Source organism: Zea mays, chromosome 8, assembly GCF_902167145.1.
Source record: "Zea mays cultivar B73 chromosome 8, Zm-B73-REFERENCE-NAM-5.0, whole genome shotgun sequence".
Classification (NCBI taxonomy): Eukaryota; Viridiplantae; Streptophyta; class Magnoliopsida; order Poales; family Poaceae; genus Zea; species Zea mays.
In genome coordinates this window covers 140,185,939-140,258,027 of record NC_050103.1, presented here as the reverse complement: position 1 = coordinate 140,258,027, position 72,089 = coordinate 140,185,939, and the positions used below count along the sequence as shown (strand labels likewise).

The 72,089-nt window shown below is 48.8% G+C and overlaps 1 pseudogene across 1 annotated transcript; it reads right to left on the bottom strand.

Moving 5' to 3' along the window:
- Nucleotides 1-43,322: 43,322 nt before the first annotated feature.
- On the bottom strand, nt 43,323-65,755 carry LOC103635995 (ubiquitin carboxyl-terminal hydrolase 6-like; annotated as a pseudogene). Its single transcript, XR_002266045.2, has 18 exons — nt 65,628-65,755; nt 63,769-63,914; nt 63,638-63,673; nt 63,423-63,530; nt 51,157-51,257; nt 50,948-51,074; nt 46,509-46,568; nt 46,363-46,427; nt 46,138-46,191; nt 45,386-45,494; nt 44,932-45,020; nt 44,767-44,836; nt 44,494-44,574; nt 44,338-44,408; nt 44,145-44,193; nt 43,868-43,987; nt 43,705-43,779; nt 43,323-43,629 (listed from the first exon to the last, which is right to left on the bottom strand). The product of XR_002266045.2 is annotated as a ubiquitin carboxyl-terminal hydrolase 6-like (transcript).
- Between the last annotated feature and the right edge of the window lie 6,334 nt (nt 65,756-72,089).

Sequence of the window (72,089 nt, the reverse complement as noted above, 5' to 3'; positions counted from 1 at the left end):
TGGCCAAAGGATACTCCCAAGTCGAAGGTTTGGATTTCGGTGAAACCTATGCACCCGTAGCTAGGCTTGAGTCAATTCGCATATTATTAGCCTATGCTACTTACCATGGCTTTAAGCTTTATCAAATGGACGTGAAAAGTGCCTTCCTCAATGGACCAATCAAGGAAGAGGTCTATGTTGAGCAACCTCCCGGCTTTGAAGACAGTGAGTATCCTAACCATGTCTATAAGCTCTCAAAGGCGCTTTATGGGCTCAAGCAAGCCCCAAGAGCATGGTATGAATGCCTTAGAGATTTTCTTATTGCAAATGGATTCAAAGTCGGAAAAGCCGATCCTACGCTCTTTACCAAAACACTTGAGAATGATTTGTTTGTATGCCAAATTTACGTTGATGATATTATATTTGGGTCTACTAACGAATCTACATGTGAAGAGTTTAGTAGGATCATGACACAAAAATTCGAGATGTCTATGATGGGGGAGTTGAAGTATTTTCTAGGATTCCAAGTCAAGCAACTCCAAGAGGGCACCTTCCTAAGCCAAACGAAGTACACTCAAGATATTCTTAGCAAGTTTGGAATGAAGGATGCCAAACCCATCAAGACACCCATGGGAACTAATGGGCATCTCGACCTCGACACGGGAGGTAAGTCCGTGGATCAAAAGGTATACCGGTCGATGATAGGTTCTTTACTCTATTTATGTGCATCTCGACCGGATATTATGCTTTCCGTTTGCATGTGTGCAAGATTCCAATCCGACCCTAAGGAATCCCACCTTACGGCCGTAAACCGAATCTTGAGATATTTGGCTTATACTCCTAAGTTTGGGCTTTGGTACCCTCGGGGATCCACATTTGATTTGATTGGTTATTCGGATGCCGATTGGGCGGGGTGCAAAATCAATAGGAAGAGCACATCGGGGACTTGCCAGTTCTTGGGAAGATCCTTGGTGTCTTGGGCTTCAAAGAAGCAAAATTCGGTCGCTCTTTCCACCGTCGAAGCCGAGTATATTGCCGCAGGCCATTGTTGCGCGCAATTGCTTTGGATGAGTCAAACCCTGCGGGACTACGGTTACAAATTAACCAAAGTCCCTTTTGAAAGGATCACGATGCCCAAGAGGGGGGGTGAATTGGGCTTTTCTAAAAATCAACACTAATTAAAACCTAAGCAAGAGCTAAACAAGAGCCCAACTTCACCCCAACAACTAGCACTAAGAAAATAATACTAGAAATGTAACAAGGCTAAGACAATGCTTCAAATACTTGCTAAACAAATACACAAAGTAAATAGCTTGAATTAAGTGCGGAATGTAAAGCAAAGTTTAGAAGACTCCTCCAATTTTTTTCCCGAGGTATCGAAGAGTCGGCACTCTCCACTAGTCCTCGTTGGAGCACCCGCGCAAGGGTATCGCTCCCCCTTGGTCCTCGCAAGAACCAAGTGCTCACTACGAGATGATCCTTTGCCACTCCAGCGCGGTGGATCCCTCGAGACCGCTTACAAACTTGAGTCGGGTCACCAACAAGATCTTCACGGTGATCACCGAGCTCCCAACGCCACCAAGCCGTCTAGGTGATGCCGATCACCAAGAGTAACAAGCCATAGACTTTCGCTTGACCAAGAGAAGCCTAATGCAAGTGGTGTGTGCTCTAGGTGGCTCTCACTAGCGCTAATGAGGAACAAGCGTGGATTATGATTCTCTAATCTCCTCACAAGGCTTTGGTGCTTGCAATACTCTACCAAGGTGCTGGAATAAATGTGGAGTGCAAGACATTGAATATGGTGGGTGGAAGGGGTATAAATAGCCCTCACCCACCAACTAGCCGTTACAGGAAACTTGCTGCGCGATGGCGCACCGGACAGTCCGGTGCGCCACCGGTGCGCCAACGGTGCGCCACCGGTGCGCCAACGGTCACTTCCAACGGCTAGTTCTGACACAGAGCCGTTGGACTCATGGCGCACCGGACAGTGAACAGTTCACTGTCCGGTGCACACCGGACAGTCCGGTGCGGTGTCCGGTGTGCCGCTAAAATTCATTTCTGAAGGCTTCGCTCTCGGGTTTCTGCTACTGGGAGATCCCTGCCGTGGACCAGCCTGGCCCACCTGGCAGAGGGTGCACCGGACAGTCCGGTGCACACCGGACAGTCCGGTGCCCCAAAGCCAGAAACACTAAGTCTTGTTTTTCAGCTGATTTTCAAATCGGTTTTCGTTCTAACTTGTGTGTGAGTTCTAGAGTGACACCTAGCACTGTATATGAGTGTGATTGTGCACCAACACTACACTAGAACTCTCTTGGTCAAACTACTCATCGACAACCCCTCTTTATAGTACGACTAAAGAAGAATAAAAGACCTAACTAAATCGCGAGTGTCCACATCTCCTGACACTCGGACTCTTTAGACCTTCACCTTTTGTTCCGTCGTTTTAGCCGTCGCTTCGAGTTCTTATCTCCGGGATTGTTTTCACCGTTGTAGTACTTCTACCTGTCATGCGACCTAACTTACCATTTGTCTCTGCAAAACACACGTTAGTCACATATAATAATACGTTGTCATTAATCACTAAAACCAACCAGGGGCCTAGATGCTTTCAATCTCCCCCTTTTTGGTGATTGATGACAACCCTACAAGTTTTGTGAGAGTAGTTTGTTTTGAAGATTCTGTCAATAGAAAGAATGGTTAGTTATACTCAGTAATCTTTGACAGAAAGAATGTGTACCATAATAATAAGAGTGAGCGCATACACATCATAAGATTCTTGTTCATATAAAAGAGAAAGTAAATTAATGAAACAAGAGCTGGAAGACTGGTGATATGATATAGGGTGAAAACATAGTACACACAGTCAAACATAAGCAACGAGAGTATATGACGAGTTTGTGAGCCAAAAACATAAAGCTAGTACAGAGAGTAGCAGGCACAAATATTACATCAAAAGAACACTGACTCTCTCTCTAACTCCCCCTAGCTCTCACAACTCATATCTCTCCCCCTTTGGCGTCAAACACCAAAAGGGACCTGAACCTAAACACCTGATGTAGGAGGAGGCGGCGGGGGCGCATCCGGTCGAGGTCGAGGTAGCAGAGCAAACGCCGACGGAGGGTCAGAGTCAGTCTCGGATCCAGGATCTGCGGTAGAAGCTGGAGCTGGTACTGACTCGGACGCAGGCAGCGCTGCAGGAGCTACCGGAACAGAAGCAGTCACAGATACTGCCACAGCGGTAGTGGTAACAGCAGATGCTGGTGGCACTAGCGGCTGTGGGCAGACAGAGCTGAGGACCGGAGACGTGAACGCCAAGGTGACCGGCCGGAGCGGAGAGGTAACAGCAGGGGGTGCAGACAAGATCGAAGGCACCACTGGAGCGTAAAGCGAAGAAGGCGGAGCAGACTGAACTGGAGGTGCTGAGATACCCGAATGCTGAAGCATGAGGGCCATGAATGCCCTATTCTCTGCCCTATCCTGAATAAGCTGCTGCTGAAGTGAATCCTGCCTGTCCTGCATAGTCTGAAACATTGAGAGCATCCTCTCGGACATACGGGCCTGCTCGGCTGCCAGCTGAGCCTGCTGCTGAGTGAGAGTCTGAAGAATCGAAGCTAGAGCAGGGTCCATAGCCTGAGGGGTAGCAGGAGCAGCACTAGAGCTCCTAGCCTCATGATCATGTGAGCGTGGAGGCATAGGAGGCGGAGGCGGAGGAGGAATCCCAAAATCATCATCATCATCATCATCATCAGCTGCTGCACCCTGGGTGTCAAACTGTCGAAGTGCTGCATCCTCGGCCTGAGTGTCAAACACAGGAGCATAAGCTGGTACTGGAATCTCTGGAGCAGGACGGTAAGATCCAAACACAAGGCGTGAGGCCTCAAGGGTGCTCTGAAAACGAGGTGGCTGGATCAGCTGCGCAAATATGTGGCATAAGTAGTGAGCATAGGGTAGCTGCCGCCGAGCACGAATCCCATCCAGAACAGTGTCCTCAATCTCACAGATCAGAAAGTCCACAACATCAAACTCAGAGTGGGATACCAGGGCACCAAGGAGCCATAGCTGAATATGAGTAGTAGCCTCCCTGTATCCCATCCGAGGCAGGAGAGTCCGTCTGATAAGCTCATATAAGTACTTTGCTGCTGTGGTGAAATCTGCAGGAGAACGTCGCGACCCATCTGAGAAAGGCGGGCGGAACAGAGCCGCGACGTGAGCTGTCCCTGGAGCTATACCGCCGTGAGGGCGACGTGGAGGATCTGAAGTGCCATAGCAGAGACTGTGCAGGCGAGTCGTCGACTCAGGGAAGCCAAATAGCTGTCGGATCTGATCGGCAGTGATCGTGACATCCTCGCGCTCAAAGTGGAACCTCATCCAATGATGATCCGGGTCAATCCAAACAGAGGCATAGAAGACGCGGACCCACTCCTCAACATATCTGCCGCTGATAGTCAGAAAGGACAGAAGCCCTGGCAAATAGGTGAGATGTGCCTCAGACTCAGCACCGGCTGCTAGCAAGAAGGCTGGAAGATCCAATAGGCGGTGCACACGCAGCGCAATCTGAGCAGACAACTGAGCCCTGAAGAAAGACTCCTGAATCCGCGTGCTGAAAAGAACTCCTGCTGCTGGGTCTCTCTGAGCTGGCAGCCAAGACTCCACGGGTACGTACCTGAACCGACGTACCCGGGCTGCAGTGGCACGCTGAAGATCAAACAGACGAGGATCCGAAACCAGTGGACGGACCTCAGTCTCGTCATGCTCCCGGAAGCGAGGAGGTACAGGTGGAGCAGAAGCGGGAGCGGGAGCAGGGGTAGCAGTGGAAGCTGGCGTGGTGCTGGTAGTGGGTATGGCGGTGGAGGTGGATGGAGCAATAGGGGTGACTGGGGCAGGCAGAGTGGGTGGCGGAGTGGAAGCGGAGGTATGAGTGGAGGAGCGAGACCGGGAGGCGAGACGACGAGCACGGAAAGCAATCTGATCTGAAGGAACATCTGGCTGATCTCCAAGTGCTGCCTGCGCAGCGGCTGCTGCAGCAGCTGCTGCTGCACGAGCCTCTCTGTCCGAACGCCGCTTCTTGCGGCCTTCCTGCTGCTCCAGATACACAGTCTTGCCCTTCACCTGCCTGAAGGGGCGACGAGGGTCCTCATCGTCGCCACCCCCTGATGCCGACGCATTCTTCGTGCGCGGCATCCTGAACTAAAGTCTGCAAATGAGATAGAGAGACTAAGCACAGAGCAAATAGTGACTGATAGATTTAGCAAAGAGTGAGATGTCTACCTGGAAAGGTCACACGAGAGGTGATGATCCAGGCAGAACGGGAGACGACACACAGTCACACAAGGTCACTGAAATGACAGAAGAGGTGAGCACGTATTAGTCACATAGTCATAAGCATATGAAATGTGAATAAATACATACACAAAGAGATATGGCACGAGACGGGACGATCGATAAGTCAAAAGCCGTGAAAACGACGTTTGACAGACAAATAGAGACATAGGATGATTGGAATTCAAATTTAGGCACGAACCGATATGGGATTGAGCCGATACTTCACGAATAGGTTTATATAGGTCAATATGAGTGAAGTGGGTGCTTGGTTTGAATTTAGGCGAAAAAATAGGGTTTAGGGCACTCGGCTCGGAAACGATCGCGTAAAACGGGAATTTTGGTGAAATTTAAGCCTGGGATCTCGGATTGGCGTGAAATTTGGCAAGTAGGTTACTGGAAGTGTGGTGGAGGTGCCTGAAAAATTTGGGTTCAATTGGAGCAAGTTTGGCTGGTTTGGGCATTTCATCGAGCACGTGGAGTGCAGGGATCTAGGGTTTTAGGGAAATGGCTATTTGAGGTGGGAATGCCCTCCCGAAGGAGCCAAGGACCTGCAGGGATATGTAATAGAGACCAAGAAACACATTTCACCAGTTTGAAGCATGGGATTTCACAGATTTGAATTTGCACAGGAAGGTGGTGAATTTGGTGGCACAGAGGCTTTGAAAACTGAGAGAAGGGAGAAAGGGGGAAGGGGAGAGCTGCTCACGGAGGGGAAGAGTGCGGTCGAGGTCGCCGGAGTCCAGCAGGGACGGTCGCCGCCGGTGAAGCTCGCCGGCGGGGGGGAAATCGCCCCTGGACAGAGAGCGCGGGTGCTGGGAGAAAGAAAGGGGCCTCTGGCCTGGCTCGGGCTGGAGGCTGTTTTTTAAAACGCGAGATGGGCGCACCGGACAGTCTACAGTGCCTGTCCGGTGCACACCGGACAGCGCACAGTAGATGTCCGGTGAACCACCGGACAGCGCACAGGAAAAGAGGAACTTTGCGCGCGGCTGCCGGTGCACCGGACATTGCACAGTGCAGTGTCCGGTGCACACCGGACTGTCCGGTGAGCCCAGACAGAGGGGAGTTTGGAAAATTTTGAATTTTTCTATCTAACTCCTAACCAAACCAAATCCCAACTTATAATCACACAAAAGAACACTTGTTGGGACAGGTATTGGCACCCTCATATACTTTTCAAAATATTTTGCCATAGGCTAGATAATTTTTAGAGAAAATAGGCAAATGGTGAAATTTGCATTTGGGCTTGCGCTAGGGGTTTTCAAGAGTGATTTGAGTTTTGAATACTCCCCCTTAGTGCAGTACCTCATGCATATTTCAAGAACCAATAATTGCATGAAAGTAAGAATTTAAGTGCTTAAAAGCTTAAAAACTAAGACTTGTCAAGTTTGACCCGAGTTAAGCTTTTTCACTCGCTTTATTGGCGGTTATCTCAACTAGGTTAGACAAGCCCTAGATGCAATACACGGAATTTAAATATGCAATGCAAGTGACAACACCATTTGACATTTCACATAAAATTTCTGAGATCAAGAATATTTAGTTCATTCCTCAACATGCAAAAGCGGGTCTTATCAAGTGGCTTAGTGAAAATATCCGCTAATTGATCTTCCGACCTCACTCCTTCTAAAACAATATCTCCTTTAGCAACATGATCTCTAAGGAAGTGATGACGGATATCAATGTGCTTGGTGCGAGAGTGTTGTACAGGGTTATTAGCAATTTTAACAGCACTCTCATTATCACACAACAAAGGTACTTTTTCTAGAACTACGCCATAGTCTAGAAGAGTTTGTTTCATATATAAAATTTGTGTGCAACAAGCACCTGCGGCAATGTATTCCGCTTCGGCAGTTGACAAGGCAACACTATTTTGCTTTTTGGATGTCCATGAAACTAGTGATCTACCAAGCAGATGGCATCCCCCAGAAGTACTTTTCCTATCAATCTTGCAACCGGCATAATCCGAATCGGAATAGCCAATTAAATCAAAAGTAGCTCCTTTGGGATACCACAGACCAACGCTTGTGGTGTGCTTGAGATACCTAAGAATTCTCTTAACGGCGCGAAGATGAGCTTTCTTAGGATTAGATTGAAATCTAGCACACATGCAGACACTAAACATAATATCGGGCCTAGATGCGGTAAGGTATAATAAACTACCAATCATAGAACGGTAGAGAGTTTGATTAACCGGGTTACCTCCCTCATCTAAGTCGAGATGTCCATTTGTAGGCATGGGGGTCTTGATTGGTTTGCACTTCTCCATGTTGAATCTTTTCAACAAGTCTTTGGTATACTTCTCTTGTGAGAGAAAGTTACCATCTTTCATTTGCTTGACTTGAAAGCCGAGGAAGTATGTTAGCTCACCAATCATTGACATCTCGAACTCCTTCGACATCAACTCACCAAATTCCTTGCAATGACAGTCATTTGTCGAGCCAAAGATTATATCATCAACATATACTTGACAAATGAAAATATCACCGTTATGTTTCTTTGTGAAGAGAGTTGTGTCGACGGTCCCGATTTTGAAGCCCTTTTCGATGAGGAAGTCGCGAAGACGCTCATACCAAGCCCTTGGAGCTTGCTTTAGCCCATATAGCGCCTTGGACAACCTGTAAGCATGGTTAGGATATCTAGGGTCTTCAAATCCAGGCGGTTGCTCAACATATACAAGTTCATTTATGAAGCCATTTAAAAATGCACTTTTTACATCCATTTGATAAAGTTTTATATCATAGCATGATGCATATGCAAGTAGGATACGGATGGCTTCCAGTCGAGCAACCGGTGCAAAGGTCTCTCCAAAATCTAAGCCTTCAACCTGAGAGAATCCCTTTGCGACAAGTCTTGCCTTGTTTCTTACAATCACACCTTGATCATCTTGTTTGTTTCTGAACACCCACTTTGTTCCAATGATTCTTGCATCTTGTGGGGGCTTCTCCAGGGTCCAAACTTCGTTACGGGTGAAGTTGTTAAGTTCTTCATGCATGGCATTCACCCAGTCCGGATCCTGTAGCGCCTCATCTATACAAGTAGGCTCAACACAGGAAACAAAAGAGTGATGTTCAATAAAATTAGCATGTCTATGTGATCGAGTGATAACCCCTTGTGAAGGACTCCCAATGATTTGGTTTTGAGGATGAGCTTGAAGTAGTGATGAGTTTCTCCTGTCAACCACTTGGGAAGAAGATCCTGGAGCATCAACATCTTCGGCCTGTACCCTTGCTTGTTCATGAGAGACAAATGTATCTTCATTTGCATGCCTCTCATCTTTTTCATCATCTTGTGGTACATTTGATGAAGAAGGTCTGTCAATGATTTGCACCTCTTCTTCATCTTCTTTTGGTTTGATAGCTCCAATAGGCATGTTCTTCATTGCTTCCCTGAGTGGCTCATCACCTACATCATCAAGATTTTCAAGTGCTCCTTGGGAGCCATTAGTCTCATCAAATTCCACATCATATGTTTCTTCTACCACGCCAGTGGCATGGTTGAATACTCGATATGCTTTGGACTTTAATGAATAACCCAAAAGAAAACCAATATCACAACGTCTTTGAAACTTCCCTAGATGATGGCGTTTTTTGTAGATGTAGCATTTGCACCCAAACACCCGGAAGAAGGAGACGTCTGGCTTTTTCCCATTTAGCAGTTCATAAGGAGTCTTCGCAAGTAGCCGGTGAGGAAATAGCCTGTTTGATGCATAGCAAGCAGTGTTGACAGCTTCGGCCCAAAACCTCTCCGGTGTGTTATACTCATCAATCATTGTTCTTGCAAGAGTGATCAAGGTCCTATTTTTCCTTTCAACAACTCCATTTTGTTGAGGTGTGTATGTGGCAGATACTTCATGCTTGATCCCAATTTCATCACAGTACTCATGAATGTTGGTGTTGTCAAATTCTTTGCCATTGTCACTTCTAATCTTCTTAATCTTGCAATCAAATTCATTTTGTGCTTTCTTGGCAAACTTCTTGAATATAGATGCAACTTCAGATTTGTCATGGAGAAAGAACACCCAAGTGTATCTTGAGAAGTCATCAACAATCACTAGACAGTAGAGGTTGCCACCGGCACTGACATAATTTGTAGGTCCAAATAAATCCATGTGAAGTAGTTCTAGTGGCCTTGATGTTGACATGAAAGCTTTAGTGGGATGTGTATTAGCAACTTGCTTTCCAGCTTGACGTGCACTGCATGGCTTGTCTTTTTCAAACACCACATCCTTTAATCCTCTAACCATATCTTTCTTTAATACCTTCTTGAGTGTGCTCATTCCAACATGTGCAAGCCTCCTATGCCAAAGCCATCCAAGAGAAGCTTTGGTGAAGAGGCAAGTTCTTAAGTCTGCATCTTCTGAAGTGAAATCCACTAAGTAGAGGTTGTTGTATCTAAAACCCTTGAACACCATTGATTCATCATCCATTTTTGTTACAATAACCTCTGATGGAGTGAATAAGCATTGAAGTCCAAGATCACAGAGTTGTCCCACTGATAATAAATTGAAGCTCAAAGGTGCAACTAAGAGAACATTTGATATTGATAAATCATTTGAGATTGCCACCTTGCCAAGTCCTTGTACTTTTCCTTTTGAGTTGTCTCCAAATGTGATTTTATCTTGACCATCAACATTCTCATCTAATGAGGTGAACATTCGTGGGTTGCCTGTCATATGTTGTGTGCATCCACTGTCAATAACCCAATGGCTCCCACCGGTCTTGTAGTTCACCTACATTCACAGACAATTCAAGCTTGAGTTTTGAGAGCCCTATATTGCATAGGACCAGTGACTCTCTCAATTAAGGACTTTGCCACCCAGATTTGTCTAGGTCTACTCTTATTTGGTGGACCTAGGAATGTAACCTTAATCTTTCCATTTGCAACCTTTCTTAGAACATAGTGAGCATTGAAAGCAAATGGTCTTGAGTGCTTAGGCAAGGGAGTTGGTGGTTTAGCTTTGCAGTTGTGGGCAAAATGACCTTCATTTCCACACTCAAAGCATTTGATAGGCTTGCGAGTCTGCATTGGCTTGTATTGAGTGATAGCTTTCTTTTGCACAAAAGCATTGTATCCAATACCACTCTTGTTATTTTTCATAACAGTGTTCATAAGCAGCTCATTTTGGAGGTATTGACCCTTGTTGAACTTTTGCACACTTGTTGCAAGATGTTCATTTTCACTTTTTAGTTTCTTGACCTCATTCTTAAGCCTTTGATTATCCACTGCCAACTCATTGTTGAAATCATTGTTCTCAATAGCAACTTTTCCTCTAGTAGTTGCATCAGTCAAATAATTCTTCAATTTTTGGTTGTCTAAAGTCAGGACTTCAACTTTTTCAGTCAATTCATCATGTAGACTAGTTTGCTCTTCTTGAATCAAATCATCACATGAGGTTGCTGCATCAAGCTTAACAACAGGGTTAATAGCCTCATGTGTTTTGCAAGATAAAAGTTCATTTTCAACAAGAAGATTGTCATGATCAAATTTAATTTGAGTATAGTCTTCCTTGATCTTAACTAGTCTATTTTGTAACTCCCTATTAGCTTCATTTAATTTGTCATATTTCTCCTTAGCATCTTTTAGGGAGTTTGTGAGCTCATTTACAGTTGATGACATGGTTTTATTTTCTTCTTTTATTTCATCACTAGCCTTTATAACTATGTCATACTTGGCATTTAAAGATTCATTTTCATTTTTCAACCTATCACATTTAGCTTTTGACTTTCTAATGATTTGAGTATATTCTTTAAGTAAGTCAGCTAACTCATCATATGAAGGTGAAGCAAATTCTTCATCACTATCACTATCACTAGCATCATCAATATTAATATCATTTTGTACCTTTCGTTCACCCCTAGCCATAAGGCACAGGTGAGAAGTGGATGATGGCGATGGTGGTGGTGAAGAGAAGTCCCCGGCGATGGCCGCAACTTTTTCATCATCCTCTTCTTCACTTGAAGAAGATCCACTTGATGATTCGACGTCGGTGAGCCAGTCGCCAACAATATAGGCCTTTCCATTCTTCTTTTTGTGGAACCTCTTTTGCTTTCCATCCCTTCTCTTGAAGAATTTCTTTTCTTTCTTTTCATCATCACTGTCATCTTCTTTCTTGCCCTTGAACTTGTTCTTCTTGGGCTTGTTGCATTGATGAGCAAGATGACCAAGCTCACCACAGTTGTAGCAGTCCATCTCAGAAATGGGCTTTCTTTTGTTGGAAAAGAACTTCTTCTTTCTTGAATCAAATTTGATGCCTTCTCTATTTAGCTTCTTCAACATCTTGGTGGTCTTCCTTACCATCAAGGCAATGTTTGCATCAAGGTCATCATCACTTGAGGATTCTTCCTCAACTTGCATTTTCGCTTTTCCCTTTCTTTCATGATTTGCTTTGAGAGCCAAATCCTTTCTTTTGGAAGATGATTCTTCTTTGTTGATGTGCATGTACATCTCATGAGCATTGATCTTTCCCAAAATTTGTGTAGGTGTGGTAACTGAAAGATCCATTTGATGTAGCACAGTGACAATGTGTCCATATTTGTCTATTGGGAGGACACTGAGAATCTTCCTCACAACATCCGGTTGTGAGATTTGAGTAAGCCCCAATCCATTGACTTCCTCTACAAGAATATTGAGTCGTGAGTACATAGCGTTTGCATTTTCATTAGTAAGCATTTCAAAAGAATTTAACTTTCGCATAGCTATGTGATATCTTTCCTCACGTTCACTTCTAGTTCCTTCGTGTAGAGCACAAATATCCATCCACAAATCATGAGCATTTTTATGATTCCGAACTCTATTGAACACATCTTTGCAAAGGCCTCTAAAAAGGGTGTTTTTGGCCTTCGCATTCCATTTCTCATAATTGAACTCATCACCTACAAGATTTGTGGGATCTCTAGGTTGGGGAAACCCTTGTGTGGCGGCTTTATAGACACCAATGTCTATAGCCTCTAAGTATGCTTCCATACGAATTTTCCAATAAGGAAAATCGTCACCATCAAAAACGGGAGGAGGTCCATCCCCACCGGACATCGTAACTCTAGCGGTTAAGCTAATCTATGAGCAACAAGGCTCTGATACCAATTGAAAGGATCACGATGCCCAAGAGGGGGGGTGAATTGGGCTTTTCTAAAAATCAACACTAATTAAAACCTAAGCAAGAGCTAAACAAGAGCCCAACTTCACCCCAACAACTAGCACTAAGAAAATAATACTAGAAATGTAACAAGGCTAAGACAATGCTTCAAATACTTGCTAAACAAATACACAAAGTAAATAGCTTGAATTAAGTGCGGAATGTAAAGCAAAGTTTAGAAGACTCCTCCAATTTTTTTCCCGAGGTATCGAAGAGTCGGCACTCTCCACTAGTCCTCGTTGGAGCACCCGCGCAAGGGTATCGCTCCCCCTTGGTCCTCGCAAGAACCAAGTGCTCACTACGAGATGATCCTTTGCCACTCCAGCGCGGTGGATCCCTCGAGACCGCTTACAAACTTGAGTCGGGTCACCAACAAGATCTTCACGGTGATCACCGAGCTCCCAACGCCACCAAGCCGTCTAGGTGATGCCGATCACCAAGAGTAACAAGCCATAGACTTTCGCTTGACCAAGAGAAGCCTAATGCAAGTGGTGTGTGCTCTAGGTGGCTCTCACTAGCGCTAATGAGGAACAAGCGTGGATTATGATTCTCTAATCTCCTCACAAGGCTTTGGTGCTTGCAATACTCTACCAAGGTGCTGGAATAAATGTGGAGTGCAAGACATTGAATATGGTGGGTGGAAGGGGTATAAATAGCCCTCACCCACCAACTAGCCGTTACAGGAAACTTGCTGCGCGATGGCGCACCGGACAGTCCGGTGCGCCACCGGTGCGCCAACGGTGCGCCACCGGTGCGCCAACGGTCACTTCCAACGGCTAGTTCTGACACAGAGCCGTTGGACTCATGGCGCACCGGACAGTGAACAGTTCACTGTCCGGTGCACACCGGACAGTCCGGTGCGGTGTCCGGTGTGCCGCTAAAATTCATTTCCGAAGGCTTCGCTCTCGGGTTTCTTCTACTGGGAGATCCCTGCCGTGGACCAGCCTGGCCCACCTGGCAGAGGGTGCACCGGACAGTCCGGTGCACACCGGACAGTCCGGTGCCCCAAAGCCAGAAACACTAAGTCTTGTTTTTCAGCTGATTTTCAAATCGATTTTCGTTCTAACTTGTGTGTGAGTTCTAGAGTGACACCTAGCACTGTATATGAGTGTGATTGTGCACCAACACTACACTAGAACTCTCTTGGTCAAACTACTCATCGACAACCCCTCTTTATAGTACGACTAAAGAAGAATAAAAGACCTAACTAAATCGCGAGTGTCCACATCTCCTGACACTCGGACTCTTTAGACCTTCACCTTTTGTTCCATCGTTTTAGCCGTCGCTTCGAGTTCTTATCTCCGGGATTGTTTTCACCGTTGTAGTACTTCTACCTGTCATGCGACCTAACTTACCATTTGTCTCTGCAAAACACACGTTAGTCACATATAATAATACGTTGTCATTAATCACTAAAACCAACCAGGGGCCTAGATGCTTTCACCTTTGCTATGTGATAATGAGAGTGCAATCAAAATGGCCGACAATCCCGTCGAGCATAGCCGCACTAAGCACATAGCCATTCGGTATCACTTTCTTAGAGATCACCAACAAAAGGGAGATATCGAGATTTCTTACATTAACACTAAAGATCAATTAGCCGATATCTTTACCAAGCCTCTTGATGAACAAACTTTTACCAAACTTAGGCATGAGCTCAATATTCTTGATTCGCGCAATTTCTTTTGCTAGATTGCACACATAGGTCATTTATATACCTTTGATCATATCTCTCTTATATGCTATGACTAATGTGTCTTCAAGTCTATTTCAAAACCAAGTCATAGGTATATTGAAAGGGAATTGGAGTCTTCGGCGAAGACACAGGCTTCCACTACGTAACTCATACTTCGCCGTCACTCCAGGCAACTCTCCATTCTTGGGGGAGAAGAGCATGAGCATCAAAGAAAAGGTCTTTGTCTTTGGGGGAGAAAGTAAGAGCCCAAGGCAAAAGGACCGGACTTCGTCTTTGGTATAATCTTAACTCATTTATTTATGCCCAAAGGGGAAGATAGCACTTAAAGGGCTCTAATGATTCCGTTTTTGGCGATTCATGCCAAAAAGGGGGAGAAATGAGCCCAAAGCAAAAGGACCGCACCACCACCAATTTCAAAAACCTTAGTGTTGAATATTTATCAATTGGTTTTCCTATTATGTTCAAAAGGGGGAGAAAGTAGTATTTCAAAAAGGACATATCAAAACCCTCTTGAACACTAAGAGGAGTATCTCATTTAGGGGGAGTTTTGTTTAGTCAAAGGAGAAGCATTTGAAACAGGGGGAGAAAATTTCAAATCTTGAAAATGCTTTGCAAAATCTTATTCATTTACCTTTGACTATTTGCAAAAGAACTTTGAAAAGGATTTACAAAAGAATTTGCAAAAACAAAACTTGTGGTGCAAGCGTGGTCCAAAATGTTATAAGTAAGAAACAATCCATGCATATCTTGTAAGTAGTTATATTGGCTCAATTCCAAGCAACCTTTACACTTACATTATGCAAACTAGTTCAATTATGCACTTCTATATTTGCTTTGGTTTGTGTTGGCATCAATCACCAAAAAGGGGGAGATTGAAAGGGAATTAGGCTTACACCTAGTTCCTAAATAATTTTGGTGGTTGAATTGCCTAACACAAACATTTGGACTAACTAAGTTTGCCCAAGTGTATAGATTACACAGGTGTAAAAGGTTCACACTCAGCCAATAAAAAGATCAAGTTTTGGATTCAACAAAGGAGCAAAGTGGGAACCGAAGGCCCTCTGGTCTGGGAGCACCGGACTGTCCGGTGTACACCGGACAGTGTCCGGTGCACCACCGGACAGTGTCCGGTGCACCAGAGGACTCCAGCTCAAACTCGCCACCTTCGGGAATTTCCAGAGGCACTCGCGCTATAATTCACCGGACTGTCCGGTGTACACCGGACAGTGTCCGGTGCACCAAGGAAGAGCAGCCTCAGGAACTCGCCAGCTTCGGGAATCTCCAACGGCTAGTCCGCTATAATTCACCGGACTGTCCGGTGTGCACCGGACTGTCCGGTGCGACTCCGGAGCAACGGCTATCTCCGCGCCAACGGCTACCTGCAGTGCATTAATTGCGCGCGCAGCGCGCGCAGAAGTCAGGCGTGCCCATACTGGCACACCGGACAGCAAACAGTGCATGTCCGGTGTGCACCGGACACCCAGGCGGGCCCACAAGACAGAAGCTCCAACGGTCAGAATCCAACGGCAGTGATGACGTGGCAGGGGGCACCGGACTGTCCGGTTTGCACCGGACTGTCCGGTGCGCCATCGAGCAGACAGCCTCCCAACAGCCACTTTTGGTGGTTGGGGCTATAAATACCCCCAACCACCCCACCATTCATTGCATCCAAGTTTTCTACTTCCCAACTACTACAAGAGCTCTAGCATTCAATTCTAGACACACCAAAGAGATCAAATCCTCTCGAAACTCCACTCAACGCCATAGTGACTAGAGAGAGTGATTTGCTTGTGTTCCTTCGAGCTCTTGCGCTTGGATTGCTTTCTTCCTTCTTGATTCTTTCTTTGCAATCAAACTCACTTGTAATTGAGGCAAGAGACACCAAACTTGTGGTGGTCCTTGTGGGAACTTTGTGTTCCAAGTGATTGAGAAGAGAAAGCTCACTCGATCCGTGGGATCGTTTGAGAGAGGGAAGGGTTGAAAGAGACCCAGCCTTTGTGGCCTCCTCAACGGGGAGTAGGTTTGCAAGAACCGAACCTCGGTAAAACAAATCTCCGTGTCTCACTTGCTTATTCGCTTGGGATTTGTTTTGCGCCCTCTCTCGCGGACTCGTTTCTGTAATACCCAAATTTGTAAAAGCATAGGAAATGAGATTAATTTTCTCTATATGTGTTGCCTTTATTCATTAGTACATGTGAACACCCATTTGGAAGTGAATCATTAAATAAATGACACATAAATAACCTAATGTATCATGTTAGAGTTTAATTAAGTGTGCATTTAACAATAATAATAATAATTTTAGTGGAATTACATTAATATTCACATTTGAACTTAAAGACCCAAAGTATACTTAAAATGTGGTGGAAGTGGGGGAAAATACTATAAATTATGGAGGAAATAAATAAATAAAATATTTTAGACCAGTATTTAAGTTTGTATATTTAGGCTAAAGGTGAAACTCACAACAAATTCTGGAATTTGAATTATGAAAGCAAGTGGAAAATAGAAATAAGGAGAAAGGAAAATATAAAAGAAGAAAGAACCCTGTTGGGCTGGCTTGACCACATTTCGGCCCAACCTGGACTTGTCTACCATGCGCGCCCAGCCCAGGTTTTACCAGGCCGCGTCATGGGGCTGACTAGCGGGCCCCATTCCGTCAGTCGCTCACACCCCTCAATAGTGCTCGTGCCCCTCACTGCATATGGGGCCCACAAGTCGGAATCTTCTCCTCACCTCAGCAACGCCGTAACGACCTGCCGATCCGCCCGTGGCATGCGCGTGGATCGCGGATCCAACCCTCCGTGTCGTCCTGCTATTAAATGGGGGCGGACCCTGCGCTCCTCTTCTTCCCAGCACCATGATTCTTAGAACAGGGCTAGCGCGCGGTGGAAGCGGTCTCCGTCGGCCATCCTTACCTCGCCACCGTCTTGAGCTCGGTGGATGTGCGCAGTGGCCCGGTGCGGACAGCAGTGCGCAAGTTCGCGTGGGCAGGGCCACGGGGCGGAGCTCGTGCCTTTTTGCCGCTGCGATACTCGCCGGTGGAGTTGCCCTTGCCGGGGGTGTTTCCTGTGCGTACGACGTTGGGCGAACACATCTCTACCACCGCGCAAGAAGACCGTGTGGGGCTGCCATAGTGCGTAGCTGTTTGTCCCTGTGCCGAGCCACGGTATGCCTCCATTATTTCCTCGCCGTGACCCCCCCTCTGATGTCTTAGCTTACACGGCGGGAGAACAGGGCGGGTCCGCCGTCATGGCGCGCGGACGTCGGTGCCTAGGAGTCGCGAGGAAGAAGACACTAATAGGTCCATAGATCAGGGAGCCGACGACCGGGATTTAGTCTGGCATGTTTGTTCACAAGGAAATCATTTCTGGCCGTTGATCTTGTGACTGACGGCCGGGATGAATTCTTGCATACCGATTCGTAGAGATCTCATCTGGGCCGTAGGATGAGCAATCGGTGGTCGAGAGTAGATCATGTCCTTATAAAGCTCTGATCGTAGGATGTTGATCCAACGGTGGCGATTAGAGCAGGGTATACCTTTTCGGGTGTGCAGATTTGGGCAGTTGGATGTCGATCGGAGGGCTCAGGGTGGATCTCAGGTATTTAAAATCTGAGCCGTAGATTTAGCATCGGGTGGCTGTTAATGGATGCCGGTTCAATTTAGACAACTTCTAATCTGCGCCACAGGTATAGGATCGGACGGCTCTAGTGGCCCGATACCTCTTCAGACTCTGCGAGTTTATAAAAGAACCCCCGGTAAACTAAAGAATCAACCCGCCGTCCGTAGGGATGATTCTGGGTCTTGGGAACACTACGTGTTAGCCCCTGCACTTCTCGGTATTAGTATGCCCAGTCCAGGAAGCTACAAAATCAGATAAATGGAATTAGAAAATGATATTTAATGCAAAAATAAATGCTAGAATGTGTTTAAATCATAGAAATTTCATATGATGTCCAAATTAGTTCATTCCAATTCCTATCATTCTATAATATTATTGTTTATCTCATGGTACCTCTGTTTTGTCATGAAAACATAAATAAAATTGATTTTCTAATTAATCCTATATTAAACACATAAAACCCTTGGAAATTCATAACTTCCTCATTTTAATTCCAAATTGATTCATTCCAGTGGCATTAATTTTGTTTAAGTATTGTTTATCACCTAGTACCTTTATCTAACCATAAAACTTGATTTAAAATTATTCACATGAATTACTCTATTCTAGGTACTTAATAACTACATAAAATCATAACTCGGTGACCGTAACTCCGATTTTAGTGGTTCTCGTTCCCACGATCGTGTAGTTGCGCGTAGATCATTATTATTCAATTTGTTCTTTGTTTGGTGTGATGTTAATTTTGTCTATATCATGTTTGTTTGTACTGCTACGACTAGCGCGAGGTTTCAAGTCAACTGAAGTTCACCCTGGTACCCGGAATCTCAAGTGCGAGGCAAGTTGTGTCCTTGATCACTTACTTTTCCCAGCCATGTTCTTATTAATTTTAATGATCTGCATAGGTTAATTTTGATGGGACCCTTTAGGTTACCCCAGTTTTGATTACCTCTATACCTTGTTCACCCCTGAAATATTTTTGGGTAGTACTTGCTATTGCTTTATGTGGATTGGGTATGGAGATACACTATTCATGATTATTCTGTTATTATCTTGTTATTATTACTATTCATGTTAAGATCATTAAATTAATGGGAACATGGAGCGACCACCCGGGAAAACAGTGCTACCACAAGGGTTTAATGGGACGCCCTTGGCTGATTAACTAGGAAAGCTAGTGGAGGGCTACCTTACCCGAAAGGGGCAAGGGCAGTAGGGGAGTGGTCAGTGTAGGGAGGTCCCTGGTTGATTTTGCTGCGATGGCGGTCAGCCAGGAACCCTGCATTGGAACTTCCTATAAACTGTAGCGGGTAGTCTGAAGCTAGTGGAACTTTGTAAAGGCCTCGTAGTGTTACCCTGCCTCGCCTCCTCGGTAGAGGTGTATGGGATTGGCCATCTCTTGGCAGATGGGTAACATGACTTGTGGGTAAAGATGCGCAACCTCTGCAGAGTGTAAAACTGGTATACTAGCCGTGCTCACGGTCATGAGCGGCTCGGACCCTCACATGATTAATTATGGAACTTAAATTTAATTTGACATTTGCATCGCATTTGGGATTATTTTACTATTACTGTTCTTTATTATTATTAAGGTTTGGTATTTACTTACACTTAGTAATTGCTAATAAAACTTTGACCAACTTATAAAAGCAATGCTCAGCTTCAGCCTTTATTCCATTGATCAGCCTTACACTTCATGAACTCCCACCTTTGGTGAGTTCATGCCACATTATTCCCCACAACTTGTTGAGCGATGAACGTATGTGAGCTCACTCTTGCTGTCTCACACCCCCCCCCACAGGAGAAGAACAGGTGGTTCAAGTGGAGCCAAGTATCGAGGAGTTCGATTCGATCTAGGTGGCGTCTCCCAGTCAGCTTTCTGGCGCCAAGGATAGATTTTAGATCCTGCGATATTTATCTCTTATATTGTAAGACTTCCGCTATGTAATAAAGTACTCTGATTATATTGTGACATTTATCTCTATACACTCTGTTATTATATATGTTGTCTTCTTTGGCGCATGTATGAGATGCACCCGGCTTTGTCCCTTAAAGCCCGGGTGTGACAGAAGTGGTATCAGAGGAAATGTTGACTGTAGGACGAAACCTAGATAGAAATGAACAACCCTTACCTACTTATCTCATTCTGATTCATCCTATACTTACCTTACTCTGACTCTTTCTATACTTACCTTGATCCTGTCTCACCTTCTACTGTTCTACTCTGATCATTCTTACCTTTTCTACTCTGAGACAAGATGGATTTCACACCTTGGAATCCTACATTTATGAACTTTTTAAGAGATAGGAGACCTAAGACAAAATTAAAACTATTTTCTCTATTTTTTAAAAAAATGTTGGTTGATTGTTCTGATGACAAATGCCTGATTTGCTTCTTTGATTGATTGAAACATTATAGTTGGGCATCTTAGCATGTACCACCATAAGGTAATGTATTAGCTTTAGTGGATAACACACTAATCTACTTAGCTAATAAATCCCCCGCAGTAACATTTCTCGTAATTACTCGCCTTGTCTACAATTCTTTCTTTCGTCCCCTGTGTTTCTAACCCAGATGGGCTACCCCTATAGTGTTAGAAGAGAGCACTATAGACATGATCCTTGGTATATCATGGTTAAGAAAGGCAAAGGCAGTATATACACCGTGCTAAGGGAACCGTAGAACTCACCAGTTCCAAAGGACAAAGATTTGAAGTTGAAGTTGCAGTAACTACCACCATCAGACTAGCGGCATTCTTAGTAGATGAGAAGTTTGTTGGTGACAACATCCGGTTGGTTAGAGATTTTCCGGATGTCTTTCCAGAGGAGTTACCAGGGATGCCACCTGATAGAGAAGTTGAGTTTGTTATTGATCTCTTACCTGAGACTGCTCCTATTTCTAAACGGCCCTACAGGATGTCCGTAGAAGAACTAAAGGAACTTAAGAAGCAGCTAACGGAGTTACAAGAGGCAGAGTACATTCGTCTGAGTTCCTCACCTTGGGGAGCACCGGTACTGTTTGTACAGAAGAAGGATGGATCACAGCGGATGTGTGTGGACTATAGATCACTTAATGATGTTACTGTGAAGAACAAGTATCTGTTACCCCATATTGAGGATTTGTTTGATCAGATGAACGGTGCTAGGGTGTTTTCTAAGATTGACCTCCGATCGGGTTACCATCAAATGAAGATTAGGTCATCGGATATTCCCAAGACATCTTTCTCGACTCGATATGGATTATATGAGTTCTCTGTTATGTCGTTTGGATTAGCTAATGCACCAGCTTATTTTATGGATTTGATGAATAAGGTGTTTATGGAGTATTTGGACAGATTCGTCGTGGTGTTCATCGACGATATTCTTATCTATTCTAAGAATGAAAGTGATCATGAAGAACATCTAAGGTTGGTGCTACAGAAGCTGCGAGATAATCAACTTTATGCTAAGTTCAGCAAGTGCGAGTTTTGGATTGACAAGGTGCCATTCCTTGGTCATATTATTTCAAATGGAGGAATAGCAGTGGATCCTGCTAAAGTGAAGGAGATAATGGAGTGGAGAGTGCCCACTACAGTTACGGAGATTCGGAGTTTCTTGGGACTTGCAGGATATTATCAGAGATTTATGGAAGGATTTTTTAAGATTGCCAAGCCTATGACCTCGCTTCTGGAGAAGGGAAGAGAGTTTAAGTGGGACGAGAAGTACCAAGATAGTTTTAACCAACTGAAGTTGAAGTTGATGACGCCACCAGTGTTGGTTATGCCAGATCTACAGAAGGGATTTGACATTTATTATGATGCATGTGGCCAAGGCTTGGGATGTGTACTTATGCAAGAAGGACATGTGATTGCCTATGCATCTCGTTAGTTGCGGAAACATGAATTGAACTACCCCATGCATGACTTAGAATTGACAGCCGTTGTGCATGCGCTTAAGATTTGGAGACATTATATTATGGGAAACAAGTGTCAAGTATACACGGGTCATAAGTGTTTGTAGTACATATTCACTCAGAAGGATCTCAACCTTAGGCAACACCGTTGGTTGGAGCTTATTAAGGATTATGATTTGGAGATTCACTATCACTCGGGCAAGGCAAATTTGGTTGCATATGCCTTGAGTTGAAAGGAGCATATTCATTCAGCTGTTGTTGCCCAGCTACCCGATGAGATTGTTGAGGATTTCATGAGACTTAACCTGGGGATAGTTGCTCACACTGAAGGAGTTATTATTGATGTGGAACCTACCTTGGAGCAAGAAATTCGTAAAGGTCAGGTTGGTGATGCCAAAATCCAGGAGATCAAGGATCTGATAACAGAAGGTAGAGGCCCGGAATTCACAGAGGATGAGCAAGGCACGATATGGTTCAAGAATCGGATCTGTGTTCCCGATATTGATAGTCTTCGGGAAACTATATTGAAGGAAGCACATGACTCAATTTATTCTATCCATCCTGGTAGTACCAAGATGTATCAGGATTTGAAGCAGAAATATTGGTGGTATGGATTGAAGAGAGACGTGGCTGCACATGTGGCTATGTGCGATGTGTGTCAAAGAGTTATGGCTGAGCACCAGAGACCAGCTGGACTGCTGTACCCACTAAAGATACATGAGTGGAAGTGGGAAGAGATTGGTATAAATTTCATTACTGGATTGCCTCGCACCCTGAAAGGATATGATGCTATATGGGTGATTGTGGATAGATTGACTAAAGTGGCTCATTTCATTCCGGTCAAGACTACTTATAAAGGATCTTAGCTAGCAGAGTTATATATGGCTCGAATTGTGTCTCCATATGGAGTACCAAAGAAGATCGTTTTGGATAAGAGGATCACAGTTTACCTCCAGATTTTGGAAAAATTTTCATGAGAATATGGATACGAAGTTGAAATTTGGTGCAACCTATCACCCTCAGACTGATGGACAGACTGAAAGGACTAATAAAATATTGGAAGATATGTTGAGAGCTTGTGCCCTTAAGCATGGTGGTAGTTGGGATAAGAGTTTGCCTTATGCAGAGTTCTCTTATAATAATAGCTATCAGGCCAGTTTGAAGATGTCCCCGTTTGAGGCTTTGTATGGCAGAAAGTGCAGGACTCCATTGTATTGGGATCAAACGGGTGAAAGACAGTTATTTGGACCTGAGATTATACAAGAAGCAGAAGAACAAGTTCAGCAAATAAGGGAGAATTTGAGAACTGCACAATCCAGGCAGAAAAGTTATGCTGGTACTCGGAGAAGACTGCTGGAGTTTAAGGAAGGTGATTATGTGTATTTCAAAGTGTCACCACTTCGTGGAATGAGGAGATTTAAAGTTAAGGGCAAATGTCCCCTCGCTATATTGGACCATTCTGAGTTTTAGGCAAGTTGGAGAGATGGCCTATCAACTCGAGCTACCTGATAATCTATCTGATGTGCATAATGTATTTCATGTGTCTCAACTTAGGAAGTGTCTCCGTGTCCCTGAGGAACAGATACCGATGGAAGAGCTCAGTGTTCGGGGTGATTTGACTTATACGGAATACCCCATTAATATTCTTGACACTTCGGCTTGAGTTACAAAAAAATAAAGCAAAAAAAATGTGTGCAAAGTGCAATGTATCTATCATGGAGAAGATGAAGCAACATGGGAAAGAGAAGAAGAGCTTCGCATAGATTTTCCCCATCTTTCCCTCGTTCCTCCTAAATCTCGAGGACGAGATTATTTTTAAGGGGGGCAGGATTTGTAATACCCAAATTTGTAAAAGCATAGGAAATGAGATTAATTTTCTCTATATGTGTTGCCTTTATTCATTAGTACATGTGAACACCCATTTGGAAGTGAATCATTAAATAAATGACACATAAATAACCTAATGTATCATGTTAGAGTTTAATTAAGTGTGCATTTAACAATAATAATAATAATTTTAGTGAAATTACATTAATATTCACATTTGAACTTAAAGACCCAAAGTATACTTAAAATGTGGTGGAAGTGGGGGAAAATACTATAAATTATGGAGGAAATAAATAAATAAAATATTTTAGACCAGTATTTAAGTTTGTATATTTAGGCTAAAGGTGAAACTCACAACAAATTCTGGAATTTGAATTATGAAAGCAAGTGGAAAATAGAAATAAGGAGAAAGGAAAATATAAAAGAAGAAAGAACCCTGCTGGGCTGGCTTGACCACATTTCGGCCCAACCTGGACTTGTCTACCATGCGCGCCCAGCCCAGGTTTTACCAGGCCGCGTCATGGGGCTGACTAGCGGGCCCCATTCCGTCAGTCGCTCACACCCCTCAATAGTGCTCGTGCCCCTCACTGCATATGGGGCCCACAAGTCGGAATCTTCTCCTCACCTCAGCAACGCTGTAACGACCTGCCGATCCGCCCGTGGCATGCGCGTGGATCGCGGATCCAACCCTCCGTGTCGTCCTGCTATTAAATGGGGGCGGACCCTGCGCTCCTCTTCTTCCCAGCACCATGATTCTTAGAACAGGGCTAGCGCGCGGTGGAAGCGGTCTCCGTCGGCCATCCTTACCTCGCCACCGTCTTGAGCTCGGTGGATGTGCGCAGTGGCCCGGTGCGGACAGCAGTGCGCAAGTTCGCGTGGGCAGGGCCACGGGGCGGAGCTCGTGCCTTTTTGCCGCTGCGATACTCGCCGGTGGAGTTGCCCTTGCCGGGGGTGTTTCCTGTGCGTACGACGTTGGGCGAACACATCTCTACCACCGCGCAAGAAGACCGTGTGGGGCTGCCATAGTGCGTAGCTGTTTGTCCCTGTGCCGAGCCACGGTATGCCTCCATTATTTCCTCGCCGTGACCCCCACTCTGATGTCTTAGCTTACACGGCGGGAGAACAGGGCGGGTCCGCCGTCATGGCGCGCGGACGTCGGTGCCTAGGAGTCGCGAGGAAGAAGACACTAATAGGTCCGTAGATCAGGGAGCCGACGACCGGGATTTAGTCTGGCATGTTTGTTCACAAGGAAATCATTTCTGGTCGTTGATCTTGTGACTGACGGCCCGGATGAATTCTTGCATACCGATTCGTAGGGATCTCATCTAGGCCGTAGGATGAGCAATCGGTGGTCGAGAGTAGATTGTGTCCTTATAAAGCTCTGATCGTAGGATGTTGATCCAACGGTGGCGATTAGAGCAGGGTATACCTTTTCGGGTGTGCAGATTTGGGCAGTTGGATGTCGATCGGAGGGCTCAGGGTGGATCTCGGGTATTTAAAATCTGAGCCGTAGATTTAGCATCGGGTGGCTGTTAATGGATGCCGGTTCAATTTAGACAACTTCTAATCTGCGCCACAGGTATAGGATCGGACGGCTCTAGTGGCCCGATACCTCTTCAGACTCTGCGAGTTTATAAAAGAACCCCCGGTAAACTAAAGAATCAACCCGCCGTCCGTAGGGATGATTCTAGGTCTTGGGAACACTACGCGTTAGCCCCTGCACTTCTCGGTATTAGTATGCCCAGTCCAGGAAGCTACAAAATCAGATAAATGGAATTAGAAAATGATATTTAATGCAAAAATAAATGCTAGAATGTGTTTAAATCATAGAAATTTCATATGATGTCCAAATTAGTTCATTCCAATTCCTATCATTCTATAATATTATTGTTTATCTCATGGTACCTCTGTTTTGTCATGAAAACATAAATAAAATTGATTTTCTAATTAATCCTATATTAAACACATAAAACCCTTGGAAATTCATAACTTCCTCATTTTAATTCCAAATTGATTCATTCCAGTGGCATTAATTTTGTTTAAGTATTGTTTATCACCTAGTACCTTTATCTAACCATAAAACTTGATTTAAAATTATTCACATGAATTACTCTATTCTAGGTACTTAATAACTACATAAAATCATAACTCGGTGACCGTAACTCCGATTTTAGTGGTTCTCGTTCCCACGATCGCGTAGTTGCGCGTAGATCATTATTATTCAATTTGTTCTTTGTTTGGTGTGATGTTAATTTTGTCTATATCATGTTTGTTTGTACTGCTACGACTAGCGCGAGGTTTCAAGTCAACTGAAGTTCACCCTGGTACCCGGAATCTCAAGTGCCAGGCAAGTTGTGTCCTTGATCACTTACTTTTCCCAGCCATGTTCTTATTAATTTTAATGATCTGCATAGGTTAATTTTGATGGGACCCTTTAGGTTACCCCAGTTTTGATTACCTCTATACCTTGTTCACCCCTGAAATATTTTTGGGTAGTACTTGCTATTGCTTTATGTGGATTGGGTATGGAGATACACTATTCATGATTATTCTGTTATTATCTTGTTATTATTACTATTCATGTTAAGATCATTAAATTAATGGGAACATGGAGCGACCACCCGGGAAAACAGTGCTACCACAAGGGTTTAATGGGACGCCCTTGGCTGATTAACTAGGAAAGCTAGTGGAGGGCTACCTTACCCGAAAGGGGCAAGGGCAGTAGGGGAGTGGTCAGTGTAGGGAGGTCCCTGGTTGATTTTGCTGCGATGGCGGTCAGCCAGGAACCCTGCATTGGAACTTCCTATAAACTGTAGCGGGTAGTCTGAAGCTAGTGGAACTTTGTAAAGGCCTCGTAGTGTTACCCTGCCTCGCCTCCTCGGTAGAGGTGTATGGGATTGGCCATCTCTTGGCAGATGGGTAACATGACTTGTGGGTAAAGATGCGCAACCTCTGCAGAGTGTAAAACTGGTATACTAGCCGTGCTCACGGTCATGAGCGGCTCGGACCCTCACATGATTAATTATGGAACTTAAATTTAATTTGACATTTGCATCGCATTTGGGATTATTTTACTATTACTGTTCTTTATTATTATTAAGGTTTGGTATTTACTTACACTTAGTAATTGCTAATAAAACTTTGACCAACTTATAAAAGCAATGCTCAGCTTCAGCCTTTATTCCATTGATCAGCCTTACACTTCATGAACTCCCACCTTTGGTGAGTTCATGCCACATTATTCCCCACAACTTGTTGAGCGATGAACGTATGTGAGCTCACTCTTGCTGTCTCACACCCCCCCCCCCACAGGAGAAGAACAGGTGGTTCAAGTGGAGCCAAGTATCGAGGAGTTCGATTCGATCTAGGTGGCGTCTCCCAGTCAGCTTTCTGGCGCCAAGGATAGATTTTAGATCCTGCGATATTTATCTCTTATATTGTAAGACTTCCGCTATGTAATAAAGTACTCTGATTATATTGTGACATTTATCTCTATACACTCTGTTATTATATGTGTTGTCTTCTTTGGCGCATGTATGAGATGCACCCGGCTTTGTCCCTTAAAGCCCGGGTGTGACAGTTTCTTTATTACTAACGCTAACCCGGCTTGTAGTTGTGTTTATATTTGTAAATTTCAGTTTCGCCCTATTCACCCCCCTCTAGGCGACTATCACGAAGTATACGCAAGACTTGGCGGTTTGGGATGAAGGATGCCAAGCCCGCAAAGACTCCAATGGGAACCGACGGACATGTCGACCTCAACAAAGGAGGTAAGTCCGTTGATCAAAAGGCATACCAGTCTATGATAGGGTCTTTACTTTATTTATGTGCTAGTAGACCGGATATTATGCTTAGCGTATGCATGTGTGCTAGATTTCAATCCGATCCAAGGGAGTGTCACTTAGTGGTCGTGAAGCGAATTCTTAGATATTTAGTCGCTACGCCTTGCTTCGGGATCTGGTATCCAAAGGGGTCTACCTTTGACTTGATTGGATATTCAGACTCCGATTATGTTGGATGTAAGGTCGATAGGAAGAGTACATCAGGGACATGCCAATTCTTAGGAAGGTCCCTGGTGTCATGGAGCTCTAAGAAACAAACTTACGTTGCCCTATCCACCGCTGAGGCCGAGTATGTTGCCGCAGGACAGTTGTCGGCGTTTCGAGACAGGGGGGTCCCTAAGCCGACGAGTGAGTGTGCTGCGTGCCCCAGCCCAGATGGGTCGAGCGCGTGGGCGAGCGCGAAGGGGGGAGAGGCGAGGTGGCCGGAGTCGAGCGTGAGAGAGGTGTAAGTCCCGCGGCCTTCGTGTTCGTCCCGCGCCCAGGTCAGGTGCGCTTGCAGTAGGGGGGTTACAAGCGTCCACGCGGGTGAGGGAAGCGAGCGGCCCCAAGAGAGCGCTTGTCCCGTCCTCGGTCCCGCGCGGCCAAACCTTCTCTGAGAAGGCCCTGGTCCTTCCTTTTATAGTCGTAAGGAGAGGATCCAGGTGTACAATGGGGATGTAGCAGAGTGCTACGTGTCTAGCGGAGGGAGAGCTAGCGCCCTAGGTACATGCCAATGTGGCAGCCGGAGAGATCTGGGCACCCTGCTGGCGTGATGTCGTGGCTGTCGGAGGTGCGGCGGAGCCTGATGGGGGGACAGCTGTTGGAGCGGTCGAGTCCCTGCTGACGTTGTCCTGCTTCCGTAACAGAGCCGGGGGCCGCCGTCGTCACAGAGCTTGCGGAGCGCCATCATTGCCCCTCCGGCGGAGCTGGCCGGATTGGACGCCGGTCTTGTTCTCCGTGACCCGAGTCGATTCGGGGTAGGATGATGATGGCGCCTCCTGTTGACGTGGCGGTCTATGCCCTAGGCAGGGCGGCGTGGGGGTTCCTCCGAAGCCGAGGTTGAGTTTGCCTTTTGTTGCCGTGGCCGAGCCCGAGCCAAGGGGTCGGGCGAGGCGGAAGTCGTTCGGCCGAGGCCAGGGTGGAGTCCGAGCCCTGGGGTCGGGCGAAGCGGAGTTTCGTCGTCTTCCGGGTGCTAGCCCGAGTCCGAGCCCTGGGGTCGGGCGGAGTGGAGTTCGCCGTCTTCCGGGTCTTAGCCCGAGTCCGAGCCCTGGGGTCGGGCGGAGCGGAGTTCGCCGTCTTCCAGGTCTTAGCCCGAGTCCGAGCCCTGGGGTCGGGCGGAGCGGAGTTCGCCGTCTTCCGGGTCTTAGCCCGAGTCCGAGCCCTGGGGTCGGGCGGAGCGGAGTTCGCCGTCTTCCGGGTCTTAGCCCGAGTCCGAGCCCTGGGGTCGGGCAGAGCGGAGTTCGCCGTCTTCCGGGTCTTAGCCCGAGTCCGAGCCCTGGGGTCGGGCGGAGCGGAGTTTGCCGTGGCGCCTTTGGCAAGGCCTGACTGCCTGTCAGACTCACTCTGTCGAGCGGCACTGCAGTCGGAGTGGCGCAGGCGGCGCTGTCCTTCTGTCAGACTGGCCAGTGGAGCAGTGGAGTGACGGCGGTCACTTCGGCTCTGCCGGGGGCGCGTGTCAGGATAGAGGTGTCAGGCCACCTTTGCGTTAAATGCCCCTGCAATTTGGTCAGTCGGTGCGGCGATTTAGTCAAGGTTGCTTCTGAGCGAAGCCAAGGCCTCGGGCAAGCCGGTGATGTGTCCGCCATAAAAAGGGGGCCTCGGGCGAGACGGAAGTCTCTCGAGGTCGGCTGCCTTTGGCCGAGGCTAGGCTCGGGTGAAGCGTGATCGAGTCACTCGTGTGGACTGATCCCTGACTTAATCGTACCCATCAGGCCTTTGCAGCTTTATGCTGATGGGGGTTACCAGCTAAGAATTAGGCGTCTTGAGGGTACCCCTAATTATGGTCCCCGACAGTAGCCCCTGAGCCTCGAAGGGAGTGTTAGCACTCGCTTGGAGGCTTTTGTCGCACTTTTTTGCAAGGGGACCAGCCTTTCTCGGTTGCATTTCGTTCCGGTGGGTGCGCGCGAGCGCACCCGCCGGGTGTAGCCCCCGAGGCCTCGGAGGAGTGGTTACACTCCTTCGAGGTCTTAATACTTCGCTTAACGCTTCGGCCGGTCTGGTCGTTCCCTCATGCGAACTGGCCGTAGCCCGGGTGCACGGTCGGGGCCCAAGCTCTCGGGCTGGTATGTTGACGCTGTCAACGATTTGGCCGGAGCCTGTTTTTGCGAGAGCAGCCCCCGAGCCTCTGCACAGGGCGAGAGGACGATCAGGGACAGACTCGACTTTTTACATACGCCCCTACGTCGCCTTTCCGCAAGGAGGAGGGGGGGAGTGCGCCATGTTACCCTCGATGGGCACCGAACATGGTGTCTCCGGTGAGCTGCAAGCGGGTAATCCGAGTGGACGTCCGTGCCCCGTTCGTTGGGGGTCGGCTAGGGGCCCAGAGGCACGCCCAAAAGTACCTGCGGGTGATTTGCCGGACCCGGTCCCCTGGCGACGGGGTCCGAGGGCTCGATGCCTCCCTCCGATGGGATTCCGTTACAAGATCGTTCCCGCTGGTCTCGGAAATGTCCTAGGGTACCTCGGGAGCGCAGCCCGAGCCTTGGTTATGTATCGAACGTACCCCTGGTCATCCCTCGCTCGGTGTCTGAGGCGACTGTGAACCCTTCGGGGGCCAGCCTTCGAACCCCTGATCAGTAATGGGCGCGGAGCCCGAGTAGCCTGAGGCGGCCATGGAGCCCTTCGGGGGGCTGGCCTTCGAACCCCTGACCAGTAGTGGGTGTCGGGCCCACGCGATCTGAGGCGACTGTTGAACCCTTCGGAGGGCCAGCCTTCGAACCCCTGATCAGTAATGGGGGGCTCGGAGCCCGGTTCCTTCGCGGAGAAGGATCCCTTTCGGGGTATCCCCCTTTCCCGGTCCCTGTTGCAAGAGATAGAGAAAGAGGAAAACGGAAAAGGATACGAAATCGGACGACGTGGCGTACCTTTTCTGACGCGGTTATTACGGCGAAGGTGAAGCGTCGCGCGCTCCTCCTGCCAGAGGCGCCGCGTGTCCCGCCGCGGAGTTAATGCGACGGGGCGAGTGGTTGGCGAGGCGGCCATTGCGCGCGTGCGATCCGTTCGAGGAACGGCTGTGCCGCTTCGCGCTTTTCGAATCCTACGTCCGGTCCAGGCGGCGTGCTGGAAACGGTTTCGCCCTGGCCTTCATATACTTGAGAGGGGGTCCGGTGACGGTTCTTCGCTCTGCTCCCTTCTTTTCCCTTTAGGTTTTTGCAACCCGGGAAACTTTAGTCGGAGGAGAGAGAAACCGCCCTCCCTGCCCCCCACGCCGCCATCTTCTCCATCTTGGTGATGGCGGATCGAGTGACCATAATTCCCCCGCGCGATCCGTGGCCCTTCTCCACGGTGACGGCGAGTGATCTGGAGGAGCTGGTCGGCGAAGGTTTGCTCCGCCCCCTCACCGACAAGCAGCGGCCAGAGTGGATTCCTCCCGTGGGCGGAGCCGCTCCGTCCCCGCCGCCGGGGTATGTCGTGAGCTTCGTCTCCTTCCATGAGCGGGGATTTGGCGCGCCGACGGGCCGCTTTATGCGGGCCATTCTATTCCACTATGGGGTGGAGTTGCACAACCTCTCCCCCAACTCCATCTCGCAGGCCGCTATTTTCGTAGCGTTATGCGAAGGGTACTTGGGGATCGCTCCTCATTGGGATTTGTGGACTTACTTCTTTCTCGCCGAGCCTTTCGCCTTGTCGACGGGGGAGAGGAGGATCCGTGCGGCGGTGCGGGCCGGCGGCTGCATTCTCTTGTTGAGGCAGTCGCGGGCGTTGCAGTACATTCCTGCCATTCTCGCGTCTTCGAACAAGGGGTGGCAGCGCCGGTGGTTCTACCTCCGGAACGACGGTGAGTTGCTCCCACCGTTTTCCCAGCGAGTAGTTACGGCTGCCACCGACGCCTGGCGCCACGGGACTCCGCACGAGAGGCAGAAAAATCTCGAGCCCCTTCTCCAGGCCCTGAAGGAGTTGCGGGAGGGGGGACTTACCGCTGCGGGAGTGATCGCCGCCATCCACCGTCGGAGGGTGCTCCCATTGGCGGAGCGGCGGCTGTCGCTCTGGGAGATGACCCCGGAAGCCGATTGGGAGGGCTCACGAATGTCCCCTGATCCTCTCCCCTTCGACGCCCTCCAATGGCGGGTGTCGGCCGCGATGGGGAAGCCGGACCCCCACGCATACTCCCAGCTTCGGATGCGCCCCGACTAGGGGTGCGTGACTTTGGTGAGCGTTTGCTCCTTCCTTCTTCGTATACCTGGTTGCTCCGGGTCCTTATGATCGGGTTCCTTTCTCCCCTCCTTTTAGGATGTGGGGTGTCACAAACCTTCCCTGCCACGGGTCCCGGAGGACGCGGTGGACCGTGCAGCGCGGCGGGTCGCCGCGGAGGAGAAGAAGAAAAAGAAGGACGCGGAGAAGGCCCGGGCCCGCGAGCGGAGGCGGGCTCGGGACGCCTTGGAGAAGCGCCGCCGCCAGCAGGAGAGGGACGGACTCCCGAGGGAGCCGTCGCCGGAGACGCCCGACGACGATGACGACGACGATGATGATGATGATGATGACATGGCCGCCCGTCTAGGCCTCAGCCTCGGCCTGGGGCGTGGCCAGGAGCCGTCGAGCCAGCCCCCGAGCGAACCGACTCCGTCAGCCCCCGAAGTCGGGGTGTCGGGCTCCCGACCCGAGGCGCGGGGGCGAACCGAGAGGCCACCTGACCCCTCCGCCGGAGGAGCTGAAGTAGTTCCGGAGGTCCAGACCAAGGCGTTTGTTCCCAAGAGGCCGCCGCTTGTGCTGGTGGCGGATGGGAGTGACCCTCAGGTCGTCGCGGCCATGCCCGGGGAACCTGCCTCCCGGGCACCCCAAGCGCCGGCGAAGCGGACCTCGGCGGCCGTTTCGAGAGCCGGGATCCAAGAAGGCTCTCCCCAGGCGCGGTGGATCATGGCCCAGAGTGGGTGAGTACCTCGGAATGTCTTCGTCTTGGCCTCCCATTCGTATGTTTCGGTTGTGATCCCCTTCCTTTTTTATCCAGCAAGCGAAGTCACGGCCAGACCGACCTGGCACCCCGGAAGGCCCTCAAGACGGCGCCGGGCCGTGTGGCCAGCGCCATTCAGCCGACCCTTTCGCGGGGTACTCCGACATCGGGGGCTCGGGAGTCGCCAATCTCGGAGGAGCGGGCTCCCGAGGCCGGCTCTTCAGCCGAGGCGGCGATCGTGGTTGAGGAGGCGGCTGACGCCCACGCGGCTCTGAGTTCGCCTGTCGTGCCGGTCATGCCGGCGCCTGCCACCGCCGAGGTTGCCGCCGTCCTTGTCGAAGGGTGTCCAGCCGCCGCCAGCGCCGGGATGGCTGATGCGTCGGTGCCCAAGACCCCAGGAGAGGTGGGCGCGGTCGCGCAATCCGTCCAGCCGGGCGACAGCCTCATCGCTGTGCGGCGGAGCCCCGAGGCCCGGCGCCCGTTGCTCCGATTCCGGACCCGCGAGGCCTCGGACCCCGTCTTCGTTCTCGATGATGAGCAGGAGGACCAGTCCTGGGGTGAGCTCCGCGAGTGCGCAGAGGCGACGGTGGGGTCGCTCCGGTCGTCGCTGGAGGTTTTCTGCAGAGACGTCCCCAAAATCTTCCAGGTAGCGGTTTCGGGCATACCTTTTTTCCTTCTGTGTGATACTCGCTGTGACGCCCTGTTTCCTTCTCCCAGGATCTGATGGACCGGAGCGCCGCTAAGTCGTCGTTCATCCGCCGTGAGGTTGATGTCTGGGGCTCGCTGCGATCCCTGAGGTCTTCGCTCGCCGGGGCTACCACGCGCCTTTCTCAGCAAGATGCCAAGGTGGCGGACCTCCAGCTGCTATGCGCCGACCTGAGAGCCGAGGCGGCAGCGGCGCGTGCGGAGGCGCAACGGCAGCGATCGGAGCTCGCCCAGGTCGTCGAGGAACGGAACCGACTTCAAGGCCGGGCTGCCGAGGCCGAAAGCCGAGCCGAGACCCTCGCGGCTGACTTAGCTGCGACCCAAGTCGCGGCCTCGGAGCACCGTGCCCGAGCCGGAAGTACGTCTTGGTCCTTCCTAGTTCTTTTTCTTGTCCGTTTCCCTTGCTTGTGCTTGAGGTATTTCTCCTGGCTACTTGCAGAGCTTGAGTCCGCCCTTGACGAGTCCGCCAAGGCGCTTGCTGAGGCGCTTGCCGGAGCCGCCGAGCAGAGAGAGGCGGACCTCGCGGCCATGTCCGAGGCCGTCTCGGACTTTTATCGTGCCCTCGGCTCCGATGACGTCCCTTCAGGAAGCTCCCCTCAGAGCCGCCTTCGAACCTTGGGTGGTCACGCCCGCGGCAGAGTCCGCGAAGCGCTACACCACGGCGTCAGGCGGGCCTTCGCCGTGCTCGCTTCTCACTACGTTGTGGATCTGGAGCGGGTTAGTGAGGGGTACTGTCTTCCTGACGAAGATGATGCTGCTCTGGCGGAGGTGCAGCGGCTTGACGCGGTTGCCGCCGGCCCTAGCGCGGTGCTGGCGACCACCTTTGAGGCGGAGGTCCTTCCCCCTGCGACGTCACCGGAGGCCGAGATGGACCCCACCGATGGCGGGGGTGGAGCTGAAGGCGCGGCTCCTTCCCAAGGCGGCGCCTGATTCTCGTTTGAACAGTTTCTTGTTGAACGTGTGTCTCACCACGGCCGCTGAGGCCTGAACACTTTTGTCTTTCTTGCATGGAGTCGTACTCTCCTTTCTTTCCATCTGCATGTTCGTCCTAGCTCGTCAATAATAGAGTGGCTTCTCGAGTTGGGCCATTCTTCGTGGCAGGTGATGAGTGAGGTATCCCTAACCCGGAGGTACGGGAGTTCCTCGACTCAATCGGCCTTGCCATTTTCATGTACCCGCGTTCGCTCCTCGAGACCCGGCTTCTGACATAGCCAGGAGAACGTAGCTGGGAGAACGCAAGAGGCCCCTTTTTTTGATTTAAAAAGATCTTGACGCAGAGGGGTTCCCCCTTTTTAGCCCCCGAGGGAGGGTCGGGCTCCGCCATGGCGAGGCCGACCCTTCCTTGATGATCGAGGCGCAGAGGCTGCCTGACGGATCGGGCCCCGGCCCGAATATCCAGCGAGTGCTCGGCGACCTCCCTCGGTATGCCGGGCATGTCCGAGGGACTCCACGCAAAAACGTCGGCGTTTGCGCGGAGAAAGTCGACGAGCACTGCTTCCTATTCGGGGTCGAGCCCGGAACCGATCCGGATCTGCTTGGTGGTGTCGCCACTGGGGTCGAGGGGGACGGCCTTGACCGTCTCCGCTGGCTCAAAGTTGCCGGCATGGCGCTTCACGTCTGGCACCTCCTTGGAGAGGTTCTCCAGGTCGGCGATGAGGGCCTCGGACTCGGCGAGGGCCTCGGCGTACTCCACGCACTCCACGTCGCATTCGAACGCGTGTTTGTACGTGGGGCCGACGGTGATGACCCCGTTGGGGCCCGGCATCTTGAGCTTCAGGTAGGTGTAGTTGGGGACGGCCATGAACTTCGCGTAGCATGGCCTCCCTAGCACGGCGTGGTAGGTTCCTCGGAACCCGACCACTTCGAACGTCAGGGTCTCCCTTCGGAAGTTGGAGGGTGTCCCGAAGCAGACTGGGAGGTCAAGTCGCCCGAGGGGCTGGACGCGCTTCCCAGGGATGATCCCGTGGAAGGGCGCAGCGCCTGCTCGGACGGAGGACGGATCGACGCGCAGGAGCTTGAGGGTCTCGGCGTAGATGATGTTGAGGCAGCTGCCCCCGTCCATCAGGACCTTGGTGAGCCTGACATCGCCGACAACGGGGTCGACGACGAGCGGGTATTTCCCGGGGCTCGGCACATGGTCGGGGTGGTCGGCCCGGTCGAAAGTGATGGGCTTGTCGGACCAGTCTAGGTAGACTGGCGCCGCCACCTTCACCGAGCAGACCTCCCGGCGCTCCTGCTTGCGGTGCCGAGCCGAGGTATTCGCCGCATGCCCTCCATAGATCATGAAGCAGTCGCGGACCTCGGGGAACTCTCCTGCTGGGCGATCTTCGTTCTTGTCGTCGTCGTGGGCCCTGCCACCCTCGGCGGGTGGCCCGGCCCTGTGGAAATGACGCCGAAGCATAACGCACTCCTCGAGGGTGTGCTTGACGGGCCCCTGATGGTAGGGGCATGGCTCCTTGAGCATCTTGTCGAAGAGGTTTGCACCTCCGGGGGGCTTCCGAGGGTTCTTATACTCGGCGGCGGCGACAAGGTCTGCGTCGGCGGCGTCGCGTTTCGATTGCGACCTCTTCTTGCCTTTCTTCTTGGCGCCGCGCGGAGCAGACGCCTCGGGAGCTTCTTCCGATGGGCGGCCCTGGGGCTGCTTGTCCTTTCGGAAGATAGCCTCGACCGCCTCTTGGCCAGAGGCGAACTTGGTGGCGATGTCCATCAGCTCGCTCGCCCTGGTGGGGGTTTTGCGACCCAGCTTGCTCACCAGGTCGCGGCAAGTGGTGCCGGCGAGGAACGCGCCGATGACATCCGAGTCGGTGATGTTGGGCAGCTCGGTGCGCTGCTTCGAGAATCGCCGGATGTAGTCCCGGAGCGACTCCCCCGGCTGTTGCCGGCAGCTTCGAAGGTCCCAGGAATTCCCGGGGCGCACGTATGTGCCCTGGAAATTGCCAGCGAAGGCTTGGACCAAGTCGTCCCAGTTGGAAATCTGCCCCGGAGGCAGGTGCTCCAACCAGGCGCGAGCAGTGTCGGAGAGGAACAGGGGGAGGTTACGGATGATGAGGTTGTCGTCGTCCGTTCCACCCAGTTGGCAGGCAAGGCGGTAGTCCGCGAGCCACAGTTCCGGTCTCGTTTCCCCCGAGTACTTCGTGATAGTAGTCGGGGGTCGGAACCGGGTCGGGAATGGCGCCCGTCGGATGGCCCGACTGAAGGCCTGCGGACCGGGTGGCTCGGGCGAGGGACTCCGATCCTCCCCGCTGTCGTAGCGCCCCCCACGCCTGGGGTGGTAGCCTCGGCGCACCCTTTCGTCGAGGTGAGCCCGACGGTCGCGTCGATGGTGCTCGTTGCCGAGGTGGCCCGGGGCCGCAGGCGCGGTGTTGCGCGTGCGCCCGGTGTAGACCGAGGCTTCCCGCATGAATCGGGAAGTCGCGGCATGAGTTCTCCCTGGATTCGCCGACCCTCGGTGGTTGACGGCTCCGGCATCGCGCGGATGAGCATTGCTGCGGTTGCCAGGTTCTGACCGACCCCGCTGGATGCGGGCGGCGGCCTGATCCTGACATCGTTGGCGACGCGGTGCTGGAGACCTTGGGGCAGCTGACGTATTTCTCCGGCCAGGGGTTGGCCCACCCATGCCTGTCCGACGTCCCGACGGATCGGCTCAAGCGCTCCTGTTCCCTCGTTGAGCCTGGCCTGCGCCTCGCGGACTTGCTCGAGTTGTGGGTCGTAACCCCCCGCCGGAGCGGGGACCACAGCTAGCTCCCGTGGGATGTCGGCGCGAGGCACCGGCCTAGGGAGATCACCATCCTCCGGCATGCCAAGATGGTTGCCTTCGGTGGGATCCCCTAGCTCGATGTGGAAACATTCGCGGCTTGGGCCACAGCTCTCGTCGTCAAGGCTGCGGCTTCCATCGGAACAGTCGGATAGGCAGTAGTCACATGCGGTCATGAAGTCTCGCACGGCACTGGGGTTGCCAAGTCCGGAGAAATCCCAACCGATGCCGGGATCGTCATCTTCCTCGGACCCAGAGGGCCCGTAGGTTGAGACGTCCGTCAGTCGGTCCCAAGGCGACCGCATACGGAACCTCAGTGGGGTTGCACTCGCCTCAATGAGAGCGCCCGCCAAAACGAGGTCGTTTGGCGGGTTGAGGCCGAGTCGAAATGACGCAAGATGGGAGTTAGTCGTTACCTTTTGGTCGACGAGGAGCGATGTAGTCACATCGGGGACTGGTTGTGCCGTCATCTCCGGTTCGAGGGCGACGTCCTGCAGGCTTTCCGCGAGCGCGCCGGCGTCATCTTCTTGCTCGGGGTCAGCGTGGCGCGGGGGGACGGCGCTTGCCTCCGTCTTGAACGCGAGGTCGACGTCCGGCGTGCCTTCCGTCGGGGCGTCGGGGGCGTCGATTCGCTCGACGGCCGACGAAGCGCGGCCTCCCGTCTGGCCTTGACGGCCCCGCCTCCTCCTCCGTTGGCGGGGGAGGGAACGGAGCGAGCCCGAATGTTGCTCTTCCACCACGCGGGGAAGACGTCGTCGATTCCGCCGCCGGCGGGCGGGTTGTCGGCCGCCATTGTCGTAGTCGCGCGGCGGTGGAAGAAGTATCATGTCGTAGCTGCCGTCGAAGGACATGAACTCAAGAGTCCCGAAACGAAGCACCGTCCCGGGCCGGAGAGGTTGCTGGAGACTGCCCATCTGGAGCTTGACGGGGAGCTGTTCGTCAGCACGCAGCAGGCCCCTACCTGGCGCGCCAACTGTCGGCGTTTCGAGACAGGGGGGTCCCTAAGCCGACGAGTGAGTGTGCTGCGTGCCCCAGCCCAGATGGGTCGAGCACGTGGGCGAGCGCGAAGGGGGGAGAGGCGAGGTGGCCGGAGTCGAGCGTGAGAGAGGTGTAAGTCCCGCGGCCTTCGTGTTCGTCCCGCGCCCAGGTCAGGTGCGCTTGCAGTAGGGGGGCCGCTCGCTTCCCTCACCCGCGTGGACGCTTGTAACCCCCCTACTGCAAGCGCACCTGACCTGGGCGCGGGACGAACACGAAGGCCGCGGGACTTACACCTCTCTCACGCTCGACTCCGGCCACCTCGCCTCTCCGCCCTTCGTGCTCGCCCACGCGCTCGACCCATCTGGGCTGGGGCACGCAGCACACTCACTCGTCGGCTTAGGGACCCCCCTGTCTCGAAACGCCGACAACAGTGTTGCGCACAACTACTTTGGATGAGGCAAACCCTCAGGGACTTTGGCTACAATCTGAGCAAAGTCCCACTCCTATGTGATAATGAGAGTGCTATCCGCATGGCGGATAATCCTGTTGAACACAGCCGCACAAAGCACATAGACATCCGGCATCACTTTTTGAGAGACCACCAGCAAAAGGGAGATATCAAAGTGTTTTATGTTAGCACCGAGAACCAGCTAGCCGATATATTTACCAAGCCTCTAGATGAGTCGAACTTTTGCAGGCTGCGTAGTGAGCTAAATGTCTTAGATTCGCGGAACCTGGATTGATTTATAGCATACATGTGTTTTATGTCTTGATCATGTTCCTTAAGCATTTTGTTGTTTTGTGGTGTTCAAGTTGTACACACTCTCCCCGGACCTCAAAAGTTCATGTGTGAGTGATGCACATATTTAGGGGGAGATGTGCTACAACTTGACCCTTTGGGACTAACCATGTGCTTGAGCTTGCTTGATTTAGTCTCAAAGGTGAATTGAAAGGGAAAAGGTGAACTTGGACCATGCAAGACTTCCACTGCACTCCGATGAAAGGGTAACTTATTCCAAGTTCATCTACATGCTCTTATTGCCTTTTGCTCTTAATTGACAATTTTGGTGAGGCAATGAGGTTTAAGGGCCAAGATTGATCCCGTTTTGGTGCTTGATGCCGAAGGGGGAGAAAATAAGGCCAAAGCAATAAATGGATCAGCTACCACTTGAGAATTTTGAAAATAGTAGAATAAAGCTTTTGGTTTGTCAAAAAGTCTCTTATTGTCTCTTTTGTCAAAAGTTGGCCTCTCGTGGGGAGAATGGTTGATTATGGGAAATAGGGGGAGTTTTTGAATCAGTGATCATTTTCTCTTGGAATACCTTTCTTTATGTCTCAACAAGTGTGTTTGACTTAGAGATAGGAAATTGAGTTTGATTTGCAAAAACAAACCAAGTGGTGGCAAAGAATGATCCAAATATGCCAAATTTGAATCAAAACAAATTTGAGTTTTCATTTGCATTGATGTTGCACTTCTTTTAGTTGCTTTTTGTTGTGTTGGCATAAATCACCAAAAAGGGGAGATTGAAAGGGAAATGTGCCCTTGGGCCACTTCTAAGTATTTTGGTGATTAAGTGTCCAACACAAATGCCTAAGTGTTAAATTGTGCCAAGGACTCAAGAAGTGCAAATCAAGATTAAAGGTATGTTTCTAGACTTAGTACATTGTTTTGAAGACTAATGTATTGTGTCTAAGTACTAGAAACAGGAGAAACAATTATGGAGAAGTTGACTGTGTACAGCCAAAAGACTGCTCGGTCTGGGTGCACCGGACTATCCGGTGGTGCACCGGACAGTGTCCGGTGCGCCAGGCTGGCGTCTGTCAACTGGCTGCTCTCGGGACTTCGACGGCGGTGTACGGCTATAAATCACCGGACTGTCCGGTGGTGCACCGGACTGTCCGGTGAGCCAACAGTCGGCTGGGCCAACGGTCGGCCGCGTAATCCACGCGCGACGCGTGGCAAAGCCAACGGTCAGAAGGGGGCACCGGACTGTCCGGTGTGCACCGGACAGTGTCCGGTGCGCCAACGGCTCTGAATCTCCAATGGTCGGCTTCGCCAAAGAAGGAAAGAAATCCGCACCGGACAGTGTCCGGTGGTGCACCGGACTATCCGGTGCGCCAGGCGACAGAAGGCAAGAATTGCCTTCCTGGAATGCTCTCAACGGCTCCTAGCTGTCTTGGGGCTATAAAAGGGACCCCTAGGCGCATGGAGGAGTACACCAAGCATTCTCTAAGCATTCCTAAGCACCAAGACTTCAATTCCGCGCATTCGATTCTTTGTGATAGCAACTAGAGCTCCATTTGAGTAGAGAACTCTTTGAGTTGTGTTGAGAGCTCGCGTTGTGACTTGTGTGTGTATTGTCGCTCTGATTTTGTGTCTTGTGTGCGTTGCTCATCCCTCCCTTACTCCGTGCTTCTTTGTGAACATCAAAGTGTAGGGAGAGAGGCTCCAAGTTGTGGAGATTCCTCGCGAGCGGGATATAGTAAACAAAGCAAAACATCGTGGTATTCAAGTGGGTCTTTGGACCGCTTGAGAGGGGTTGATTGCAACCCTCGTCCGTTGGGACGCCACAACGTGGAGTAGGCAAGTTTTGTACTTGGCCGAACCACGGGATAAACCACTATGTCTATCTGTGTTGATCTTCTTGTGGTTATCGTGTCTTGCAAGAACTCCTCTTTAGCCACTTGGCTTTAATGTGCTAACTCCTAATCAAGTTTTGTGGCATTAAGTTTTAAGTTTTTACAGGATCACCTATTCACCCCCCCCCCCTCTAGGTGCTCTCAGCCACTGACTTGGCTATATGTCACCATGTTCATTATCTAGCATTGGTATATTTTTTATAGAGAATCCTTCGAAGGAACCCTCCATCCTTCGGACCATATCGAGGTACTTTTCTAGAGTTGGGCTCTTTGCTTTGCTTGTTTTATCAACATGACCAGTGATAACCTGAGAGTCAAACTTGAGGATTGCTCTTTTCACCCCCATGGCTTTGAGCTTCATTAGTCCTAGCAGCAGAGCTTCATATTTGGCAATGTTGTTTGTGCACTAAAATTGTATCTTGGTTGCATAGGAAGTCTTCACTTTTGAAGGTGAAATAATAACAGTAGCCACGCCAACCTCGAAGGATCCCCATGATCCATCATAAGACTGTCCAGACAACTTCTTCTGGTGCTCTTGCTTCGTCATGCAAACAGGGTGTGCAATCAGTGATAAAGCATGCTAATGCCTATATGACTGGATAAATGATCCGTGGACAAAGTCAATGACAAATTCATTGAGTTCAGCAGCCCATTTTCCGATTCGACCAGAAGCTTCTTGTTGGGGGCCTTCCTCTTCCGAAGATCCTCAAAAATGTGACTAACCATATGTTTTCAGCATGATTATGAATAGTTACAGGAATCTTCGGCTTTGGGATGGAGAACTTCTCTTATGACCGAACGAAGGGAAATAAAAATTGGGCGACGAAGCTAGAAGCAAAAAGGACTTCGGCTGGACATGTTGACGAAGCTCAAGTATGATAACGACCGAAAAAGGATAAAGACCATACGGTCCTTAATAATTCTTGTTAATATTATAGATAGTTACTAGGAACACAAATGTACTTTTATCCGGGCTGCGTCCCGTGCCTATAAATAGATGAACAGTAACACTGTACTGTTCACGTTGAATTGTATTCACTCTCGCGTCATCCTCATTCTCTCACCTTTTGGCAAGCCGAAGATACCAATGTAATATGAATATTGTTGATGTTTATTCATGGATATGGAATATAAGAATAAATGAATCATTGATATATTATTATCTTTATTCCTTTCTATTCCTTTACTTTCTTATTTATATTCACGTTAATATGTTTAAATGGTGAAGGTATGTCCTTCATGACCTTCGTCTGAAGATCATTATATCCGAGAGGAACTAATGCTTCGAAGGACGAATGTCTTTAACAATTGTGTTGCCTTGTTCTTGATTTATAGCATTTGAGAACAATTGACCAACACTTTTTATTCCTTAAGATGTCCTTCAAAGGCTGAGACAAAGGTATGATAATATTGTAAGACTGGAAATAATGCCGAAGATTCGTGGAGGCCATTAAGACTACATACAAGACCTTTTCCATCTCTAGAATTTCTCTTGGATGGGCCCAGTACTCCAGAAACGAAGTATACTGGCATTTGCTTTTTGGTTCCTTCTTCCACCCTCTCCTGAACAAGAGTAGCACTTACAGTTAACTACAAAGCTAAGATATAGAGCAATAGAGGATCCCCTGGCGATGGTTGGGAGAGGGTTGTTAGCTGAATTAGATACTGCTTTCGTTCTTCGAAAGCTTGCTATTGTGCTGGTCCCAACTGGAATACTTCCAATGACTTCAACACTTCGAAAAATGGAAAGTTTCGCTCCACAGACCTCGATGAATCTGTTTAGAGAAGCAAGCCTTTCTGCTAGCCTTTGAGCTCCTTTCCTTGAGTTTGGTGGCTCCATTCGAAATATGGCCTCTATTTTGTGTGGGTTTGCTTCAATTCCTTTCATTGATACAAGGCAACCAAGAAATTTGCCCTTCTTCACTCTGAATACACGCTTCTTAGGGTTAAGTTTTAGGCCTACCCTTCGGAAGTTAGCGAAGGTTTCTTGAAGATTTGAGATATGATTTTCTTTTCGTGCTTCTGACGATGATGTCATCGACGTAGGTTAGTATGTTTCTACCCATTTGTGTACTCAACACTTTAGCTATCATCTTGCTAAAGCTTCCACCAGCATTCGTGAGCCCCTCGGGCATCCAAAGATAGCAATAGGTGCCACTAGGAGTTATGAAGCTAGTCTTCGGTCTAACCTCCTTCCTCGTCCAAATCTGATGATACCCTGAATAACAATCCAACAAGCTCATGAGTTCCAAAGTAGCAGTTATGTCCACAAGGGAGTCGAACCTTGGTAGCAGGAATTCATCCTTTATGCATGCTTTGTTGGGATCTGTGAAATCTATACACATTCTCCACTTGCCATTTGATTTTTTGACCATGACTGTGTTGGCGAGCCATTCTGGTATGCAACTTCTCTTATCACGCTAGCACTAATTAACCTTTTGACTTTGGCCTTTGCACCTTCGACCGTGTCTTTAGACATCTTTTGAAGCTTCTACTTTCTTGGTTTACTACTTATATCAACATTGAGTGTATGCTCTATTGTGCTTCTATAAACTCCATATAAGTCATTTGCTGACCAGGCAAAGACATCCTTGTTATGAAACAAGAATCTAGTTAAATTGATTTTGAGTCATTGATAGAAAATGAAGCATGTGGCATAAACCATTGGTTATCAAACAGGCTAGTTTTGTTTTTTATTTGTTTTTTTTGTTTTTTTAAAAGAAAAAACGCATTCTTATGAGGAAGACACGGATGAAACCAAATAAATCAGATCCACTGAAGGCAAAAGCTTTCCACTCAATTTAGGCTACTTTTTTTTTTTGAAAACATTCTTATTAGGAAGACACGGATGAAACCAAATAAATCAGATCCACTGAAGGCAAAAGCTTTCCCCTGAATTTTTTGTCCTATATTTTGACAACACAAAATGTACTAGAAATCCTAAAGATACATATCCGGGTGAATAATGGCGAACATAATTGAAGCAAATTCACCAGTAACCACTTTACGAACTGGAAAAATAATTACCACGCTCGCTCATGGGCACAAAAACTAGTGTTGCATTCGCAATACAGAAATGTAGAACCAATTCGACCTAACTCTTTGATTCTGCCATGCGGGCTTTGTACAAGCAGATATAAGCCATGTGCCAATCACCTGTATAGACAAACACTAACTGCGTTAAAAATCGTTCATCACATAATTAATTTAACGTGCAAGACAGTTGCTCACCTCCACCAGAAAGTTTCAAAATGTCTTCATCCTTGCGAATGTTCGGATTGTCATCATCAAACTCGATCCATTTTCCTGATGGTTAATATGGAATTTCAGTAACTAACCTGTATAAAATGAAACAGTTGTTATAGTAAATGAGCTGTAATACTAGTTGACTGACCATCATCTTGCTTAACCCAGCCAACATAGTGGCCAGAGTCTGCACTTCTTCCCTTGTGTGTCAAGACAGCAACCAAATCATAGACGCCAGTTAATTGTTTCTTTGGTAGAGAAGACTCAGCTGCATTTAACACACGAGCAAACCTTTTGGATATTGTATTGCGTATCATCAAAGACAAAGGGTGAAACTTTTTGGGTCCTAAGAATATAATCCCAAGAAATGAAGTTTGACAATAAGGTGTATCATTACAAAATGAGGGCAGAAACAAACAACTTGCCTTTGTCAATGTCCATACTAGACGATTCCCCAGCGCTACTTGATGACTCCTGAAATGAAATGGCCGAATTGCATGACAATGGATTGACGATCCAAATCTGAAAACTTAATGTGACAGGGTTGATCCATTTATTTCTTCACAGCTAGCTAATATATATGATTCAATGATACCCTGGGTACATCACAACCATTACCTCATTTTCTTTTGAGCTGCTAGCTTTCCCATGTACAATCCAAGCTTTGCATTTTCTGCATCTCTCAGCATCTTTACATGCAAATTGAGCATCCAAAATCAATAATGCAACAATGATGTTGGCAACTCAAAACTGAATAGTGAAAAGAGAAAGCACCTGCCGAGGAGCTTTGAGTTTCTTTTTCAGTTCATCAGAGCAAAATTCGTAAACATCCAGTTCCAGTGGGTAATCAACTTTCTGGAAATAAATAAAAAAACACAAAAGAGAATTATTTTAGCCAATAAGGTAAACATGTCTAACACCATAGTAGAGACAAAAATAACAAGATTCCATATAAAATAGACATACTCATAAAATCTTTGTTGTAGAAAGTTGCTATAATCATCAAACCATTGTTCAAAGGAAAGGGAATAAAAGAAGCTAACATACTCGTAAAATCTTCGCCTTTTGGTTTGATTCCCTTTTCCAAAAGAAACGAACGAACTGCACAGTCAAGTACCTAAAGGAAGGAGTATTATGTATTTTTTTTCTGTATAAATGAGGACACTGTATAAACGAGGACACAAGTGAAATGCAAAGATTTAATGGACTTACCTAGGCAGCTCATTTATTCTTGATTCTCTAGTATAAACTGCAGTTCGACCCAGTGTAGGTGAAGCTTTCTCAAGTTCTGTCTTCAAGCCCTGTACAAAGAAAATGTGAACGATTAAGATCTTTCATCTAATGAAAATTCTGAAGGAAGTCTTTAGAAACTAATGTGACAGGGCATGACAAGCAATATTCTATTTTATTCTCCCTTTCCCCTCTAAAATAGAAGGCACAGAACAGCACAAAATGCACAGCACCCAACTCTTTCAATGCATCAATAACAGAAAAGGGTTCTTGGAGGTGCTTGAATGGGCATCATCTTTCATTTTAGGAAAGAATGGGGGAGGCAGGTGATTATTGCAGGTTATTTCTGCAAAAACTAGATTGTCTAACTTCACTTTTACCAATTTGAAGTTTTCAGATATATATACCAGAAAAAAAAACTTGTTATAGAACTTACATGCTTAATTCCCTCATGAAGATGGTTCACATCTTGAGATATATGACACTTAAGGGAATAAACTAATTCTGTCTCCATGCTCTCCTCACCACTTTCTGCACAGTGAACCCTGGAAAAGAACGCATTCATCAACAAATATCACAAGTTCACTGCAAGCAATTCATCTTTGTTACATGCATATCCAGTCTACAAGACGTTATGACAAATACAAAATGGTTATCCATAGAAAGTTAGAAACAGAATGCAAAACCTTTAACAACTATTACTCAATGACAACACTAAAACGATCATAACAGGCTTTACAGACAGAACTACCCGTGTGTTTGATATACAGACATCAAAAGTTAATAGCACTAAGAGTTGCAGTTTATATCATGTCTCTGGACATGCATAGGGAAATCATGTTTATTGTATTCATCTAACAATAAGATAAAGACCAATTATAAACATAAAATAAGATACTGCTGTATGTTGGAACCATCTGTATTCTGTATAAGATGTATAAAAATCATCATTACTTCATTAGTCTTGTTTTAATACAGCAACATTCTCTTAGACGGGTGTCTAAAAGCATATGGCACATCTCACATAATTTGTTGCTGGTTTGAACTGATCCTGTACCATATTTTTCTATAATGATATGCTATTATACACAACTCTCCTGTCTGTTCGAGTAAAAAACAATCACACCGAACTACAAATGTACAACAAAAAGTTATACACACACACACACAAGGGAGGAGAGAGAGAACCTGCTCACGAGATCTATCCCAAATAGTTGCTTCATTGGAAGAACTGCAGATTCACTATAGGAAAAAAAAAAGGAGGCAAATAGTTTTAGGCGAAGTAGCCAAACATTGCCATAAAAATTACAGGGAGTCCACTTTGTAGAATCTAAAAAAGGGACCACAAGATAAATATGATGAATATAAGTGGTGGCAGGGTGAAGTTCCATCAGTTAACGACGAATATGTTACCTTGAATCTGAGGTAAGAGTTTGAGAAAGTGTATACACCAACTGTGTCCAGCATTCTTCTGCATCCTATATTTTTTTTAAAAAAAAGATGAACAGCATTACAGAAATTCAGATAACAAAACACATTTGTAGGTGATTAGAAGGGACCTGTTGCATGTAGACATTATTATGTTGCTGCGCAAATTGCGGGTATTTTTTACGCAGTGTCTGCTCAAAACCATACAAAAACAAAATAATTATCAGTATTATACATAATTTACCCTCATGAGTCATGAGCCCTCAAAATCTTCCAACCAACCAAACTAGATCACATGATTCAATAAGGTAGGACTTCATAAACCATACACAATTAATCATGGCAATACATACTGATGAGAAAATTGAAGTCCATATTTTCTTGAACTATCAAAACAGTTACAGAGTAGTTGAAACAGTAAGCTATGTTCCCTCTGTTCTCAAACAGTAAGCTATGTTCCCTCTGTTCCCCCTAAGGCCTCTGTCACAGCAACGCCGGCGCACAGCTACACGGCGCAGCACGTCGAGCTCTCTGAGCCACGTGCCTGTGCCTACCTTGGCGTAGATGACGAAGAAGTGGACAGCGGTTGGTACCTGGATTCCGGAGCGACGCATCATATGACCGGGCGCCAAGAGTTCTTTGCTGATCTGAACACTGGCGTTCGAGGAACGGTCCGTTTCGGGGACGCGTCGAAGGTAGAGATCAAGGGCGTTGGGTCTATCATCTTCCAAGCCAAGACCGGTGAACAGAGGGTTCTTCATGGCGTCTACTACATTCCGGCGCTGAAGAACTCTATCCTAAGTCTGGGACAGCTTGATGAAGGAGGGTCCAAGGTTGTGATTAACCATGGCGTGCTTCACATTTGGGACAATCATCACCGATTGCTGGCCAAGGTACATCGAGGAAAGAACAGGTTGTACATTTTGCACCTCGAGGCTGCACAACCTATCTGTCTCGCGGCGCGCAAGGATGTTGAGGCATGGCAGTGGCACGAACGTTTCGGCCATCTGAACTTCGATGCACTCCGACGACTCAGCAAGGAGGAGATGGCACGTGGGATGCCGGTGGTCGATCATGTGGAGCAGGTATGTGACACTTGTGTCACCACGAAGCAGAGGCGGCGCTCTTTTCCGGCCGCAGCAGCATATCGTGCCCAGAATCAACTCGAATTGGTGCACGGTGATCTGTGCGGCCCAGTCACGCCAACAACACCGGTGGGCAACCGCTACATCCTGCTGCTCGTCGATGATGCCACCCGTTTTATGTGGGCTGTGTTGCTGCCATCCAAGGACGCAGCGGCAGAAGCAATCAAGAAAATCAAGGCGGCAGCAGAGGTGGAAAGTGGGCGCAAGTTGAAGGTCCTGCGCACCGACAATGGCGGGGAATTCACCGTCGCGGAGTTCGCCGCATACTGCGCCAATGAAGGTATTAAAAGGCATTTCAGTGCTCCTTATTCACCGCAACAGAATGGTGTGGTTGAGCGCAGGAATCAAACTGTGGTGGCCATGGCACGAGCTCTGCTCAAGCAACGCCAGATGCCTTCTCGGTTTTGGGGGGGAGGCTGTGATGACGGCTGTGCATATTCTGAATCGATCTCCAACAAAGGCACTGAAGAATGTAACTCCGTATGAGGCATGGCATGGCCGCGCACCAACAGTTGGCCATCTCAAGGTATTTGGTTGTGTGGCTTATACCCGGCAGCTTACTCAGCTCCAGAAACTTGATGATCGCGGTAAGGCTGGAGTGTTCATTGGCTATGCGGAAGGGGCCAAGGCATATCGTGTATTTGATCCAGTGTCCCAGCGCGTGCGAGTCAGCCGTGATGTGGTATTTGATGAAGGACGTGGCTGGGACTGGGCATCAGCGGCAGCAGGTACTTCAGAGGCAGCATGCAGCGATTTTGTTGTTGAGTTTCCATGGGCAGAAGAGTTTCCTGAAGCAGAAAGTTCAGTGTTACCCTCACCACCTCTTCAGCCACATCCTACATCACCTAGTCTCCCTTTGGTGAGTGCAGGAGAGTCTGCAGCAGAAGCAGAGGAATCCGCAGTGGAGACAGAGGTGCCTGTGTCACCTAGAACGCCTACACCAGCTCCAGCAAGCCCGCAGATAGAGCATGTGACTCCTCTGGAGAATGATAGTGAAAGGGTGGATGCTTATCATGATGGTGAAGAGCTTCGTTATAGGAAGGTCCATGATATTATTGGTAATCAGCCAACCCCTTTGCCGGCACAGAGGTTGTTTGCAGAACTAAACCTCACTCATGCCGGTGAGCCCACAAGCTATGAAGAGGCAAAAGATGATCCAGATTGGCAGGCAGCAATGAAGGAAGAGCTGAGCTCAGTTGAGCGGAATGGGACTTGGGAACTTGTTACTCCTAGTCCAGGTCATCGCCCAATTTCATTGAAGTGGGTGTTTAAATTGAAGAAGGATGAACATGGTGCTGTGATCAGGCACAAGGCAAGACTTGTGGCCCGTGGCTTTGTTCAGAAGGAAGGGATTGACTATGAAGATGCCTTTGCACCAGTTGCAAGAATGGAATCAGTACGTGTTTTACTTGCTCTAGCAGCACAAGAAGGTTGGACAGTACATCACATGGATGTGAAGTCTGCATTTCTGAATGGAGAACTCAAGGAAGAGGTTTATGTTACTCAGCCACCAGGTTTTGCAGTATCAGGAGAGGAGAAGAAAGTGTACAGGCTACACAAGGCTTTGTATGGCCTAAGACAGGCCCCTCGGGCATGGAATGCTAAACTTGATCTGACTCTCAAGCAGATGGGTTTTGAGCAGAATATGTATGAAGCTGCTATGTATAGGAAGGGATCAGGTGACTCCCTACTGGTAATTGGAGTTTATGTTGATGATTTGATCATCACAGGAGTCAATCAGCAGAAGATTGAATCCTTCAAGGCAAAGATGAAGCAAACCTTTGAAATGAGTGATTTGGGTCTTCTGTCTTTCTATCTTGGAATTGAGGTAAGACAATCAGAGGGGAGCATTACCCTGAAGCAAACCCATTATGCTAAGAAGATACTTGAACTTGGTGGTATGGCAGGTTGTAATCCAGCCACTACACCTATGGAAGAAAGGCTGAAATTGAGCAAGGAAAGTACAGCAAAGGAAGTAAATCCAACTCAGTACCGAAGACTGGTTGGCAGCTTGAGATACCTAGTACACACAAGACCAGATTTGGCTTTTGCTGTAGGGTATGTTAGCAGATTCCTGGAGAAGCCAACAACTGAACATCTTCAGGCTGTGAAGAGGATTTTGAGGTACCTGGCTGGTACTCTAGATCATGGGCTATGCTACACCAGAACAACAGGCAAATCATGTTTTGTGGGTTACAGTGATTCAGATTTGGCTGGAGATATTGATTCAAGCAAAAGCACAACTGGATGTTTGTTCTTCCTTGGAACCAGCCTGGTCAGCTGGCAGTCTGTCAAACAGAGAGTTGTTGCTCTGTCTAGCTGCGAGGCTGAATATGTGGCGATGACAACAGCTACAACCCAAGCTTTGTGGTTGTCAAGGCTGTTTGCAGATTTGCTGGGAAGAAAAATTGAAGTGGTGGAACTCAGAGTAGATAATAAGTCTGCTCTGGCTTTGGCAAAGAATCCTGTTTTCCATGACAGGAGCAAGCATATTAGAATCAAGCATCATTTCATCAGAGACTGTGTGGAAGAAGGTAGCATCAAAACAGAATTTATTCCCACTGCAGATCAGCTTGCTGATATACTGACCAAAGCTTTGGGCAAGACCAAGTTGGAAGATATGAGAAGCAGAATTGGGATCAAGGAGATCAAGATCAGTTGAAACAGGCCTTAGGGGGAGAAATGTTGTTATTAAGTCCTGTTTCCTAAGCACTCTCCTAGTTACTTGTGCTAGTTAGTTATAGTCATTAAAGACCTTGAGCAGCTCAACAGGTGTGTGCGGCTGCCAAGGCTCCTATCTGATTAGCTAAGCTCTAATGAGCTGTTATGTAATCAATGTGACTCATCTCATCTTTCTATATAATCAAAGCAATGATGGCTGAGGTTAGTACCTCCGGCAAAACCACTCTGTTTACCTCTAACAGATCACATGATTCAATAAGGTAGGACTTCATAAACCATACACAATTAATCATGGCAATACATACTGATGAGAAAATTGAAGTCCATATTTTCTTGAACTATCAAAACAGTTACAGAGTAGTTGAAACAGTAAGCTATGTTCCCTCTGTTCTCAAATATTAGTTTTAGTTAGAACTCTTATAATCTCCAAGAACTATAAGAATATCAATGATCTTCAATGAGGTCTAACTATATTTTATTAGTAATAAAATGTAATACCATACTGTTGAGTCTATTTAATCACAAAAATAATGATGTGGTCACTATTTTGCATAAACTAATAGTAAAATTTGAGTGCCTGAACAACCAAATGTCATGGCCATTCACATTTTCAAGGGAGTTCCCTTCATCTGACTCGTAGAATTTCAAGGACAACAGTGGTGAAATGGGCTCTTCTGCTCCAGAACTAAGAAAAAATATACTTTACTAACCTAGATACAACAGCTTAATGATGGTGAGCTCACCTGTAAGAATTGTAAAGGTGTAACAGGGCGAACGCTTTGATCAAGATCACCAAAGGTGTTACGAGTAGCAAGAGTCAAATTATGAGAAGCTTGGTCAATGCCATTACCTTTTACAGTATCTGAATAGCTGGACAAGTAGAAAAGAATTATATCAAACACCAAATCAAAAGCCGCTTCAAAATTAATACATATGAAATTTTAGGTTAGACCTTAGCAGCGCTGACTTCAGCTCTGGAACTGAATGCAAACATTGCAATGTGGAATTCATATAGCATGTATTCCCAAGATTGTAAAGACCAGCACTGTGACCCTAAATTATTATAAGGGCAAACTCATTTCAGTAAAGATGATAAATACTAGCAACAAAAAGATATGAAAAGGTAACATCACTGATACAAATCACAGCAACGACAAGATATGATTTCAATATTGCAGCTAATCATGCAAGAAGAGACAATATCTGTCACAAAATAAACAAAATTGCCTTGTAGATGATTGTAACACCCCAAAATCCTATTTTGGGTAAATTAGGAAAAAAAACTCATTTCATGACTTAAATAAATGAGTTTTCAACTAAGAGATTATACGAGAGATTCTTATATGGATTGAGTTACCCTTTTTTTAAACCATATATCTATGATCCATTCTCTGAAAAGAATTAAGAAGTTACATTCCTTTAAAATAGATAAACAATGATGTAAAGAATATTGACAGCAAGGCTGGGCTGAAATTGGTAATAACTGATCCAGGACGGCCATGGGTGTCCCTTGCTATACAAGTTACCAGCAAGGCTAAAAATTTCTTCTCAGTGGCTATGCAAACTGAAATTGGTAATGGGGCGTCTACTGTTTTTGGTCTGGTTGTTGGTTGATGGGACACAGGTTCGTGGACATTGCCCCAAGATTACTCCAGAATCCTAAAGTGGACATTGCCCCAAGATTACTCCAGAATATTCCTAAAAGGAGGGTTAATAAGAGGACTGTCTTGGATGCTCTCTCTAATCAGACTTGGATTTCAGACATACAAGGAGCTCTTACTGTTGGGGTTATATCTGAATACCTCGCTCTATGGGATATTGTCACCTTGGTTCAGCTTAGACCTGAAGTGAATGACACTCATTTTTTTCGTCTCACCGCCAATGGGAAGTATTCAGCAAAGGCAGCCTATGAGGGTCTTTTTCTTGGGTCGACGACTTTTGAGCCGTACCACAGAATTTGGAAAACTTGGGCTCCTCCAAAGACCAAGTTCTTCGTGTGGCTGGTCGCTCAACGAAGGCTTTAGACAGCTGACAGGTTGCAAAAGAGAGGCATGGATCACCCTGCGAGCTGCCCTTTGTGTGATCAGGAGCAGAAACACCTGACCATCTGCTGATTGGCTGTGTGTTCGCCCGGGATTTCTGATTTAAACTACTATCTCAAGTTAATCTCCAAACATGGCCTCTCAGCTTGTTGATGCATCTTTTATGGGCTGGTGGAGATGGCTGGGCTATGTTGCCCTGATACGAGGATACGGATACGCGATACGCCGACACCCCGATACGCTATTTCTCAAAAAACACTGATACGGCGATACACAATATGTATTATAAATAAAATTAAATGCTGAAATAGACCTCAGTCGACCAGTTCAATTTAAGGGCATTAGAAGTTAATGTTCAACAACTTTGACTAAAGTAAACATCTAAGAATGGAACAAGAACAGAGAATGGAACAAGTAGCCATGGGATCTAACAAGAACAGAGAATGGAACACAGAAGTACAGAACTCGCCGCCGGCCATGGGATCTGAGAAGAACAGAGAAGAACGAGAGGAGTTTGAGTCTTTGAGAAGCAAGAAGGGCAGGGCAGACGGCAGATCGCGGCCACAAACCTCGCGATAGCAGACGAGCTGATGAGTGACAACAGAACACGGCCATAGACCTCGTCGAGGCGGACGAGCTGACAACCACAGTGTCAGGGCCTAAGGAGGCCCACGAAGGGACTGCGGCAGCAGCAACCATGGGCCCTCCAAGGGGAATTAGATAAGGATAGTTAGAGATAAGATTAGAAGATTAGTTGAGATTATTTAGGAGATTAGTTGAGATTATCTAGGAAAGTTATCAGTTAGTAGTTTGTTGATGTTAGATTATATATGGTTAGGCCCATGTGGCTAGGCCCATATGGCCCATGTACAAACACTATATAGCTACCCTCTAGGGTTAGCCCTAAGGATATACAATTATTTACCTCTAACATGGTATCAGCCTAGCCTAGGTTTTCCTCCAGCCGCCTGGCAGCCCCTGCTAGGGTTTCTCCAGCCGCCGCCGCCGGGATCTGCCCTGCGCGCCAGGCGGCCGCCGCCCGAAGTCCCTGCGCGCCAGGCCGCGCGCCCCCAGCGCCGCCGCCGGGACCTGCCCCTGCGTGCCTGGTCGCCGCCGCCAGGAGCCCTGCGCGCCAGGCCGCGCCGCCAGCCAACCAAGCGCCGCCCAGGACTCCGCGCCGCCGTCCAGCCCCTGCGCGCCAGGCCGCGCCCGGAGCCAGCCGACCGAGCGCCGCCCAGGGATCTGCGCCGCCGTCTGCGTCCGGCCGTCCGGCTGTGCTTCCGCGCCAGGCGGCCGCCGCCAGGAGTCCCTGCGCGCCAGGCCGCGCCTCCAGCCTGCCGTCCGCGCGCCGCCCCTGCACGCCAGCGACCCTCCCATGGCTGGCGAGCAGCCTCCTCTGTCCCCCTCCACTTTCCCTCCCCTCTCCTCCTGGGCGCGGGCTGTCTCCCCTGGCAGGCCCGCCGTCGCCGCCTCTCCTGCCGCTGCTGCAGCCACCGTGCGTGGGCGTGCCCCCCTGGCCCCTCCCCACCCCCTCCCAGCCGCCGCCGCTGTCTCCCCTGCAGGTGCGCAGGCGCTGGTGGCAGGGGCGTGGGGGTCCGTGCCCGCCTCCCCTGCGCTCGGGCCGACGTGGGGGGACGGGCCCACCGCCGCCGGTGGGGCCCTCACCGCTGCGCGCACCGCCTCGGCCCTTGCGGCTGTGGCGGATGCAGTTCCCGCGAGGGTTGCCGGTCCGGAGGACCCTCCCCCGCCAATTCCCCCGTCGTTGGTCGTTGATCCGCCTCCGGTCGTCGATCAGCCACCTCCTCCACTGATCACCCACCAGGGATACACCGCCGCCGCTCTCACTGCTGCCCGTGCGGAGCACGCGGCACGACAGGCCCGCTTGCGGGAAGCGGCCCTCGTATGGGAGCGTGAGCGTGAGGCCGCCGACGCTATCGCTGCTCAGATTGCCGCGGCGGAACAGCTCCTTGCCTCGCCTGCGACCCACGACGGCGGGGTCACCTCCTCTGACACCATGGGCGGCGTGTACGGGGTCCCGACCGCACCGACCGTCGGAACCGGGCCCCGCACCATCCCCACGGTGCTCTGGCATGACCCGGCTGACCCGCTAGTGGCTCAGCTCCACCTTCAGGCTGGGAGTGTCCAGAACATTCGCCTGATGGTTCCTGTCGTCCTGGAGCCCGAGTCGCCGTCCTACGCACGCTGGCGGGACTTACTCCTCCTCACCCTTCGTCGCTACGCTCTGGACGACCACGTCCTCTGCGACCCCACCGGCATGGCGCCGACTGCCGCGTGGGTGCGCCTTGACAGCATCGTACTCACCTGGATCGTGGGGACGATCTCCGTTGACCTCCACAGCCTCCTCCGGAACCTTCCTCACGCTCGGGCTGTTTGGCTTGCCATCGAGGGCCAGTTCATGGGCAACGCCGAGGCCCGGGCTCTCCGCCTCGACGCTGCTTTTCGCACCTTCGTCCAGGGGGACCTCAGTGTCAGTGTGTACTGCCGCAAGATGAAGACCATGGCGGACTCTCTTGGCGATCTGGGTTGCCCCGTGGAGGACCGCATCCTAGTCCTCAACGTCCTCCGCGGCCTCGGCGATCGCTACACCCACCTCCGGTCGTTGATCATGCGCCAGCGCCCCTTTCCTACCTTCCTCCAGGTTCGCGACGACCTCGCCCTGGAGGAGATCACTCTGGGCGCTCAGGCTGCATCGATCTCCGGCACGGGGTCCTCGTCCTCTTCGACAGCACTGGCGGCTTTCACCCCGACCCGTCCTCCTACTCCGTCACAGTCTGCCCTTGGCCCTCGCCCTCCCGGGCCGAGCATGGGCGGCGGGGGTCGAGGTGGCGGAGGCGGGGGCGGTGGTGGTCGTCGCCGCCGTGGTGGCCGCGGTGGTGGTTCCGGGGGTGGTGCCCGTGGCCACGCCCCGACGCCGGGACCCCAGCAGGGTGCGCCTTGGCCCACTTTTCACCACCCGTGGTCAGGGCGCATCTCCATGTGGCCGTTCCAGGGGCCAGGCTCTGAGGCTCGGCCCCCGGCGGCCATGTTCGCTGGTGCGCAGCCAGGGTTCGCCTTCGCCTCCCCGTCACCATGGACCTCGACACCTGCCGCTTCGTCGTGGCCCACGCCACCGGCTACTCCTCCGTCCGGGCTGGTTGGTTGGGACACGGCCACCCTGGCTGCCTTTCAGACTCCTACTCTGACTCCGCCGATGGGTCCCGAGTGGATCGCGGACACCGGTGCTACCTACCACACCACCCCCGACCCTGGTATACTCACCTCTGTTCGCCCTCCTTCTTCCTCTCTCCCTTCGTCCATCATGGTGGCGAATGGCTCATGTCTTCCTGTCACATCTGAGGAGGCCCCTGCCACCAGCGCCTGCGCACCTGCAGATGTGACAGCACCGGCCCCCTCTACACCCTTCGGCTTCCGCACGCCACATCTTCTTCGTCTTCGTCACCTGACACAGCTGCTGTTTTTGCTGTCGCCACGTCTTCTACCACCTGGCATCGTCGCCTTGGTCACCCCGGACGCGATGCCTTGATGCAGCTTACTCGTAGTGCCACTATCCCATGTACTAGATCCCATGATGAGCATCTTTGTCATGCGTGCCAGTTAGGCCGCCATGTTCGTCTTCCTTTTTCTTCTTCTTCCTCTCATGCTACTCATGCTTTTGATCTTGTACACTGCGATTTGTGGACTTCACCCATTACCAGTATGTCAGGCTACAAATACTATCTTGTGGTGCTTGATGATTTTTCTCATTATGTGTGGACTTTTCCTTTGCGTGCCAAGTCTGAGACTTTCCCCGCCCTCCGCCACTTCTTCGCCTGGGTGTCCACTCAGTTCGGCCTCACCATTAAGGCCGTTCAGTGTGACAATGGTCGGGAGTTCGATAACTCCACCTCCCGCGACTTCTTTCTCTCCCACGGGATGCAGTTGCGGATGTCTTGCCCGTATACCTCCTCCCAGAACGGCAAGGCTGAGCGCATGATCCGCACGACCAACGACACCATCCGCACTCTTCTTCTCCAGGCGCACCTTCCGGCATGTTTCTGGGCCGAGGCCCTCCACACCTCTACCTACCTCCTGAACCGTCTCCCTTCCACTGCGTGTCCGGCCCCCACTCCTCACCAGGCACTCTTCGGTACCCCTCCGCGCTATGACCACCTCCGTGTCTTCGGGTGTGCTTGCTACCCGAACACCACTGCCACTGCTCCTCACAAACTAGCACCCCGTTCCACCCTCTGTGTGTTTCTCGGGTACTCCCCGGACCACAAAGGCTACCGCTGCTTTGACCTCTGCTCTCGTCGGGTCCTCATCTCTCGCCATGTGGTGTTTGATGAGTCCGTATTTCCCTACTCCTCCACCACCACACCACCCTCCTCCGACCCTGACCTTGACCCTTTCACTCTCTTTCCGACTGACACGGTGGTCGAGCCACCTCTCCTTCCTCTCTCTGCAGGTACTCGCTCACCACCTGTCGGTCCTACCCCCGGCCCGGTACCTTGCTCGGGTCCGGTGGTGTCGCCTACGGTGCTGTCGCCTCTCCGCGGAGCCCCGTCTCCGATCGCCCCCGGGCCGAGCGAGGGTGGTGGGACTGCACCGCCTACGGGGCCATCGGTTCTGACCCCTCCGGCCCGCTTCGCCCAGCCGGTGCGGGTCTACCAGCGCCGGCTGCCGCCGCCGGGGTTCGCACCTCCACCGTCGCCGCCCCTGCCGCTGTCAACGCCGGTGGCCCAGTCCCCGCCAGGGACACCCACACCTCCGCCTCGGCCACCCGCGGCCCGTGTCGAGACGCCGGTGTACCACCCACCGCTCCTTCACCGCGACCCGCGGCACGTCCACCCGATGGTGACACGGCACGCGGCTGGTACCCTGCCGCCCCGTGTCCTGGCGGCCACGACCGCAGACTCGCAGATTTCTCCGGTACCCTCCTCCGTTCGCACCGCCCTGCTGGACCCCCACTGGCGTCGAGCGATGGAGGAGGAGTACGCGGCGCTCGTCGCCAACCAGACGTGGGATCTGGTGCCTCGTCCGCCCGGCACCAACGTCGTCACCGGCAAGTGGATCTGGACGCACAAGCGGCGGGCCGATGGTACCCTGGAGCGGTACAAGGCTCGCTGGGTTCTTCGGGGCTTCACTCAGCGCCCCGGAGTCGATTACGATGAGACCTTCAGCCCGGTTGTGAAGCCGGCCACCGTCCGCACGGTGCTATCGCTGGCCCTTGCTCGCTCCTGGCCAGTTCACCAGCTCGACGTCAAGAACGCCTTCCTGCACGGCGCTCTCACCGAGACCGTCTACTGCTGTCAGCCAGCGGGGTTCGTCGACTCCTCTCGCCCTACCATGGTCTGCCGCCTCAACAGGTCCCTCTACGGCCTCAAGCAGGCCCCCCGGGCGTGGCACTCCAGACTGGCTACGTTTCTGGTGACACTGGGCTTCGTGGAGGCCAAGTCAGACACGTCTCTGTTCATCCACCATCATGGAGCAGAGACTGCCTACTTGCTCCTCTACGTGGATGACATTGTCCTCACCGCCTCCAGTCAGTCACTTCTTCGCCGCCTCGTCGACGCACTTCAGCGGGAGTTTCCGGTCAAGGATCTGGGTGTGCTTCACCATTTCCTGGGGGTCACTGCTGAGCCTCGCCCCTCAGGACTCCTACTTCACCAGCGGCAGTACACTCTTGACATTCTGGAGCGGGCCAAGATGATTGACTGCAAGTCCTGCTCTACCCCAGTCGACACGCAGGTGAAGCTCTCTGAGGCCATGGGTGACCCAGTCGAGGACCCCACCGGGTACAGGAGTCTTGTCGGTGCCCTTCAGTACCTCACCTTCACTCGGCCGGACATCTCCTACGCTGTGCAACAGGTCTGTCTCCATATGCACGACCCCCGAGAGCCCCACCTCGCGGCTCTCAAGCGCCTCCTCCGCTACCTCCGGGGCACTGTCGACTACGGGCTGCTTCTTCACCGGTCTACCTCCTCCGAGCTGGTCGTCTACACCGACGCTGACTGGGCTGGGTGCCCGGACACTCGGCGCTCCACCTCCGGCTACGCCGTCTTCTTAGGCGGTAACCTGGTGTCCTGGTCGTCGAAGCGCCAGCCGGTCGTCTCCCGCTCGAGCGCTGAGGCGGAGTACCGTGCCGTGGCCAACGGCGTGGCGGAGGCTGCGTGGCTCCGGCAGCTCCTCGCCGAGCTCCACAGTCCCCTCTCCAGGAGCACGTTGGTCTACTGCGACAACGTCAGCGCCGTCTACCTCTCCACCAACCCGGTGCAGCACCAGCGGACCAAGCATGTGGAGATCGATCTACACTTCGTCCGAGATCTGGTCGCCGTCGGTGATGTTCGGGTCCTCCACGTCCCGACCACCTCCCAGTTTGCCGACATCTTCACCAAGGGTCTCCCGTCCTCGACCTTCGCCGAGTTTCGCTCCAGCCTCAACATCAGTAGTGGCTAGTTGAGTTTGTGGGGGGATCCTAGTGTGTGATGTACTTCTTCTTTTTGGATCCAGTCTGTAAACTCCGCTGCGACGGATGTTTAGACTGCAGGGGGGTGTTAGATTATATGTGGTTAGGCCCATGTGGCTAGGCCCATATGGCCCATGTACAAACACTATATAGCTACCCTCTAGGGTTAGCCCTAAGGATATACAATTATTTACCTCTAACAGTTGAGAGTTTTTAGGAGAGTTTTAAAGAGATAAGGATCTCTAGCTAGATAGGGGCGGCCAGCCGGCCTATTTATGTAATCAATGGATGAGAAATAAAACAGGCAAGAATTATAAGGGAGAAACCCTCCTCTTGCTCAGCAATGGGCAGAGGCCCCCGGCCGACGTTCCTGTCCATCGATACCCCTCTCCAATCCCTCACCGATCTAGCGACCATAACACACAGATCTGCGGCGGCGGCTGGCGGCGCGCATACAGGAGACGCAGAGGCTTCATCTGCGGGCCTTTGGCTGCCCTACAGTATCACGTGCACTGTATACGGAGGTAGGGATATAATGTATCTCGCAGGTGTCGAGAGAGGTGTCCAGGAGTATCCGTCTTTTTTTATTTGTTTAAATCCACAAAAAATTCCGATACATCTTAGATATGTATCCGGAAGTATCCGTATCTGATACGGTGTCCGACACCGGTACGTGAGTTTTGTGAAGTATCCTCGCATCATAGTGGTTGGGCAATCAAATACATGGAGTGGCAGGGGAAGCAGTAAACTCCCTGGTAATTTTAGGAGCATGGACTCTGTGGAAACATCGGAATAGCTATGTCTTCGACAGAAACAGACCTAATGTGGATCTTGCTACTATTAGGATGGTTGATCAATAGCAAGAGAAGTGGGAGTTGGCTGGGGCAAGAAAGCTATCATTGCTAACTAGTCACATCCCGAGTTTGTAGGCTTTGTGTTAGAGTTTGTAGCTTTGGGTGTTTTATTCATGGATGAGTATTAGTATGCCTGTACTTGGCCCCCGTGAGGTGGATGTTTTGTATTATCTCTGTTTTTCTTCTCAATGGATTGATACACTGCGTTTTTCAAGAAAAAAATGATGTAGAGAATATTGACACTTGTTATTTGTGCTTCTAAATTTGGCTACATACTCAAAATAGTGTTAAAACAAAACATGTGTGCATCACATATTTGAAACATTTGCTTAAGTAAATAAAACAATTAATATATATATAATATATACTGTGCATTCATGTCGATACTTTGGTTATTGCATTTAGATTAGAATTTGAAACCCAGATTTGAATTCTAATTTGGAATGAGAATAGAAAACAAAAGGATGAAAAAAAGGGAATTAGAAAAAGAGAAACCTCACCTGCTCGGCCTAACCAACCAGCCTATTGCCACTTCACCCAACCCACCAGGTGGCCCAACCTTGCCTCGCGCGCGCCGGCACCGATAGGCAGACCTCGTGCGACAGCTTCATACCACATCCGCGCGCCCGCACCACTCACTTCTGTGTGGGCCCCTTTTGTCAGCACCATCCTTAACCAAACCGTAACAAATTCCATCATTCGCGGCGGACGTTGCAAACAGAATCGCCGTGCGACCTCCCTCAATCGAGTGCCCCACGGTTGGGTCTCTGTCGTGCATATAAAGCCAGGCATCGTCGACCACTGGACCACGTCATCGAGCCCCTACGCCATATCGTCAAAACAAATCGAGCCGAGAGCAGAGATCGAGGAGGAAAGAGCCACTGCACGGACACGGGGTATCTCACTGTCGCCCGGGCCTCAAAGTACAGGCTGGGCGGATCTCCGTGGCACGCTGATGATGCCCAACTCTGCACCGTGCGGGGCTACGATCGATCTGCGAGGAATCACACTCCATTGATTGGGCGGAGCCGCCATGCCGCAGTGCGCCATGGAACCTCGCCTCCATCGTCGTTCGGAATGCGAGTGCGGGCCTAAGCGCTTCATTACGTTCACTGGGTGGTGGTCGTGGCCGCACCCAGGTGGATTTGCGACAAGAACACTGGCGAATTTCTCGCCGTGGTGGGGAAGTCGCCATGGGACCGCTTCAGTTCGTGGGCAGCATGGTCATCGCCATATTCTTCATTAAGAAGTGTGCCATAACATTTGCTTTCCTGTCCTATTTCTCTTGCATCGAGTAGATTCGAGCTTGGCTCCACCGGCAAGAGCGTCGTCACGGGCAGGAGGCGCCGGCGGCACTGTTCGTTGAGAGGAAGGAGATGGAAGGAGATGCGACCGGTGTCGTTGATCTTGTAGCAAACGGATTGGATTAGAAACCCGAATACCCCTTCATGTAATTAAATCCTACACGTCAGATTCGATCGGACGTCTGGCGGTAGCTGCTGGCGTGGTGGCCTCGCAGGCCGTGGATCCCTGATCCAGTGGCGTTGAGTGCATATCGGTTGGGTATAACCTAAGATCTAATATGAACCGTCTGTTGGTGATCCATCGGCTAGAATGAGCTAATACCCCTTCGCTGAGTTTGTTTTTAAAAGAGACTATGCACTTTCGCATATTAAACCTGTTGTCCCTCCACCGTAGGGAGACTTCGCACTTAAGTCCCTAGAACTAACAGATAAACCCCTAGAACTTATATCTCAGTATAAAATTAATATTAAATAGCTCTAAAACTTCCTTAGTCCATAACTTTTGTGATTTAACACCAAATTGGTTTGTTCCAATTGTGTTAGCTTCGTAATAAAATTGTCTATGCAGTAACAACATTATTTTTACCATGTCACATGTTTTTATAATTAGATATTTATTTAACCTATGTTTAGTAGATTAATCTTTCTAATCAAAGTTAATCTATGTATAACTATAACCTGACTAAAATATAATCTCTACTCAAGTTATAACCTAGATTAAAGTTCAATTAATTTATTTCCTCAGGATATCTTTTCTCACATAATTTATAGTTCAATACTTAATCACCTAAAACTTCATAAAACCATATCTTTTTAACCATAACTTTGATCTTAGTAGTTCTCGAACCTACGATCTCGTAGCAACGCGTAGAATAGTCCTACGCGGTTTGTTCTTATGCTTTGGTGTAATGTTATCATAGTCATTATTTGTTTATTTATATGTATTGATGTTTTGTTAATCACCGTGGCACTGTTAGGTTAAGCTGATGGGACCTAATAGGTTACCTAGTTTTGTCCACCCTATACCTTGCATACAAATGAATTATTGGATAGTCTTGCTAGTGCTCTACCTGATTTTGGGCTAATGATACTTATGATTTATGACCATGTTCCATTCTGATTTATTATTGTTGGTTATTTGCATGATAAGATCATTTGGTTAATTGGGTAGAATGGGACGCCCTTGGTCAATTAATTAAGAAAGCTAGTGTGGGTTAAATCCTTTCCTGAAAGAGGCAAGCAGGGTGTGGGAAGCTGCCGGTATAGGAAGGTTTTCGGGTCGATCTGTCTGTGATAGCTTTTCGAACGAGAGATTCCTATATTGCCCCTTCTGCCTGAATCTGCAGCAAGTTCTCTCATGCTAGTGGAACTTTGGAAAGGCCTCGTAGTGAGCTCTTGCCTACTCACCTTGGTAACGTTTAAGGGTTTACGTAACCCGAGGCAAATAAGGGATCACGACTTGTGGGTAAAGATGGGCAACCTCTGCAGAGTGTTAAACCGGTATACCAGTGGTGCTCACGATCATGAGCGGCTCGGACCCTCACATGGGTAATTTATAGAATTAAATTTAACCTGTCATACATTACATTACATTGCGTTGTGGGATTCTTATTCATCATTATGATCAATTATTTAATTGGGATGGTATCTACTTACACTTAGTAATTTATTTAATTGGGATGGTATCTACTTACACTTAGTAATTGCTAATAAAATTTTGATCAACTTATTAAAAGCAATGCTCAGCCATAACCATTTTTCTTGGTAAGCCTTACACTTGAGCCCCCACCATAAGCGAGCTCAATCACACTTTTTCCCCACTTGTTGAGCGATAAACGTATGTGAATTCACCCTACCTATAATTACACCAGGTCAGTAACAGGTACCGCAAGATGAGCATGAAGGATGCTACGATGAGTTTGAAAAGGTCTAGGTCGTCGTCTCCCAGTCAACTATAGTTGCGAAGGAACGTTGTCGCCATATGGTGTATTATATTTAGCTATTTTGTACATAACTTTTATTATATAATAAAGATGTGACATTGATTTCTGTACCATAAGTCATCATATGTGTGAGACTTGATTCTAACACACATTAAAAAACCATGTTACTAGTTAAAGAATATGGTTTCAAGTTACCATCGCCCAATGCCATTAAAACACACAAAGCTTATGCTCCCATTTCATGTATGAGCACAGAAAGCATACTGTTGTGACGTGTACACGTAATCAGCTACGATTAGCAAATTAATCATTCATTCTTTAACAGATAAGGTAGGATCAGGGTGTCTTTGTGGCTAAATTCTCGATAGCCAATTTTTTTCTTCCTCTTTGTGTATTTGTTTTGTTTGTTTTTTCTCTCGATCCTCTACTTGTTTCCTCCTTTTTCTCTATTTAATAAAATCGTGTTGTAGGGGTTTTTTCTACAGCCTTTTCCCTTCAAAAAAATCATATCACTGCGCTGTCTCCAAAACTTGGACAGGGCAAAATCAAAAAAAAAACTAACAAACTAAGAATAGGCAGCACATGCACAGAATGATGTCCGGTATGTACCAGTGCAACCACTTGCTCTTCTTCTGGTAGATCCTCAACAAACAGCGGACCTTTCTCTGGAGCTTTAACAATCTCATCAGCTGTGCCTATCATCATTAACTTTTGGCCCTATAGAGCGCATTTCAAATTCAGTTCTGATTTGAGGCAACATACTACAGCATTTGAGCACTTTATTCAACAAAATATGAGCACGGAAAATAAGTCAAGCATCTCACATCTTTCACTCCCAAAGTAGACCAATCTGCATCATCCTGTATTATGCAGAGCAAATACGTCATCCAGTTATTACAATGTATGCATGCCCAATACACAAATGAATCTATAAGCACTCAACAAAATAGTTTACCTTCAATAATCCACCCTTCACCATAATTTTTTGGCGTTCAGGTGGCACACCAGTTAGTGTGTATAGCTGACTCTTCAAAACAATCGGAGGCTGGCTAGTGTCAATCTCTATGCCTGGAAAGACCTCCTTCTGCCATTTCACGTTTACTGGAGATCATTCAAAAAACATAGTTATAGTATGAAAAAAAAATATGTCTGCGCAACATGGAACTAATATTATGAAGCAGGCCATAATACCAAATTCTGGTGTTAAAACAAAAGCTTATCCCCAGTAATTAGGATGGATAAAATTCTCTTCCTTCTAGGATTTGTAAATAAATTAAGACAACTTGTGAAGAAAATCAACAAGAAGTTTCATGCGAAATGATTTATTCAGCACTGTAGCAAAACAAAGAGCTAAGAATGGCAAATATTGCACCAGAATTATTCATATAGCATGATCCAGATAACAATATATGGAAGGAAGCAAAAGAATAAGAGCAATGAACTCTTATGGACAGATGCAATACTATATAACAGAATTCTACACACAATTGCACATCAAGTGAGTAAAGAACTTCAGCTTGCAAAAATGAATGTAAAACTTACTGGTTTTCAACTTTTATATAATAAATTAATAATGGAATTCGTAATTGTGTGAAGGTGGAGCAAGGAGCATTATACATTTAAAACATAAACAATCCACACTGCAAAAAAAGGAACAGGTTTGCAATTCAGCCTATGTTTGCTATAGATGTTTTATATTCTCTAGGATTTATCACATTCAGTATCATAGTTAGTGATGGCAATTTAACCGGCAGACCCGAAACCCGACAAATACCCGACCCAGCGGTTGCGGGTAAGCGTAAAGATTTTGAACCACGAGTGCACCCGCACCCAATCCGAAGTTTCGCGAGTGTGGGTGTCATGGTGTGGGTTCCTATTTTAACCAACGAGTGACAGTACCCAACCCAAAATTTGGTTCAGTCTTATGTCGTCTATATCAGGTGACAAAAAGCAAATGCATGTTCACCTCCATAAGCCAAATATAACCAACCATACAGCAAATCAGCAATAAGTCACAGCATGTCCCACACTAAAAGGCAAAAAATAGAAACACAAACAATGAAAACAAGGTTTAAGTTTGTTGATTTGTTGGTATTATACAATATCAAAGCAAGTCAGGAGTACCTCAGACTTATGTCGTCTATATCTCCATTTTGGATGTGAGGCAGAAACCATTGTCATAAGTGGTGATGCGTTTAACACTTAGATTAAGCAACAAACATCAAGGAATATGGGCAATTAGGCACACAACTTTGCATGGTCCTAGCCGAAATTAGGTCCCTCCAAGCACTATGGATAAAAAAACAATTTGCAAAAGGGGACACAACACATACAATTATTGTAGCTTAGTATCTATAGTCGCTCTGCCATTAAGTGATCAGACTCAGGCCATGGACCCAAAAGACACCAGAGCACGCATTGGCAAGCAGCAAAAGCAAATGCAGAAAGGGAGCCTGGAGCGCGATGTAGCGCCTCAGCATGGAATCTGGCATACAGAACCAAATCCTATGTTCCCAAGCGAACTTCCAAGAACCACCAAAACAATCCCGAAGCAACCCGCGACGCTACGGCACCACAACCGCAATCATATCCCCGTACTTCCCCCTCAGTAGAGACAAATCGAACCGAGCACATGCCCCCCCCCCCCCCCCCCCAACCCCCGCCACGGGCGCACACTGAGCACATATTAGTAGGAGGATTCGAGCCCCAGAACCGGAGGATGCGGGGGCGAAAATATAGATAATGCGGCGCTAAAATCGACACCCCGGTGCGGGAACGAAAGGCGAAAGGGGAGGAGTGGAGAGAGGAGCTAACCGGTCGGCATGGCGGGGGTGCAAGACGTGTGGAAACGAGGTTTACTTGGGGGGAGGAAGGGGGCAGCACAGGGCTGGAAAAAAAATGCTCAGCAGAACTCGAAACGGCTCGGCTCACAATGGATTACGAGGCTCGAGCGAGCCAAGGCAGGCGAACCAACTCGCTTTGGCTCACGAGACGACTCTGACACAAAAATAATCAAACTACACAATAACGATATATATTACGATATATATTGGATAATCTCTACTATACTTAAAGCAGTAATTTCACGGTCGTCATACGTCATCTTTTTACAAAAAAATAACTACATTTCTTCCAAATCCAAATCAACTTAAAGCACCAGTTTCAATCTTTTTACAAAAAAATATATACATTTCTTCCAAATAAATTGATCGTAAAATGTTAAAAAGCGGTGCTGGAGGCGACGTTTGAACTCATATACTGATTGATAGAAGAAGGGTGAAAGACACTAGGCAAAGCTATCTAACCAATAGAACAGCATGCTCAGGTGTTTATAATATTGAATATAAATTGTACATATGTATATTTTTTTGTAAAATAAAAAATAATTGTGTCGAGCCAGGCCAGGCCTACGGCCCAAGCACCGCACGACGCTTGTGCCGGGTTGGTCCAGACACGGCTCATTTGGCCATCTATACCTCCGCACGATAATGATGGTCCACGCCCCAGTTGTCACCGTCTCGTTCGTCATTCTACTTCTTTTCTCTCTCCCCTCATGTCTCCACCTCCGCGCCACCTCATTCTCGATAGAGGGCGTAAGAGCATGCGCCTCCTCCCTGTATTCGTCTGACACCAGCCCCGACATCGACTCGCGCAGTGTCTATTGCACGTCCACGAGGACGTTTCACATCATGCGTGCATCATCGTTTTCATCGTCGTCGGACGTCCCGTTCATCTTCCCGGCCTTCGCCATGCTCTTCCTCCCCAACCTACTGCCCCCGCCCACGGTCGCAGCCGCGAGCCGACCGACGCTCGTCGACGCGGGTACGGCGCAAGTCAGTCATGCTCCTGGCCTTTCTCCGTGCGTGCCGTTGAGGAGGACATGATGACGCTTGTCACGCTTAGGTTATCTTAGCGATGAGGAGTCCAGGTCTGACATATTGGACAACCAAGGCACGTAGCGTGGCAGCAGTCGGCATATGCTACGGAGTTGGTGGTGGTGTTGTGTCGCTTCGGCGGGTCCAGGGCTGGGAAGACACTCGCATTCTCTCGCCCTTCTCGGATTGACACCTGGTGCGGGTGTCTCTCGGTTTGGAGCTGCTCCGGCTGGGCTTCTTTCTCTGCTTGCGTGCTCTCTCTCCCTATATATCTAGCGGTATACTACCTATGTCGCATCTAGATGCCTAGGTCTTGGTCGTGTCCTTCTCCGGCAACGAACATGTATGTTCGCCTCTTCCCTTCCCCTCCTGCTCTACGAAACCTTGGAAGTGAGGGAGACGAGGGATGGGGTCTCTGATTTGCTGCCTATGGTACCCGTGCGTTCATAAAAAAATATTATGCGAAGAGCGGAGACAATCAATAAAAAATATTAAGATCTTTTTGGTGGATAATTTACGTGGGTATTGTTGCGACGCTACCTCACCCAGAGGGCCTCCACACCGACTTGGAATCCTTGTGGGTTACTTTGTACTAAGTGTATTTTGTGAAAGCCTCATAGTGGATCCCTGGCCATTCACCTTGGAAGAGAATACGAGTCCGATCAACCTAGGCTAGAGGGGATACACGGCTTGTGGTTAAAGTTTTACCACCTCTGCAAAGTGTAAAACTGATATATTAGTCATGCTCATGGTTAATAGCGACCTGAACCCTCACATGATAATTGAACTTGAAGATGGAAATAAATCGTGATCAGATTTTATTTAAGCGGTATGCTTAAGTGGTTCGCTCAAGAGGTTGAGCTTCATGTTGATGGTATTTTCTCAAGTGGTTTGAGCTTATGCTGATTATCAATTATTCTTAATTGGGTTTGGTATATACTTATACCTAGTAATCAGGTGTTGATAATAAAAGGTTGGCCAGCTAAAATGCTAACCGCATTAAACCTTAAGCCTTACCTTGTTAACCTGACATCTTCACCCACTTACTGAGCTCTCACCGTAAGTGTGCTCACCCTTGCTTAATTTTGATCAAAAGTTTGCAGACGAAGATCATGATGGTGTTCGATGGATTCTAGTCTAGCGATACCCTCAGTCATCTTCCTGTGGAAGGATGCCCATGTTCTAATGTACTTTGATGAATAAAGGTTAAGACATTAAGTCTATTCGAAATGTAATATCTTAATTTACGCCTTTGTGTATTGTTCTTTTGATATGTTACACTTGTGGCATCAACATATGTGTGAAAATAGATCCTGACACACATATGCTATGCATTTAGATTTGTTCTTAAATCTGGGTGTGACACCCTGGGGGCCACAAGTCAGTAGGAGGATGGAGGAAGAGTCTGCCCTAGAGGGACCCACCCCCGGTAATCCCAAGGCACCGAGCGTGGGATCGAGCAAGGCAAACCAGAATGGGGGTCGAGCAAACCGAGGAAGCCAATCGAGTGGATTCCGCACTTGGCCCGGGATAGACCCGACTAGCCATATTAACCACGCTTGGCGCCGAGCCACGGTAGGGGAGTCGGTCGACCTTCCACTCATGACCTACAGACCCTATCGAAGAAAAGATCCTCGGGCCCCTAGGGCTCACAAGTTAGCTAGAGAACAAGGGAAAAGTCTGCCCCGAAAGGATCCACCTCAAGATAGTCCCAAGGCATCAAGCTCGTGATTAGGCGAGGCGGAGCCAGAAGGGGGCAGATGAATTGAGAGGAAGTCACTCGAGTGGATTCCTTGTCTGGCCTAGGACTGACCCGTCATAAATGACTGACTGCATTAACTGCGCTTGGCGTTGAGCGACGACAGGAGAGTCGGTCCTCCTTCCACTCATGATGTATGGACCCCTAGGCCTATGGCCCACTCATGACCTATCAAGCCTAGGCCTGAGTGCACTGATCACCTACAGAGCCCGCAACACGACGAGCCGACGAAACTGAGGCTACGAAGGGCAGGGGTTGGTGTGGCACAGAGACAATAATGATGGCGCCGGAGCTCCGCGTCGCCCATGCACAGCCAGTCTTAAAGAGCACAATGAAAGAAGCTCAGATGACTGAGGCGCATGCCGACAAGCATGACTTTACCAAGGTAGAACGCCTCATTTTACCATGGCGCAGTAGCTCCTTCCCTGCAAAGCTACTGGTGATCTACCCCCATCTTGGCCTATAAAAGGGGGAGGGTCAGCCGAGAACGAAGACAACTCACACAGACATAGCGATGCACGCACATGCAAATAGAGGACTTTGGAGGCCGAAGCCAAGGAGCATACCGCCACGACGCCCAAGGCTTAACTAGGTAGTGAGCACCAGATTCTTGGTCCTTAGCTCTCACCATGCATAAGATCCTTGGGAGCTTCCTCCATCTCTTTCTCGCTTGTAACCCCTACTGCGAAAATTGAGCAACAAGGTGGCGGTAGCGCGAGCCACCAAAGTCTGGATGTAGGGGACGTTCTGTCCGAACCGGTATAAATCTTGCACCCACTGAGCAAACCATCTGGACCCAGAACACGCACAAACAAATTTACTTATCGGAGCTGGTTCGAAACACCGACAATTGGTGCGCCAGGTAGGGGCCTTGCATGTTCCCGACGTTTTCTTCTCCAAGCTCTGGATGGTCGACCACGATGTTGTTTGGACCCTCATAATGACCATCCATTTTAGGAGCCTCGACTTCGTCCTCAACAGCAAAGGGGAAATGGTCAAGGCCTCGAAAGCCCGACCCCTTTCGCTTAGGAATCTCGACACCGTCATGGAGGCCCTCGGTGGCCTCTGCCTAGCCCTGCAGAAGAAAGACGAGGGCAAGGATCAACCTCACCCTCCAAGCACGATGAGATAAGGCGACATATCACGATCCGTTTGGGACCTGACCCATCATACGATGATATGTGGGCCTTCTTCTAATCCTAGCAAGCCTCCCCACACTATGTGGCATAAAAAGGTCAGCCCCCTTGATGGCTCTAGCAACATCCCTGAGATGTTTCCACCCCACCTGTGTCACGCCCCAGGGGGGATCGCGGCCCTTATGGCCCACAGCCATCTTACCGCTATCGACGACTTGGAGTTTGTGGGGATGATCGATGGTGGCAGAGACCTTATCTTTGATGCCCTCTGCTCAGACTTAGGCTCGAACCCTCGCTCTTGACTCCTCGACGAGCGGCGAGGACGGACCCTCAGAAATGGGGAGAACAAAGTGTGAATCATCTAGGCCCCTTAGTGATGTTTTGGTAATTAATGACAACCATATGTGGACTAACAATTCCTGGAGAAATAAGAATACAGGTTGGACCATAAGGAAAAGGTCATTATCGCAAGTCTTGGAGACTTAAAGCATTGGTTGCGAATCAGGTGAAGGCAAAGGTATGACACATGTTTTGTTTTTACCGGTCACTAGGTGCTTAGAGAAGAAATTGATCGGATTAGTAGGCTAGATAGTCGTACTATCAAGAGGGGTCAATGACACTTGTCTGTGTAAAACTTAGTGCATCATAGAGCATCTAGTGTTTGTATTTGCATGAGGACTAACAACGCTTGTGATTTTGAAAGTAAAAGTCTTCTTAAAAGTGTGTTTAGAAAGTTGATATGTTCAGTGGTCGGTGGATCGTCCGGGCCAGGAGGTCGGACCAATCCATGACTCACTCAATGGACCAGCAGAAGTAGTCTCTCTCGGGGTGTTTTTAACTTTGTAGTATGGACCGTCCGGGCATTGGGGATAGATTGTCTGCAGTCCTAACCAGATGGGTCACAAGTTTGCACAAGTACCTATGTGCATGTGCTGACTATCCGCCCGAGGTCGGTGGACCGTCCGCAGGTGCCAAACAAGAAATATCATTGGGCAGGGACTATGTGTTTTTGGACGATTGTACTATGGATTGTCCGAGGTTTTAGCCCAGATAGTACTGACTCCCGGGTCTCGGATCGTCCGGTCTTGGAGGGCAGACAGTCAGCCTGTGTAAAATTACTTGGTTAGTGCTCGGGTGCGTTAAGTTGCTAGGTCTCGGATGTTCGGCCATGGGCGGCAGACTGGATGGACCTACTTGTTTTTGAAAGTTCTGGTAGGTTTCAAACGGGAAATATAGCCATTACTGGTACGATGGACCATCCAGCCTAAGGGTGTGGACCATCCGCGTGTGCACATAACGACTAGAAATATTTGGGGGCATATAAATAGAAGGGGTGCTCGTGTGTGAGAGGTATCTTGGCCATTCCTAGTACACATTAAGCACATTTGTGATCCTCCAAATCATTCTCACACTCTTTGCTTGAGATTGCATTCTAGGGGGAGATTGAGTGTTCCTAGTGCATTTGCATCATTTGGTGATCCTTGAGGCACTAGGTGGAACACTGAGCAAGCGTCATCGACTTGTTACTCTTAGAGGTTGCCACAACCTAGACGGCTTGGTGGTGTCTCTATCGAGCTCTCCGTGAAGATTATGGAGGAGACGTGGTGTTGGTTGTGAGGGTTAGCACCTATCACGCCGGAGCAGCAAAGGCAACGCTAGTGGAACCGAGGTATTGAGCGTGTTTCCTTAGCTCAAAGATCAAGTCATGTCTTGATAGAGAATCAAGTGAGAACTTGGAGTCCACCTCAATATGGATTAGGGGTGATCAGCAAATCACTGATACCACGGGAAAAGTTCCAGTGTCTCTTTTTCCCTCTTACTTGTTTCGATTGCAAGTAGCTAATGATTATTGAGTTGTCATTTATTTCTAGCTTTAATATTGTTGTTTCCCATTAGTTGCATACTTCTAGTAGCTAGATAATTTATATCTCTTGTCGTATTGATTAAATTTTCTAGTGTCTTTTATTTTAGTCAAAACAATCTATTCACCCCCTCTAGTCGGTGTCCTAGATCCTATAAGTGGTATCAAAGCTAAGGACTCCATTGTTTGTAGATTTAACCATCCCGTAGTTGGACGAAATGGCCAGTAGCAACAATATGCACATTTAAAAACTGCCACATTTTGATGGAAACAACTATGACTATTGGAAAATAAGAATGTCAATGCAAGTTATAGCAATGGGTGGAAGGATTTGGCCAATTGTTAGAGATGGTTTTGTTGTGTTCAAGCAAGATGAACCAATAGTTAGTGACAATGAAAATATTCTAACTAATGATCAAGCTATGAATGTGTTTTATGATGCTCTAGACATCAATGAGTTCAATCGAATCAAGAATCTCACAACCGCTCATGGTATTTGGAAGAAGTTAATGAAAATTCATGAGGGAACAACAATTGTGAAAAGTGCCAAACTATATGTGCAAAGGGAAGTTTGAGAAATTCATCATGAAAGAAGATGAAAGCATATCCGACATGTTCAACCAGTTAAATGAGATTGTGAATGAG